At 32.1% G+C, this 60,782-nt stretch overlaps 1 protein-coding gene and 1 long non-coding RNA gene across 3 annotated transcripts; one reads left to right on the top strand and one right to left on the bottom strand.

The window, feature by feature from the left end:
* Positions 1 to 15,718: 15,718 nt before the first annotated feature.
* LOC111711754 (calcium/calmodulin-dependent 3',5'-cyclic nucleotide phosphodiesterase 1A) lies at positions 15,719 to 46,662 on the top strand. Of its 2 annotated transcripts, XM_023486183.1 has the most exons (20): positions 15,719 to 16,147; positions 22,942 to 22,992; positions 24,917 to 25,024; positions 28,240 to 28,393; positions 29,455 to 29,562; positions 29,803 to 29,832; positions 30,882 to 30,978; positions 31,109 to 31,169; positions 31,705 to 31,787; positions 32,812 to 32,884; positions 34,214 to 34,568; positions 36,555 to 36,652; positions 37,689 to 37,758; positions 39,060 to 39,125; positions 40,294 to 40,398; positions 43,664 to 43,841; positions 44,786 to 44,876; positions 45,208 to 45,257; positions 45,952 to 46,008; positions 46,490 to 46,662. In XM_023486183.1, the coding sequence occupies exons 1-20, from the start codon at positions 15,922 to 15,924 to the stop codon at positions 46,565 to 46,567; spliced, it is 2,139 nt and encodes a 712-aa protein (XP_023341951.1). In that variant the 5' UTR covers positions 15,719 to 15,921; the 3' UTR covers positions 46,568 to 46,662. The 2 variants fall into 2 exon arrangements, with proteins under 2 accessions (XP_023341951.1, XP_023341958.1); XM_023486190.1 differs by lacking the exon at positions 29,803 to 29,832.
* Positions 46,663 to 53,967: 7,305 nt separating this feature from the next.
* Positions 53,968 to 58,031, bottom strand: LOC111711913 (uncharacterized). The gene is made up of 5 exons (XR_002767339.1): positions 57,507 to 58,031; positions 57,108 to 57,168; positions 56,773 to 56,876; positions 54,817 to 54,921; positions 53,968 to 54,375 (listed from the first exon to the last, which is right to left on the bottom strand). It is a non-coding gene; the product is annotated as an uncharacterized LOC111711913 (long non-coding RNA).
* Positions 58,032 to 60,782: the final 2,751 nt, after the last annotated feature.

The following is a 60,782-nucleotide window of genomic DNA, read 5'->3' as shown; positions in this document are numbered from 1 at the left end:
GTATTGGTCTTACTTTTCAACGACAACTGCGGCCGGAGAAAAAGCCGATTTTTCATTAAGAATTCGAGCGCAAAGGGACGGCCCCTTTGTCTATGCACTATTTGATGTTTTTTTTGTCGATGTCATGGATTAAAGAGATATTTCGAATATAAAATTAAACTGTAGTATCTAATAGTTAATTGTAAATGTCAAAATTAAAAAAAATGTTAGCTTTCTATTTCTAACATAACATTTTAGCGCAATTGTACATTTTGTATTGCTTCTCAGTAAAATGCTGAAAAGAACGCGGCATGAAAAATGAAAGGTTGCACGAATACGGGAACAGGATTATAAATTATACTATGGTAGTTGATAATAAATTAGACAATTGATTGAGGAGTGTCATCATCCGAGGGGGGGGGGCGGAACTAGGATTTTCGATCTTTACGATCATTAACAGATATCGGTTGGAGAACTGACAGAAGCTATGTATGTGTGGAGAGAACCGAAACCTATTTGGGAAACTAATCAACGGCGGGGATTATCTGAACAAAATTCCCGCCGATTCGATGTCAAATAACCTGATTTTTCTGAAGAACACCCTTTCCTCATCTAGGTTCCTGGTAGACACTGGAGCGTCTGTATCTGTTTTCCCTAATCAACCTCGTTCTCCATCGTCCCCTGGAGTAGGAGTACAGCTCAGGACAGCCGACAGTTCCCCATGGATACCTATGGAACCCACCGTAATGCTTTCCAGTTCTGTTCTTGACAGTTTGGTTGGAGTTTTTTGTTGGCAGATGTCTCTATGCCTATACCTGGGCTCCGATTTTCTCCAACATTTCCACCTCAGTTAATGTATTTCGTCTTTCCACTTTATATAAACTATCTTTGTATCTTAAGAAATCAATATATATACAGCTCGTTTTCTGCTTCTATCAAAAATAGAGTCGCTACAAAACTTTATTGTTAATACTTTTTAAAAAAAGATGTAAAAACTTCGGTAGAGCTTGATTTAGTCTTAAATAAACCCCTGGCTGTGTAACTTTTTTGTTATATTCTGCTAAGAAAAATCCACAAAATTGAGTTATTATTTTACCGCCAAAAAATCATAAATGAAATTTTCCAACATGGTTTTATTTTATGTGTAAACAAGCACCAAGGAAGAATTTATGTGTAATCAACCCATTTAATCTAGAAAAGTGAAAGCGACGATTCCTCTTGTGTTTTTGGAAACTTGCTGCGCCCTGATATTCTCTATCAATAAATTAGTGTATCTCACAAAACACACAATTAAGGAGAACCAATATTTACAAATACATATATATACGTATACAAATATACACTTTGACACATACTTACAAAACTCAACAAATAAACTAAAACTAAAAGTTACTTAACAAGGGAATTGAGTCTGAAACTCTAAATTTTAAACTATGAATTTTGAACTATGAATAGCAAAGGTGTAAACCAACATGTTGCAGAAATTTTAGTTAGAGACAAAGACTCAAGACTCATAGAAAGTAAATAAATTGTTATATTTGAAAAAATTTAACAGAAACATTAAAAAAGTATACTAAAAGCCAAAAAATTAACATTAACTATTTGTCATGGTAGATATGAAACTCCTTAGTTTTCAGTTTGTTTGAGGAGTTTAATCTGCGTGCACTTGTAATTGTATATCATCAAGTTGCGATATGCTGCACAGCATTGTTGTCCAAATTCCAGATTCGTTTTATTATCTATAAAATATACATATAGTTAATATTTCATAATATTTTTGATTTTATTTTTTTTACATAATTTTCGCTGGCGCTGGATTTTCGAACATTCCTTGAAAATATGATCAAAAATCCTCGAAACAGGAATAAATGTTTTCAAAAGTAACTTTCAGATCATGAAAAATCAAAAATGCTTTTTTGTAATATCTGAATGATTTGTTTCGAATTAAATTGATTTGTTTACGATCCGAGTTGAATGTTGCATCTTTCTGAATTTGTATGGACACTTTACGTTCTTCGGTGTTAGTCATTTTTAACAATTTTCTCCTTATAGACGCAACAGATCAAAAGCGCTTTTTTATCGCATTAAGCCTATACTCCCTTTCATTTTTCATGAACATTCTCCCTTTAAGAAGAACTGCATGATGATACCCTACTCCTTTCATTGTCTGCAATACGTGTACGTTTGTAACATTCAATTCGATCACATCTCTTGGCAATAGTGTTTCTGTCACCTGTTAACACTGCTGGTTAAAACTAATAGATGTTGTTCAGTATCCAGTGTACTTTATTATAACATTTGGTTAGGAAAGGGTTAATTATCTAAACGGCTTTAGAGTCGGAAACTTTTCAAATTGCAAACACTTTTTGATTCCCTTTTTTCGTAAATCTACTACTACAGTACACACCTTTTTTATGAATTGTAACAATAAAGTAACAGAATTTCTGACTGTCCAAATGCTATAACTTTTATTGTTTAAGCTTAATAAGATAATTGCTCTCTTACCAAATCAAAATTTCCATGTTTAATCTCCCAATTATGGTCTAATATCTACATGGCAGTGAAAATATGCTTTTAAAAAATCTTTCTGGCACTAAAGTTTCAGTCTCTGGTTTCCACGGTTAGATAAACAATGTACTGATCTGAAACAACCTTTGACAGATTCTCATTTCTCTGAAATCTTCATATTTACCTTCTCATCTTCTATATCCACTTTTACTTATATCCACCTCCTCCTTTACTTCTTCTATATCCACTTTTACCTATGTCTATCTTTACTTCTATATCCTCCTTTACTTCTTCCATCTCCGCTTCTACCTCTGCTATATCTATTCATTAGATCTTTTATGTCCATGATCTACCTTTTCCTCATCTATATCTTCCTTTACTTAACTTCCATACTACTTTTACCTCTTCCATACCACTTTTACCTCTTCTATATCCACTTTTACCTCTTCTATATCCACTTTTATCTCTTCTATATCCACTTGTATCTCTTCTATATACTCCTTTACCTCTTCCATATAATCTTTTTCCTCTTCTATATCCTCCTGTACCTCTTCAAAATACTGCTTAATTAAGTATTATCCTCATCACTCCCGGCCTCTCCTCTTTTTTTTCTCTTCTACTGCATATTTTACATTTCACCCGGCCGTTATTATCAATCTATCGTCATTTTCTCTATCCCCCCCCCTCTCGGCCCTCTACCCTTACCTAACACCGTATACTGAAATGTTTAGTTGGCAGGTTTAACATGTTTAATTTAGGATTTAATCGAATCATGTTCTCTGTCTTCTCTAGTCTCAGACACCTGAACCTACATATATTAAAGGATTGCTATCAGAGACCAATTTGCAAACCAACGTGCCTATTAAGTGAGGGAGGGAGTGCAACACGATTTTATCGGCTACCGAAAATTAAATTATATTTTAAGATATATAAGAAAGTAATTGAAATTATACTCATTCCACACAGATTAAAATATATGGTATAAAATCATGAATTTATATTATTTTAAAGTTTCATTCTAAAATTGGTCAATTTATTTGTGAAATCGTTCGCGAATATTTCTGCTCAAATTAATACACTTATATAATAGGAGCCTAAAACATTGGGACCACACCGTTTTGAACCTTATTAATTGGACATAAAAAAACATGCAATTAATACGTATATATATTACATGTATAAACTGTTTGCTTTTAAATTACAAACAGAATGGTAGGATTGTCTCGCAAAGAAATTTAGTCTTTGCCATACACTCTGATCTTATATAGCAACCCAATGTCGCATAACCTTCAAAACTATGCATTTTCTGTGAGAAATCTATGTTTGAAATACAGCATCAGGTTGCAAATATACAGGTATTAGAAAATTTGAGTAAATTCTTTTTCACATTACAAACAATCTGTTTTTTGTTTGATTATCTCGAAATTACGAACAAGATGTACAGTCAGACAACTCAGAATTCTAGCTACTTGAAAACTATTTTCTTGTTTTATAACAACATTCAATACACAAAAGATTGATGAAATGTCGACTCCTATTCCACGATTTTGTAAATTCCACAGTACGTTGTATATTTTATGTATAACTATCCCTCTATTTCCCTTGCGCAATAGAATCTATATATGGAGTTAGTTATACTTTAAACTAGTTAGGGCTTCTTTGCTGTATTATCTACGCTTTGAGTATATTCATATATAACTGTGCAGTGTAGATTTGTGTATATACGTACATACTAAATATTATATATGAATCTAAATAAATGCAGGGATAGAATGGTATACATATTACATAATCTGTTCACAAATATATTTCGTCAAAAATAAACTGTAACCCCCCTGCCCCCCCCCCATCCAAAAAATGAATTATCTGATTTAAGTTTGAATGCCAAATTTTTCTTTGTTTCCGACTGGTGAGGCAAACATTCTATTATTTGTAAGATTCTATCTTGAAAAGGTTAATTTACTTTTCAGTCCATAACATCAAACGTATCTAATTTAAATGTTTGCAATGCACTTGTATATATACAGGGTCAGTAAAAAAAAGTTATTAGCGGAGCCTGGTGCAAAATTGTACCTTTTTTGTAAAACTCTCCTGTATGTTGTTTTTTTCAATATTTAAAAAAAAATTTGGTATTCCAATGGCCCAAAAAATACCAAGAACCTTTTTTGTCTCAAAATCAAAAGTTCAGAAAGCAAAAATGTGTGTAAAAATTATTTCTATCAAAGTCTAAAATTTTATAAAGATTAAATCACAGAATCACAGAAAATTCGCAAAATTGTGAAAAACAATTCGCAATTTTCACTTCTGGTCTAATTTTTAAGGAAAAGTTATTTAAATTCTCTAGTTCATTTCTTCTTAGTATATTCTAAAGTTTTAAATTTACGCTGTTCAGTTGAAACCTGAAGAGCCATCGAAAAACAACTTTTCCTTAAAAATTAGGCTAGAACTAAAAATTGCAAATTTTCTCATTACAATTTTGAGAATTTTCTGTGATTCTGTGATTTAATCTTTATAAAATTCTTGACTTTGATAGAAATAATTTATATACACATTTTTGCTTTTCTGAACTTTTGATTTTGAGAGAAAAAAAAGTTCACGGATTTTTTTTTTAGGTCAATTGAAATACCAAAAAAAATTAAAATTTTCGAAAAATATTGAAAAAACACCATACAGGAGAGTTGCACAAAAAGGTACAATTTTGCACCAGGCGCCGCTAATCACACTTTTTTTTAAAGATTTTTTTTTGTCCCCAGGACATGATCGGGTTGTTACGATCAAATCTCGGAATTTTTTCTATTGCGAAAGTTTGGTGTTGTCTGGGTTTTTATATTGATCTACCAGGGGTTGTAATCTGGCAGCACATTCATCCATCCACGCTTCATTCATTCTGAGAAGAGGGTTGACAAGATTCCAGCTGCCTAAGATTCTTCTTAGGCCTGAGAATATAGAGTGCAGGAATCCTTCTGATATACTGGAATGAGGCCCGGGTGCCGTACTGATAGGAAACATCACACTCATTGCTCCCTAACATCTGTAAGCCCGGATTGGATACCCCCAGGTACCTATAGCTGGCAACCATAGACTCTCCCTGCTTGTCCACCATTCCTCTCTTCATCGTCATTCACTTGGATCAATCCCACTTGAAGCTTCTTTCTTGTTGAGCAGAAAGCACGCACCCTTTCGCTGCGAGAGTTGTTGACAGCCGCCCCTCTGTCCTCCTACATCCGTCAGGTGGTCATAACTGCTAAACCAGATGTCGGCTTCAGATGTTTTTGAAACCACAGGTTTGTGTGGAGTACGGGAATCGAACCCGTGAACACCAGTCTGGACACCAATCCAGTAACTGGCTGTGGACAAGTGTGCTTAACTTCAGTGATCTAACGAGAACTGGTGTCACACACTCTCCACCCCACCCCACTTTTTTAATGACTCACCCACTAACTTATGAAAATAAAAAATAAAAGCAGACAAATGAATTAAAACTAAACTTTTAAATAACAATAAATTATTAAATGAAGTAATAAATAAAAGGATGACTAGATCAATATTAAAACTTAATCGTATCATTGATTTAAAAATCGAAAGATTATGAAAATTAATTAATGTAATTATAATTCTTTCATAAGAACATGGTTTAAATGAACTTTTGTATTAAAAAAGCCCTTTTAATGAATTTGAACTAATGCGTGGCTTGCGAATTGTTAAAAACTATTGTGTAACACCTAACTTTCGATATTTGTCCCCCTGTTAAATACAAATGAAATGCGATTTTGGGTATGAAGCTGTCTTTGAATCATAAGATTTGAAATTGATTTTACAGAAGATTGTTTTGTTTAAACGAAAATTTGAACCTAGAAACAGAACTTCAAATGAATATAATTTTTATTCACATATTAACTTTATAATAACGTATTTTAATTAATGTGGAGGAATCGTGAAGTTTAAAACCGGAAAGGAATTGAATCTTTGCCACAAGCTTTTGTTTTTAATCCAAATATCTTCGTAACCCAATGTCGTGGACCTTAGAAATGTCTAACTTTGAATGGTGATAGATCAAATAACTTGAATTTGAATTATCAAAGGCTTGCACCGTCAGGTTGAAAAGATATAGGGATTAGACGATTTGAGTTTGTGGACAAGACTCAATTCCTTTTATAAAGGCGCTTCTCATTACATCCCCATTAAATTGACTCTTTGGTCAAAAATGTTAAATTTTTGGTGATAAAAAGTTGAATGAAAAGAAAATCATCGATTTAGATTCTAAAAAAGTTTTTTTTCACTAAAATAGATAAAACTTTTGAAATCATTGATTTTGGAGCAAATGGATGGATAAGTATGATTTATGCTATAATATAGAGAAATCTGAACTATATCGATAAACGGAAGAAAGAAAAATATATGTGTGTAAACCACCCCGGACCAAACAGAGTGAGAAGGATTCGGTTTCTTTTATTTGAAGTAAAACGTGTTTTGGTTTATAATTCAACACAAAAATACGGATTTGTTCATTTTATACTTTTTCATCCAACACGTACATATCAACATAAAAGTATTTCATAAAAAAGCTTAAAACATTATGTATTAAGGGTTAAATTATGATCGAAAGTCACAGCTTCCTGAAATATTGACAGAACCGTGAAATCCACGTGAAACTGACACAAGATATAAACCAATCCGACCAAACCCTTGCTCCAGATACAAACCATCCGCTGCACCCGTCAGATCATGCATTTACTAATTACCAATCCCAGGCAAACATTTCCAATATCTATATATAATTATACAATAAACAACTATCTGTATATTTTTCTCCTACTCCAAGATCATATCTTTATCTAACTCTAGATTTTAAATTATACATATTACAGTTATACATATTCTGACATTTTGACATCCTACAAGATACAATTTCATCACTTGATTCTTCATACAAGATACAAATACACCTGCAGGAATTATTGATACCAAGCTTTACATTTATACATATATTCTTACTCCGTTTTCTTACCCCTTCCTTCAGAATCCCCCCCCCCCCCTCCGCTTCATACTTGATTCGTTTCTCAACAACATGTATTTGTTCGAGTTCTGATAAGAGTAGCTTTTTCTCCTCTAAAATATCAGTCCTGAGATGAATTTTGGCTTAGGCAGACTTATTCCTAGAACTTTAGATTCAACCTTTCTCTTTTCATTCTATTATTCTTTTTATTCAATATCCTAATATTCATATTTTTATTTATTCTTCCTTTTGTTCGTCTATTTCCTCTTTTGATTACTTCTTCCTTATATTCTGATTCTCATTCATTCTTCCTTATATTAATCTTTTAATTCCTGCTCCCTCATATTCATCTTTTCATTCCTTCTCCCTCATATTCATCTTTTCATTCCTTCTCCCTCATATTCATCTTTTCATTCCTTCTCCCTCATATTCATCTTTTCATTCCTTCTCCCTCATATTCATCTTTTCATTCCTTCTCCCTCATATTCATCTTTTCATTCCTTCTCCCTCATATTCATCTTTTCATTCCTTCTCCCTCATATTCATCTTTTCATTCCTTCTCCCTCATATTCATCTTTTCATTCCTTCTCCCTCATATTCATCTTTTCATTCCTTCTCCCTCATATTCATCTTTTCNCCCCCACCACCCCAACTCTTCCCAAATTTTCTGCCTGGGCTAGCTAGAACCCCCTCCCCTTGGCTACTGGTGGCGAGTGGCGACTGTCATACTGTTATGTGAGCATTTTAATTAATATTCCTGCGTTGATGTCACTGAGCCTGTAGAAATCTAAGAAAATGCACATGATTCGCTTGCTTTCTTTTACAGGGTACTACCAAGGAGTATGGAATAGAAGGGAGATACAACTGACGCGGCCCGCCCTACCACATGATTATACAAGCTTTGCAGACGGTACTCCATTTGTATAAGAAATATTCAGAACAGGTCATTGTATACGCGGTAATTGTACATCAGGTAAATATTTCTTATATAAATGAAGTACCGTCTGCAAAGCAGGTATAATCATATTGTAGGGCAGGCCTCGTTAGTTGTTTCTCCCTTCTATTCAATACTCTTTGGGTACTACGCATTAACTTCATTGAGGACATAGCGCCTCTAGTGTGAGAAATATTTAAAAATCTAAATTTATACTTTGTACTCAAGTACACCTATACTCTATTCCTTATAATATTGAAATATTAGTCACGACGGTGGCTTAATCATTAATAAATGCAAAGAGCTTTGTAATATAAAGAGTAGGCATTGAGATTTATACGCAAAATCAGACGCCTCAGTTGGGTTCAGTAAGAAGCCATAGAATGTCGTCTTTTCTATACTTAAAAAGATTTTAGGACTTTTTAAGCATTTCCATCAACAAAAACTTGCGTCTTTTAAGTAATTTGCCGTTAAAAATATATGACTTTATAATCTTTTTATATGAACTTTATAATAAAACAGATTGCAATGTAATTTGGCTACTTCAAACCAAGGTTTTTTCGGGGCTTGCTCACGTTACTGGCCAAAATTCTGCTTTAGACTATTACAAAACTATACTTGATGACATCTAAGAAGTTTTGTTTTAAAATATGTGATATTTTTCATACAAATGAGATGCGTAACAAAATCACAACTTTAGCTTTATCTTTCTAGAAGAGCATCCTATCCTAACTGATTAAAACAAATTTAGAAGTTTATAACCGTGTCGTTATTTTCCCACCATTTTTTCACCTATAATGATTAATTTAGTTGATAACTAGAGTTTTAATGTTGATTGTTTGAATTTAAAATCAATACTGCAGCCAATGACGTCATATAAATTTCTAATGCCCTTCTACTATTCTACCGTCTTTGAATAAATGAATTGATGAAACATAACTGATAACCTAAACATGTCTATCCTGTTTAATAAAAAGTCCTTGACAATTTTAAAGATCTGTAATTGATACAATTCGTAGGACTGGTTTTTTCTTTAGTATGACACAAAATAGGAAACAAATTATGTTAAGATAACAGGTTAAACCATTAATGCCATTAACTGATAATGCGGAGCTAAGTTTTAAATATCAAACTGATAAATATGCCAAATTATAAAAAAAAAACCTGGAACTCTACGTTTTAGATAATTTAAAAAAATCTCTAATTAGCCTTTTCAAACATATTCATATACTATATATACAACCATTTTTAAATGATTTATTAAACATTTTGAAATAAATTCCCAGAGAGTATATTCAAAACTATTTATGGAAATTAAAATTCAGTCACAGAGCAAGAAAAATTGAACTGAATGAGCAGTAAAATATAATTGTTTCAAAGTCAAAGTTTAAAATGAAAACTATCCCCCCCCCCTTTTCCTATTTATCCTTGACACTGCAGATTACAAAATAAATAGTTGCTTATTTTCATAACGTTACGTACGGTAAATCATCTCTTCAAACTGGACTATATGAAACCAATTCAAAGGAATTGAGTCTTAGCAACAAATCCCAATTTTCTAATACCTATATATCTACAACCAAATTATGCAAACCTTAGATATTTCAAACTTTGATTACTTGATATAACAGAAGTCAAAGTTTGAAATATCTAAGGTCTTACAACATTGGGTTGTTAAGATCTGATATAGGGATTTAAAAACCAGAGTTTGTGGCAAAGAATCAATTCCTTTGTCGGGGTTATTGAATACAAATTATAACGTTTAAATGTTATAAATTAGACTCTAAGGTATGTTACAAACATTAACTGAAGTCGGGATCGATGTTACCAATGGCGTAGCTGTTAATCATAAGTTTTAAACTAAAATAAATTTAAAATTGATACTTTTTTAATCAGTTATTTTAAAATTTTAAGTTTTCGGAAGGATTTTAGTGAACCCATTTTGTTGTTATTCTTCGTAGAGTACATAATCTCTTTTTATTACTGTTCTGTCGTCCCTAGGTTGAGTTGTGAATCTAGTTCCAATATTCAGTATTATGCAGATACTCTAGTATACTGTATACCTTCATACCATGCCAACTAGTACAAATATATAGAACCTCAGGCAGGACAGTAGACAACAGACAAGGAAGGACGGAATAAGGATGAGGATCTGGTTAGGACAGGATTATAAGAGATCGAGATAATATAAGATAGGATAAGGACAGGATAAAGACAGAAGAAGATGAGGATCTGGTCAGGACAAGATGATAAGAGGTAAGGATAAGATAAGATAAGATAGGATAAGGACAGGATGAGGACATGGTAGGCATATGATGAGGACAGCATTAGGACAGGGTTAGTATGGGATAAGGACAGGATTAGGAATAGGGAAGATCGAGGACAGAATGAGGGCATGATATGAACAGATCAAAGACGGAATTAGGATATCATGAGTGCACAATCAGTACAGGATAAGGAAAGGACGAATAAAGAATGAGGACAGGAAGAGAACAGGGAGAGGACAGGATGAGGACAGGATGAGGACAGGATAAGGACAGGATGAGGACAGGAAGAGGACCGGATGAGGACAGGATGAGGACAGGATGAGGACAGGATGAGGACAGGATAAGGACAGGATGAGGACAGGAAGAGGACCGGATGAGGACAGAAAGAGGACAGAATGTTTCTCCCGCTGAGCTCCTGATTTGGTTGAAGTCCCACGCTCTCTTTCCTTCCTCGGACAGTTGTATTGAATCCTTGATACTAGGCACACCAAACACACACATGATCCAGCCTCTTTACACACAACACGTTCACACTACACCAACCATTCACATCTCATCAAATACAAATACAGATCTAAAAACACCAATTAATTCTTGATTTTAATTTAAAACTCAAATCGCACAAGGTAAATATTGTAACGTACTTAAAACAGCTTGGCGTTGAGAACCCATACAAATATAAAAATAAGTGAAAACCGTAAACAGCGCTTTCCTTTCTCTGTGTTTCTTACTATATATACATTATACATGCATAAAGCATATCTAAATAGTGAATATTGATATGCATTGTATACATACACTTCAGCTCTGTGTATCGACATTAACCAAAACACTCACAAATCTCAAATAATTCTAAACAATTTAAATTTTCTAAGTAAATCTATTAGTTAAGGGGATTTAACGTACTTTTAAGTGATCCTTCATTTAAAGAGTTTCATTTCCGATTAATGCCTGTACCCTTAAAAACATTCTCTCATCAGGAATGCATAAGATATTCATCATGTTCTCTGGGAAATATGATCATTTTTATTTCTGTTTCTCTGTAATATGACTTGTGCATTTCTGCCTCAGAAACATAGAATGAAATATTCAGAATTATACACATTTTTGTGACATTTTTGATTTGTTTTAATTTTTATCAAAAAGAAAATGTGCAAAATTTTACTTTTCTCAAAATGCTTAACTCTAGAAAGGTAGAAAAACGAGGACAGTATTAATCAAATAATGGTTTAAATGTATCGTTGTGAATCAGGCTTTCTTTTAAATTAAAGGCCACTAAAAATTACATTGACAGTCTAATTTCCATTAAAAAATTTGAGAAATAAAAGTTTATAAAAAATTATCCTCTCTCTATTTAATTCATTTTAGTTAATTTTAAATCTTTGAATAATCCCTTGATAATAAATTGAAAGAGTCCTTCACAGTTTACGGAATGATTTTATTAAAAGTAATATATATATATATATATATATATATATATATACGCTGCCGGGCCATAGTAATTAATTGATGTTCAAATCAATCTCTACTTCACACATTTAATTTCGTCTGCTTTCTACGCAAAATACTGTTTAGTTTGCTCCTTTCAAATATTCAAAATAAAAATAAAACTTTTCCTTTTTTAGTTTAATAAATTCTCGGACTTTGCATTTCTTAAAATATGTTTCATCTAGTTACGTTTATACATTTGACTCCATGTTTATGAAAAAAATATGAATATATATAAATGGAAACTACCTTTTGTGGTTTACTGATTTATTTTCATAGGAACAGGTTCATTTTACAGGTTCATAATTCTTTACGAAATACGAATTAATTGAAATGGCATTTGAAACAAATTGTTTTTCAGATTTTTATAATTTGATTAAATATAAACGAGATAGTTATTGTGAATATCTTAAAATGTAATTATTAGTTTATTAATATTTGTTGCAGCAATATTATAATTGAGACGTGTGAACACGTATGTACATTTATAGACATTAATTGATCTTTAATGATCTCTGATTGCCGATCAGATGAGAAACGGATAGATAATTCTATGTTTACTGATAATTAATATCTCTTGTAAAAAGAGAACAGGAGTACAGACAAAGCATCAGGAAGGTGAAGGGGGAGAGGGAGGATAGGGAAATGTAGGAGTGGGTGGGGGTGGGGGGAGAAAGTTAACGTTCTAATGATTGCGTGTTTATTTCGTAAAAATGAAACCTACTCCCCTGGTTCAATTTCAATATCAGTGTGAATCAATAAAATAAAAATGTGGTAATCCAAACCAAATTTATACAAAGTTTTAAACCGAGCTCTGATAGAATTTTTAAACAAGTCGAACTTGTTCTAAAAAAAACCCTGCCGATAGAATTAACTCTTACCCGTCTTTGAAAAACTTTATTAAATTTTCTTTTAAATTTTATGAATTACATCTTATTTTGTATTGAATTTTATTGTTGTTTGTTTGTTTGTTTGTCCGAACTTAGGAACCCTTTAACCGATTTGCCTCAAATTTTGATAGTGGAACTCGGAAGAACCATAGAAGTGTTATTAGCTAAGTTTTAAGATGCTAAGTTCAGTTTTTAGGGAAAGTACAGCTTCCAGTTAAAGCTGGGTTTCCAAGCTAGTCTTTCATAAAATCGCGCAGAGAGAGATCATTTATGCATATATCGTCTTCACAAAACTCTATTTAATACTAAAATTTCTAAATTTTCGGAGGATTAAAATTAATTCTTTATGTATGATAGTGATTTATTTTTCATTAATAATTAAGAATCTAGACGGTTGGTTTTGCTCAGCTGTTTCTCTGCTGACGAGTTCTCTCCCTCTATCCTTCTCTCTCCAGATAGATTTTACAACTCTGGGTTTTATTCATTTATTTTCATTTATTAGCTCTTAAACCTTCAAACAAAGGTCAACCCGAGGTATAGTCAATCCGAAAGGGATGATAATTTCGTCTGATAGTCGCCGACTAGCTAAAAAAGCGAACTGAAAAACATTTAAACCATATTTTAATCGGGTTGACCAATATAGCCGTTAAGTAAGGTTTGAAGCCGCTTATATTTCCTATATTTGTGTTTACACTTTATAGATCAGTTAAAATATCTATACCATTTCGTAAATTTTTGAATGAATTATTTTGAAATATCTTATTTGTAATCAATTTAATTTTATAGAAACTACAGGGTTGGGTTGCGGAGAATGCATAGAAATATTTATCAATATGTATTTTAGTTAAATATCTACCTGTTTTTATTCAGAAGAAACTACAATTATTCTAAACTTATATACTGAATACTGATTCTCTGTTGAAAAAGTGCTCTGTTCGATTTACAACGGTACCCTTTAAATATCCATCTTAATAATTATAGCAATCGTATTTTTTTAAATTAAAAAATATTAAATTGGAATCTGGCTGGTTTAGATACTAAAATCAAAGTTTATTGTACATTGGCAAGTATTTGAAATCCCGAATATAAAGGAGATACGATGAAAGGGTTTTGATTGGTGAAAAGAAATCTGATAGTATCGAGACATTTATATCTAGTTACATTTATCAGTAAGGGCGGGTCCAGAACTAATATAATATATATATAATATACATACACAAAGAAAAACTTCAATCCTGACAGTTTATTAAACCTGTCTCAACTAATGTACCATTTGTTATAGTCTACACGACTAATAATGTCTTCTTAGTCCATTAAAAACGTCCAGCTTATACACTTCTAGATACAGAGATAACTTAAACCTCAAAGCAGGGTTTAGAAATGAAAAAAAACAAATGTAAAGATAATTTAAAACACTGCAACTGATTGTAAAATGTCAAGAATTTCGGGACTTATCTCAGATCTGTATATTGCAAACTGTTATGTAATTGATTTTAAGATGGTATATATTTCAGAGTTTTCAAATTGGAAACATATTTCTCATTTAGATTATTTTCCCCCAGGGACAATCTCTCTACAACATGTACATAAATATTATTATCATAGTTATTTATCCAAAACACAGATTTTTAAACTTTTTTAACTTTGCTTCGTTTTCGGGTCGTTTTCTTGCCTTTATTGTCTTTCAGAGGGTCAAATTTTGCATAGTTTATTTTAAACATTTGATTTTTAAACTATGTCACATTTTGACTCTGACAGAGGATATATGCAAATAACGACCTAAAAACAACCTATAATATAATATAACATAATACATTTTTGAAATATTAAAAGTTTTATTAATAAAAAACGACGTGTATGTACATTCGGTGTTATCGGTGGTATGAATAAGAACCAATACAAGATAACAATATAAGTGGGAAAGAAAAAAAATCAATATTTATATTTGCTATCTAAAACAAAGGCGTACGGACGAACAAGACAAAAGCCACCTCAACGACCATATTATCGTTTCTTGGATGGGGAATTGAATTTTTAATTTATTGATTGCTTTTTGACAATTAAAATTGTTTTTAATGTAATATTTTAATGTTTGATTCAATGCCCTCCATTTATGTAATTTCTTTTTACCTTTCTAGCATAGACACTAGACAGTAGAAATTTAAGCATTATGTAAATGCGATAGCCTTTAAACTTTTAGCAAAGTGTTAAATAGTAATTAGTTGATGACATTTCCTGAATACCAGCCAGTTAAACTTTTGTAATCAATCGTTCATTACGTCATTGGCCTTATTTCAACTTGTAAGTTGCAAGAAATAAAACTTGAGAAATATATTTCATTTTATAAAATTAGTGTGAGATTTTAAACTGTGGTTAATTTCTCACAGCATAAATATAGTTTATACATTCAGATTCTCTATATAATATCCTTGGTCTAGGTCGCAACAGGATTTCACATTTTGAAGTTGTAATTTGAACGCCTGCGATTAAAGCTTAACCTTATCCCCGAGCTAACCACCTTTTAATGTCCCTTAGAGGCATAAAATGAACTCCCCCCTCCCTGCAACTACTCAACAGTTTATGTAGCTGAACATGCACACCTGTTATCTGGGGAGCGTATTGTAAAATCATATTTGAATAATATATGTTTAGTTTCAGATTCAGGAATATGAAAGAGGAAGGTTGTTGCGTGCACATTCGCTCTCATTCTCTGCATTCAAGGCATTCTAGGATTTAGAAACACAATTCAGAAAAGTGAAATTTTGTTCTCCTCTCATGTGCGTGCATAGTGATGTAATAAAAGGCCCACAAGGTTGTTAGTGTGTACTGAGCTATCCCTGTTAGTTAGTGCATGAATAGATGAAATGTAACAATTTACAGAATATATTTACCAAGTGTACCAAAAAGATGGATGAGACCGAGAGTAACGCGTCCAACCCTAACCCAGCTCCGTCAACAAATCTATCCACCCAGGAGGAAAGAACAAAACCATGCAAGGTTGTGGATGGCAAAGGAAACCAGTTCCTAAAACCAAAATTTCAAAACTTAACCAAAATATCTTTAGGCGAAGATACTTATACAATAGGTAGGCAACTCACACTGTTCACATCAATCATTTGTAGTATTGTCAGGAATGGGATGTGCAAGGAATATTACGGGGCATTTAAGGGAATATATTTTGACATATTAGGTGATGTAATTTTCTTTAAAAGATGGGAATTTATTTAGGAGACAGATAATGAGATTTATAGAGATATTAGTGGATATCACAGATATTAGGGGATATTACAAATATCAGGAGATATTACATATATCAGGGGATATACAGAAATCAGGAGATATTACAGATATCAGAGGATATCACAGATATTACGGGATATCACAGATATTAGGGGATATTACAAATATCAGGAGATATTACATATATCAGGGGATATTACAGATATCAGGGTATATTACAGATATCAGAGGATATCACAGATATTACAGGATATCACAGATATTAGGGAATATTACAAATATCAGGAGATATTACATATATCAGGAGATATCACAGATATCAGGAAATATCACAGATATTAGGTGATATCACAGATATCAGTTGATATCATAGATATCAAGGGATATCACAGATATCAGGGGATATTACAGATATCAGGGGATATTACAAATATCAGGAGATATTACATATATCAGGGGATATCACAGATATCAGGGGATATTACAGATATCAGGAGATATCACAGATATCATATATTACAGATATTACGGGATATCACAGATATTAGGGGATATTACAAATATCAGGAGATATTACATTTATCAGGGGATATCACAGATATCAGGGGATATCACAGATATTAGGGGATATTACAAATATCAGGATATATAACATATATCAGGGGATATCACAGATATCAGGGGATATCACAGATATTAGGGGATATTACAAATATCAGGAGATATAACATATATCAGGGGATATCACAGATATCAGGGGATATCACAGATATTAGGGAATATTACAAATATCAGGAGATATTACATATATCAGGGGATATCACAGATATCAGGGGATATCACAGATATTAGGGAAAATTACAAATATCAGGAGATATCACATATATCAGGGGATATTACAGATATCAGGGTATATTACAGATATCAGGAGATATCACAGATATCAGGAGATATTACAGATATCAGAGGATATCACAAATATTACGGGATATCACAGATATCAGGGGATATCACAGATATCAGGGGATATCACAGATATCAGGGGATATCACAGATATCAGAGGATATCACAGATATCAGGTGATATCACAGATATCAGAGGATATCACAGATATCAGGTGATATCACAGATATCAGGAGATATCACAGATATCAGAGGATATTACAGATATTAGGGGATATTACTGATATTAGGGGATATCACAGATATCAGGGGATATTACAGATATCAGAGGATATTACAGATATCAGGAGATATCACAGAAATCAGGAGATATTACAGATATCAGAGGATATCACAGATATTACGGGATATCACAGATATCAGGGGATATTACATATATCGGGGGATATTACAGATATCAGCGGATATTACAGATATTAGGGTATATTACAGATATCAGGGGATATCACAAATATCAGGAGATATCACAGATATCAGGTGATATCACAGATATCAGGTGATATCTGTGATATCAGGTGATATCTGTGATATCAGGTGATATCACAGATATCAGGTGATATCTGTGATATCAGGTGATATCACAGATATCAGGTGATATCACAGATATCAGAGGATATCACAGATATCAGGTGATATCACAGATATCAGGAGATATCAAAGATATCAGAGGATATTACAGATATTAGGGGATATCACAGATATCAGGGGATATTACAGATATCAGGAGATATTACAGATATCAGGAGATAAAACAGATATCAGAGGATATTACAGATATTAGGGGGTGTTACAGATATGAGAGGACCTTGTTGAATTTGATTAGGTTGTTGAATTTTTTTTTCCATTCCTTATATTGTTTAGTTTTCGTAAATACATTAAACATGCGTTGATACAATAATGAATCTTTTACCAAACATTCAGATTATTAATCAAAATATGTTTTTAGGGAAGACTACTTTGGAATAAAAAAAAAATTGATATTTAATAAACGAATCGGAGAAGAATTTCGATCGAAATTTCAAGAAACAACAATTTTTTTTAAATTCTAATTTTGTATTCGAATATATATGTATGATGCTCTAGGAGTAGTATTGCAACAGTTGACCTCTAAACCTGCCCTAGGCTTTTATTTGACCTAGAACCTTGAATATTATTTCACACATAATCTGGTACTTTTTATCCAAACACCGTCGCGTATATGTTGGGGGTTTCTCCAATCTTTGTTCACAGTCGTTGGATGAGAATGAGTTTTTGGCCCTGGTTTACAAAATATGCCTGGAATTTGCATAAACAACTCAGTTCTAATTATGTGCATAAAGGAACGAAGTTTTTGACACAAACTCAAAACCTTTTCCTATCCATATATCTTTTCAACCTGATGGTGTAATCATTTGACTATTTGATCTGACAGAATTCATGGTCAAAGGTTTCAAAATATAAGGATTAACAAATATGAGTTTGTGGCGAAAACTTAGTTTTTTAGTTTTACGTACAAAATAAATGTAATATCATCACAAGTCAGTATATCCTATGCCCTCCAAACCCGTTTTATCATATCAAATCTCAACATATCTTTTCCTATCACATTAAGTCCTGTTCAGTCCTATCCTATCCTATCCTGGCCCAATTTACCCTATCCTATTCTATGCCATCCTGTCCCTTTATATCTTATCCTATTCTATCATATCCAACCATGTCGTTTCAGAACCTATCCAGTTCTGCCCTAAATTAAATTTAGTTTGTTTTAGTAGGCTGGTATGGCCTGAAAGTCACGATTTTTCAGTAAACCCAGGATTAGAATGAGTTGACAGGGAGGGAAGGACATTGGTATAGAAATGAGGGGTAACTTTGGGGGATATATTGTGTTAATTGATGGGAGAAGGGGTTATGTTATATTTAAAGGGTCTTTGTTAGTTTATTTTAACGCATATTCCAAGATTTAAAAAATAGAGAGGAAGTACATGGAAGCAGACAGGGAGGGGCATAATTGAGGTTCAAATCAGTGGCCATATGTCGGGGCAGGGGGGGGGGGCGGAGGGGTTGGTGTTAAATACATTAGGATAAATTTCAAGGTTGTTTGTTGACAGAACTAAAAAATCAAACATTATCCACCCTTATACAGATTTATATACAGAGAAAGATTACAGATGGATAGATTGATAATTAGAGAGAAAGAAAAATTATTTTAATTAGTTTTTAAGAACCACAAATTCCATTAATTGAGAGAAATCTCTTGTTTTATCCAACTTTAGATAGTACAATATAACAAAGTAGATCCATAAATACAAACAAATAGATAATAGTTGATATAGCCCATATATAAATCGGTCAGTTTATATAGTTCCGTTTGAAATGCTTATAATACATTCCTGTGAATTTAGTTCATTTTTCTGAGCACTCTACGGAATTTAGAGTTCTGGTAAACAGTTTAGGTTTAGTTCCGGTTTAAAATTTAGGCTAGGTTTTGGAAAAGAGTTTTGGAGAGGTTCTGGTAAAACACTAAAATTAGGAACTGGTGAAGAGTTTGAATTAGGGTCTATTAAAGAGTTTAAATAAGGATCGATCGTAACATATGAATTTAAAAGTTCTGGTCAATAGTTAAAATTAGAATCTGGTAACAAATTTATTGAAAGGTTTTGGTCAAGATTAAAATTAGAATCTGGTAACAAGTTTATTGAAAAGATTTGGTAACAAGTTTATAGAAAGGTTCAGGTAAAGAGTTAAAATTAGGATTTGGTAACAAGTTTATTGCAAAGTTCTGGTCAAGAGTTGAAATTAGAATCTGGTAACAAGTTTAATAAAAGGTTCTTGTAAAGAGTTAAAATTAGGATTTGGTAACAAGTTTATTGCAAAGTTCTGGTCAAGAGTTAAAATTAGAATCTGGTAACAAGTTTATTACAAAGTTCTTGTCAAGAGTTGAAATTAGAATCTGGTAACAAGTTTAATAAAAGGTTCTTGTAAAAGTTAAAATTAGAATTTGGTAACAAGTTTATAAAAAGTTTTGGTCAAAAGTTTAAATTAGTATTTGGTAACAAGTTTATTGAAAGATTTTGGTCAAGAGTTAAAATAAGAATCTCGTATCAAGTTTATTGCAAAGTTCTGGTCAAGAGTTGAAATTAGGATCTACGATTAGCCTGCACAAACCGTATCAAATTCGTTGCTAGGGTTTTCTCAATATTGAATAAAGACGTGTTGTTCATGTTTAGTTGCTAAGTTTTACTGAGATTGGTAGTTAAGGTTTAGTGAAGGTTTAGTGAAGCCATTTTCTGAGTTTATGAGTATCCATCCTGGACAAGATAGGTTCCAACACGACACAAGATCCTCCAACCCACTTCATATCTTTTCTTAACAACCTTCAACATCTATCTATCTATCTATCTATCTATCTATCTATCTATCTATCTATCTATCTATCTATCTATCTATCTATTAATCTAACCATCAAACCATCTAACTATCTATCTTCACTTCATCCAATTTTTAACTCTGCGAAGATTTTCCTTCTCATATATCTTACATTCTTAAAAATGGCAGCCTACTCATTCATCTTCCCACACTGTCCTATTCTACAATAGATAGATCCAAGTGATACATGTGCTGAATGAACCAACCAAGTCTGGTACCAAAATACGAGGGTGTTTGTCCTGGATTCAATAATACAAATTCAAGGGTTGTCATTTCTTTACTTCAAATTTATCTTTTATGGGCTCTAGAATGCTCTAACGTTTTTCAAAAGAATGTATATATATATTATATATATTTATATAATAGTTCTTGTCCAATTCAGGATAGAGTAGTCCCGGTCCGCGGAATAGAGTAGTCCCGGTTCAGGATAGACTAGCCTCAGCCCAGGACAGAGTAGTCTCAGCCCAGGACAAAGTAGTCTCAGTCCAAGACAGAGTAGTCTCAGTCCAGGATAGAGTAGTTCCAGTCCAGGATACCGTTGTCTCAGTCCAGGATAAAGTTGTCTCAGTCCAGGATAGAGTAGTCTTAGCCCAGGACTGAGTAGTTTCATTCCAGGATAGAGTAATTTCAGTCCAGGATACCGTTGTCTCAGTCTAGGATAGAGTAGTTTCAGTCCAGGATTGAGTAGTCTCAGTCCAGGATAGAGTGGTCTCAGTCCAGGATAAGGTAGTCTTAGTCCAGTATAGATAAATATCAGTCCAGGACATAGTAGTCTCAGTCCAGAATAGAGTAGTCTCAGTCCAGGATAGAGAAGTCCAAGTCCAGGATAGAGTAGCCCAAGTCCAGGATAGAGTAGCCCAAGTCCAGGATAGAGTAGTCCAAGTCCAGGATAGAGTAGCCCAAGTTCAGGATAGAGTAGCCCAAGTCCAAGATAGAGTAGTCCAAGTCCAGGATAGAGTAACCCAAGTCCAGGATGCACCAGTTTTGTTCCAAGAAAACATATCCAGAATGCATTAGTTAAAATGCAATTATTTCTATTTTTGATCCAGTTTATAATATTCCTGCTCCCCAAATACGAAAAACTAAAACTTTTACTCACAAATAAAATCTTTTGATTAATTTATTCATGACAATATTACAAGTGCATCCATTAAAGTTCATTTGGAATACTAAATTCATTTATTTTATGAATATACATGTATGTATGTATGTATATATATATATAAGGTTCCTATGAAATATAGGGCAAACTTAATTTAAAATTGTTGTAGCACGATACATCTATATATAAATTTGGCTTGTCTGTTTGTCTGTTAGAAAACATTTGTATTTTATACAATGTGTGTATATAAATGTAAATTATGATTGGTTCCGTCATACTGGGAATATTTAAGGATTATACATTCGTCTCACGCAGTTCTATCGTTCTATCTAGTGTCTATATTTAATACTATCTATCTATTTATACTTCTATACTTTATACTATGCATGTAAAATCTCATATTTTTTATTATCTTTATATAATCATTTCCTAATATATCTAATTTTACATAAGTTCACCTCTCTTCATGATCAATGAAAAGAAAAGGTTCCTAAGCCCAACTCTACAACAGTACTTTTTTCTACAAATATTTTTTATTTTCCGTGGGAGACGAGCTCCAAATAAATCCTGCTTCTATAGATGTAATTAGAAATCAAATTAACAAATTGCTTTAGTTTAATGACCATTTTTATTTATATTTATGGTATTTAATTTCTTTAATACACTTCTATTTCTATTGAAAGAACGTCCCCTGATTTTTCACTCCCCATATATATCACCTTATTTTATAGTTTCCATTTCCATTTCTTCCTATTTTATGTGTATAATCTCCAGTATAGAATTAGATCAGCAGTTCTGCAGTTTTAGACGATTTTTTAAACACGCAGAACTTTAGAATAGTTTATCAATATTAAATTAAAAATAAACGGAATCAAAAATTGCAATTTAAAATAAGGACGTGTAATTTAAAATACCACTGCTCGAGCTACCATCTATTTTTACATTATTTTCCTTGAGTTCAAAGTTAGACTGTGGTCTGATTGTATCTTTGTTAGAGAGGAAAGCATAAACTTTTACATTTAACCTTAAACTTTGCCCATTTGTTTTCAGTAGCAGTATGGGTAATTCAGTACAGTCGCAGTACATTTATCTGAGAAACACAACTAAACATATTTAGAATATGTTTTGTATTTAAAATTTAAGAAAAACTACTTTACTTTTATTTTAGTCGGAGTTGCCGGGACGGATAAACAGGATCAGGATGGAATCAACTTATCAGGTTAGATATATTAATTAAGTTAAAGAACGGATAAACAGGATCAGGGTGGGATCGTTTTATTATGTTATATCTAGATTAGAAGGACGGATAATCAGGATCAGGGTGGGATCATCCTATGAGGTTAGATCTATGATTAGAAGGACGGATAATCAGGATCAGGGTGGGATCATTTTAATAGGTTAGATCTATGATTAGAAGGACGGATAAGCAGGGTCAGGGTGGGATCATTTTATTAGGTTAGATCTATGATTAGAAGGACGGATAAGCAGGATCAGGGTCGGATCATTTTAATAGGTTAGATCTATGATTAGAAGGACGGATAAGCAGGATCAGGGTGGGATCATTTTAATAGGTTAGATTTATGATTAGAAGGACGGATAAGCAGGCTCAGGGTAGGATCATTTTATCAGGTTAGATCTATGATTAGAAGGACGGATAAGCAGGATCAGGGTGGGATCATTTTAATAGGTTAGATCTATGATTAGAAGGATGGATAAGCAGGGTCAGGGTGGGATCATTTTATTAGGTTAGATCTATGATTAGAAGGACGGATAAGCAGGATCAGGGTGGGATCATTTTATTAGGTTAGATCTATTATTAGAAGGACGGATAAACAGGCTCAGGGTGGAATCAACTTATCAGGTTAGATTTATTAATTAAGTTAAAGGACGGATAAACAGGATCAGGGTGGGATCGTTTTATTATGTTATATCTAGATTAGAAGGACGGATAATCAGGATCAGGGTGGGATCATCCTATGAGGTTAGATCTATGATTAGAAGGACGGATAAGCAGGATCAGGGTGGGATCATTTTAATAGGTTAGATCTATGATTAGAAGGGTGGATGAGCAGGATCAGGGTGGGATCATTTTAATAGGTTAGATCTATGAGTAGAAGGACGGATAAACAGGCTCAGGGTGGAATCAACTTATCAGGTTAGATTTATTAATTAAGTTAAAGGATGGATAAACAGGATCAGGTTGGGATCATTTTAATAGGTTAGATCTATGATTAGAAGGACGGATAAGCAGGATCAGGGTGGGATCATCCTATCAGGTTAGATCTATGATTAGAAGGACGGATAAGCAGGCTCAGGGTAGGGTGGGATCATTTTATTAGGTTAGATCTATGATTAGAAGAACGGATAAGCAGGATCAGGGTGGGATCATTTTATTAGGTTAGATCTATGAGTAGAAGGACGGATAAACAGGCTCAGGGTGGAATCAACTTATCAGGTTAGATTTATTAATTAAGTTAAAGGACGGATAAACAGGCTCAGGGTGGGATCATTTTAATAGGTTAGATCTATGATTAGAAGGACGGATAAGCAGGATCAGGGTGGGTTCATCCTATCAGGTTAGATCTATGATTAGAAGGACGGATAAGCAGGATCAGGGTGGGATCATTTTATTAGGTTAGATCTATGATTAGAAGGATGGAAAAGCAGGATCAGGGTGGGATCATTTTAATAGGTTAGATCTATGATTAGAAGGAAGGATAAGCAGGATCAGGGTGGGATCATTTTATTAGGTTAGATCTATGATTAGAAGGACGGAAAAGCAGGATCAGGGTGGGATCATTTTATTGGGTTAGATCTATGATTAGAAGGACGGATAAGCAGGATCAGGGTGGGATCATTTTATTAGGTTAGATCTATGATTAGAAGGACGGATAAACAGGCTCAGGGTGGGATAATTTTATCAGGTTAGTTGAATTGAACGGATAAACAGGATCAGAATATATCAATTTATCAGGTTAGATCGATCTATTAGGTTGGAATTATTATATCTGATTAGATCTTAACATTTGGTTAGAAAGACGGATAAACAGGATCAGGATAGGTTCAATTTAACAGAATCAGGATAGCTTCAATAAATCGGTAAGCTAATTATAGTTATATTGCAATATACTTCTTCTTTTCAGAGGAAAACTCCGTTGGAGCATTCAGGGTTATCCGTAGATCAGGAAGATGGAAGAAAAACTCCATCAGTCCAAATCCATCCTCACAACCCTCAGATAGTCAGAACCAAGGTAAACTGCTTTTCTTGATTTTTTCTCTTTTTTTACTGAAACCCCATTGAAAATGTGTGGGTTCGCATGATTCTCTAAACTATGAGGAATATTATGCAGATAAGAATTGTGTGATGTACCTTGTTTGTTTCCTTTTATTGCCCTCAACAAGTTTACAACTATCAGAGAAAAACGAAGAACCCAACTATAATCCTTTTTTCGTTTGGCCTTTTATACTTATCAAGCTAAAATTTTCTTTTTATTAAAAATTACAGAACTAAGAATTGCATTTAAAGAGACTGTAAGCGCAATTTCAAGTGACCCTCCATGCAAATATGTCAATGTCCGATTTACAACTTTGAAAGCTTTTTCTGATCAAGTATGAATTAGATGTAAACATTTTTGTTTCTTTAAACTATTTATTTTCATTTGCACTTTCTTTCTGAAAACGACTTGCGCATTCCTTGTTTAAAAGAAAAAACGCAGAAACTCACAGAAATAAACACTTTTCGAATCAGAAACACGACAGTTTCTACCACATTTCTGATCAGATAAAGGTTTCAAGGGTACCGTTGTAAATCGGACGTTTTGCTATCTTTGCATGGAGATTGGAGAGTCCCTTGAAATTTCGCTTACAGTCCCTTTAAAATTAATGTATTGACCCAATAAAACTAGATTAAACTCATTTGTTAATTATCATTATGATAGCGCAGCAGTGTAAGAATGATTTGACAATTAATTACATTGAATAGATATATCAAGTCATTTATAGCGCTGAAGGGTTTATCTAACTCTAGTTAGCGTTCTTTAATTACAAGATGTCCCAGGGATATTTTGGTATTTTGTTAAATATAGTTATGATAAATTCGTTGAACTCTGGCCTTTAAAAATTACTCCCAGAAGGAATGGAGTTTTAGCCACAAATTTTGATTTTCAAATCGCTATATCTTTGCATCCTGATGGTGCTAACATTTGATATTTCAAACTATTATTATTTGATCTAATATAATTGTAGTTTGAAATATCTAAGGTCTCTGGCATTAAAATGCAAAGATATAGGGATAAGAAAATCAGAGTTTGTGACAAAAACTCAATTCCTTTTTGGCGATTTGCACCTTTAAAAATAGTGTTCATCTGAATCCCATTCAAAATTGCAATTATCCTTGATCACATCTTTATGAGATCTATCTTGCTTCTTTAATTGCAAAGATTTTACTGTATGTCTCTGAAGGTAGTAAAAACGAATTTTATATTTAACATCAAAATAAACAAATTTGTCTCAGTAACAGATACCCCATAAAATCTGCCTTGTAAAAGATTTCCAAACCCTTAATATCTTACAGCATATTTCTCAAACTCCCTGAATCTGAAATTATTAAATTTGGTCCGCGGCCAATTTTCTGCTTTTCAAAATAAAATTCTGATTAGCTGTACATTTTACAATTATTAGAAATTTTATTTTCAAGCACGTTAAAAATATTTCGAGAGAAATTCTTTTAAATAAACTTAAAAATAGAATAATAAAAATGACAAAAATTAAATTTGCCAGTATTACAAATTTTTTAAACATCTTGACTAAACAATTTGACCCTGTTCAATTATTCCATTTTTAAATTCACCACCTGGCTCAGATTCATGCCTAGAATAAGAAGTTGAAATAAAAATAATTCATAAATAATTTATTTTCATGTTACCAAAACTATATTTCTTTCCTTTTTTATTATTGTTTGTGGTGAATAAACATTATTGTTATTTTTGATCTTATATTTATGATCTTAAATGATGATAAAATGGAAACTCTCTGCTGCTGCACTGTCCAAGATACGTAGTTTATCTATGACTGCAGTGTAGAAACTCAGTGGGGTTTCCTTTAATAAACAAGTCAAACAACATAAAAGAGAATAAAGAGGAGGGGGTGGGGGTTTTCTTTGGTAAAAAAAGACGAGAGGGATCATGGTTTCTTTAATAAGAATATAGAGTTTGGGAGATCTTTTATAGGGAAAAGGAAGAGGGGTTAAAGGTTTTGTAAGCGTAATTCCATGCAAAGATGGCAATGCCTGATTCACAATTGTACCCTGAAAACTTTTATCTGATCAATAATATGGAGGGTATTGTCGTATTTCTAGTGTTTCATTCTGATAATTTCTATATGTTTTCCTGCAGTATATAAATGCGTATATCACTTTTGTAGAGAAACCACAATTAAAATAATCGGTTTTAAAAGTTATAAACCTTGATATCTAATTCATACTTGAGTAGAAAAAGCGTATAAGGGTACCATTGGGAATTGGCATCTTTGCATGGAGGGTTGCTTGAAATTACATTAACAGTGTACAAGGACAAGGAAAGAGGGGACGGACGGGTCAAAAGTAGATGAGGGAGAATATATGATTTCTTTGGTTAGGGAAATGGAAACTTTGGTATAAAATGCAAAAATAAGTTAAAGTGTAAAGATTTTGCTAATATTATTGTAATGTTCTTCTGTCCAATCACGCCCAGAGAAAGGTTAGAGTTTAGAATGCTGATGGACTAATTGTTTAGGAAAGTTAACAAAACCCTAAATATTGGGGATAAAGGTCCACAGTCGGTTTTCAGAGTTTAATCAAAAAATTGTTTCATTACTAACACTTTGTAATAAAAAAGAGATAATATGACTGGAGTTTTTTTGTAGTTTCCCTTTAGCATTTTCTGTTTACTTCCGAATAAAATATAGAAATAATTCATTTCTTTTTTTATTATTAATTTTAGTATAAGGTGTGTGTAATGTTTACATACATAAGAAGAGAATAAGTTTTCATTAGCTTTTAGTTCATCTCTCTATCTCTTCCTTTCCTCTAACATAATTACATGAAGAGAAAATTGGTTAGGTATGGAAGGGGGGGGAGGGGTAGTAGAATTGAATTATTTTAGAAATATTCTTAAAGATCTTTATTATAAAGAAAGAAATATCTTTATTATTATAATTAGCCATTCTGTATCTTTATTCTTGAAAAGCATTGGAGCCTTAAACATTAATGTTTTAAACAATAAATGAGTTCGGATTTTTAAGATCATATTGCTTCGGGATGTTGCCGTATATTTTTATTTGTATTACTTTTTGACAGAAAGTATCGATATCAACTATCAATATTAACTAACTCCTAACTTCTAAACTATGAATTTAAAAAACTTAAACTCAAACCAAAACTTTTGAACAAATCGGAAAAAATACATTTTTTAATTTACGTATTCTCCAGAGGATTTTAGTTCAGTCTACTCTAACCCTGCAGAAGGAGAAGGAGGAGTAGGAGGGGAAGGTGGAGTAGGAGGGGGTGGAAGGGGAGAAGGGAATAGATTGGATGGACTCCCAACCCCAGACTCACCGCTGGCCTGTCGAGAAGCTAATCTTAGGTAAAATATCTTTCTAATAATAAGATTGTGTCCTATAGGTATTCTTTAACATGTATCTACGCATTTGTTTTCTAGATGACTATTCAATCCAATAATCTATTTATCCTTCATAATTATTAAAAAAAAAACTCAACTATTAAAACGCCAAGTATTTATACAGAAATCTATAAATTAGCCATATTACATACTTTTTTTCAATTTGATTTGACAAATTTTTCTTTTCCATGTTTAGCTCACGAGGAAGAAGTTTCAAACTTTTTATTTTTTGTAGATTCCATAAAACAAGTTCTGTATATTTCCACCTTAAATCCTACTCATTTGAATTCATTAATTCTTCACAGTTTGACTTGGTTTGATATTGTTGCACCAAGCTAAAAACGTGTTTTGCAGATCGCCAAAGGAAAACTATTTATGCAAACAAGTTTCTATTCACAACTATATTCCTACTTATCTGTGTAATTACTGTTTATGTTAAATTACAGTTTAAAATTATTTACTGAAGCTTCTGAACACTCCAGAACCAATGGTATCATACATAAAGATGTTGACGATAACTGAATAATAAAGTTTAAGATTTAATTTTAAATTGGTTTCTAAATCGATGTTGGGTTGGGTCAGAGGAAAACATGTTTAAACATGTAAACTCTTGACACAAATTAAAATTTGTTTTGGGATCCCTTTATCTTTGCAACCCGATGTCGTAGACCTTTGATGTTACAAATAGTCTAATTTTGAAATATCAATGGGCTATCGGGGTGTAAAGTTATTTTGATTAGAAAATTTGAGTCTCCTATACAAGAGGGGAAAAAAATTGATATTTAGACATAGGATGTGTCCCTCTTTTTGTGAAAATAATTATAATCTTCTAGCATCTTTATTCTTTATGATAGTAAAGTAATCCAGTGGCCGAATTTAAAGAATTTGAGCGGCTTAAATATGGTTGGTTCTACTTAAAATTGTATCAAATGTTTCAAGATTTAAGTCGGCGCTTAATTTAAAGCGGGTTTGGGCAGATTTAAACCGCGGCTCAAATTCTTTAAATTCCATCTCAGATAATTTAGGCTAAAGGCTCTGTTGGCGGGTTTGAGTTCGGACATAACACACTCTGATCTTCTCTACCAGCTTCAATACATAGGAGAAGTTCTGGCAGTTGTAGCAGCAAAAGCAGAGTAAGCAAACGGGTTGGTTCAACAAAAAAGGACAGGACGTTTATGGGGGAAGAGGGTTGCAGGACTGAAGGGGGGAGGGGGAGGGGGAGGGAAAAGGGGGAGACGGAGGAGAGAAGAGGGGAAAGGAAGCAACGTAGATAATGAGAGTTTTAAAATAAAAAATGCATATTTCTTGATAATTCCAAAAAGTACAAGCTTGAAAATAAAAACGCAAAACATGATTATCAATTTCATTTTCAGTGAACATCTGAGACAAGCTGATAACACAAGGTTTTTATAGTGCATATAATACTTTTGGTAGATGATTATAAATAGATAGATAGATCAATAAACCATGAGCTGACAACCTTACATTTTCTTAATATAAAGTAAATGTGTATTTATGTTAAATTCAGGAATTTTCACGAAAATATGGCACCAATAGTTATTTTCAAACAGTAGTAATAAGAAGATGGCAAATTGTCATTTACTAATTTCTTAGAAATCTAATTATGAGAAAACCTGTATTAACATTAAGTGGTGAATTGTATATTGTTTTCAAACAAAGATATCCTGTTTCGGAATATTTACAAAAGCATATATTTTTACCCAATTTAGGATGTTTTTCGACAAACATTATAGTTTCTTGTCTTTTTTAACATAATTATTTTTCAACCCCGTTAGTTAGACCCTGTACCAGTAAAATAAACCTCGGCTGTAGATGTATTCACCTTTGATGCAGTGAGCACCAGAAATCTTCGGAGTAAAGTGTCCTTTATATATCTTTAACCCTATTTTATTTTTGTAATTCGTGTTTTCTAACTAAAAATTTAGTTTGGTAAAAATATGGAAAAGTATTTTATTCCAGAATTTTACAGGCAAGTTTTTTTAAACTTACAAAAGACTTAAGAATCATTTATTTACCCTATTGTCACTTGATTTTTTTCAGACATTCGGTGTTATAGTTATATTTATCATTGATTCCTCACTTACACAAAGTCACAAAGTCATTTATGTACACAGTCAAAGTTTAGTGTTTCTGTTATTTTTTTTTCGGAAAGTCCTGATTTTGTTTTGATGTGATTAGGAAAGTTAAACCGACAAAGGTAGATAGTAATATTTGTAAGTCACAGATTACGCATAATAGGACCATTGCAGTGAGGCCATTAAATATCTTTCTTGAGATTTCTTAAACTGCTATTTCTAAAGACTAGTTTCCCGTATTCTTTATGAAGTAACACCCTGGTTCAATGTAAAACGATTATAAGGCTATTGCTTGGTACTATCTGCCTAATCTATGGAACCATTCCTTTATTTCTAAAAATGTTTTATCTTTATAGAGAGGATATAGAGGATGATTTGTCTGAGCTGACCAGCGAGGCTGTACCGGATGAGGTCAGAAAATGGTTGGCCTCGACTTTCGCGAAGCAGGAGCAGGTAGAGTGTGTGTGCAATATCTAATTTCAAACGAGATGTCAATCTTAAACTGATTAACAATCCCATTCTTAAACTGAAGTGTTAAAAAAAATATATTTTAATTATTTTAATCAAAATATATTTCTATCAGGTGATGAGGCGGACTGAAGAACGACCAAGTTTCAAATCTGTTGCCAACGCTATTCGCACAGGAACCATTATCATATTTATAAATAATTCAAGAAATCTCTGTCTTTTCATCCGCCGTGATTCATTCTATAAGCTCAGATAGGGTTTAGAGAAATAGATTTAAGCTAAAACTATTATAAAAATATCCGACAATAAATCATGTTCACTTCAATTGTTGTATTTTTCTCACTTTTTTAACAAATCGAAATTTATATATTTATCTTAAAATAAGTATAAGAAAAGATTCACAATCAGCAAAAAACATTACAAGAAATTCCATTTAAAAAGTTCCCTATTTTGCATTTATTTTGCTTTTCTTACTTAGTTTCTATGACGAAGACAAAAGATTTGAAATATAAATTACAATTTCTGGGAAACTGTAAATTTTTCTCAAAAGAATTAGTGGAAATTATGAATAGCAGCTCAACTCTTTTGAATACTATTTTCGAGAAGAAAAAAAAATAACTTTTAAATATCTCAAATAATCAAATAATTTAAAGATAATTGTAAAAGAATATTTGAATGATTAATTTAGAAAATATGTTTATTTTGGTTCAGGAATTTTTATTGAAAGAATTTACCGCAGGATTTCAACCTCACAACTAATGCTCATACCACCAGATGTTCAAATATTTCTTGATGTAAGTAAAGAATACTTTTTTCAACATCAAATTTTGTTTTATAGTTTTTTATTTCATTTTTCTCTACTTTCCTGTTGTTGGGAAGTTTCTGTTTTCCAGGAATAGATTTTTTAATTAAACACTTTACTTTAGGGAAAATAAATAGTTTTTTTGAAAAGAAAATTGTTGCAAAAACTTATCTTATATGGTGATATTTTCAAACTTCCCGTCCCTTCAACTCTTAGTAACCATGACAACCCGAAAATGCGTCATACTTCTAAACTTTGCACTTTTTTCTCTAAATATCAAATATTTACACCTTAGGTTGCAAAAATATAGGGATCAGAAAATTTGTTTCTGTGATGACTGTTCTGTTTTTTTCTGTATTCTTTCTAACCTGTAAAAAAAACGTTTGTTTGACCGAATATTGGTATACTGTATTCTTGTGACGCTCTAAACCTACTTTTATTACGGGGATCATCGAACATATTCCCTATAGTCTTGCTTTATTTGCATATAAAGAGCAAAATGTGAGAACTTAAATGAGTTTTATAACTTTCCAATGCAAAGTCATCTTTAGAAATCCTAAGGGGGAAAAGTCTGTAGAGGGTGTCGTTAAAAAACTTGATAAAAAAGGAAAAATCATTCGCGTTAAAGACTTTCTTCGGCTTTATAACTTACAAGCTTGGGAACCCAGCTTTGCCTGGATTTTACGATACAAAAGTCTACCGTTTGAATTAAAGAGAACATTCTCCTAGTTACCCTGTCAAAATTTGGGACATATTGGTGCAGGGGTTCCTGAGTTATGATCGGACATTCAAACAAAAGACAGACAGACAAACAGAGATTTCTACTTTAGATTTATATGTAGATACATTTCTACTTTTAATGTCAGAAGGTATTCTATAGCATCATACAGTTTTTATTTTTGTTAAATTGGAATCACTAAAGAGACTGACTGTTCCGAAAAAAAACTCAAAATTTCTCATCTATTCCTCCATAAATAATATTTTATTACACCAAACAATATGTTTTCTCATTTTAGAAAGTTGATGACTGGAACTTTGACATTTTCTCCTTTGCTCGAGCTACTAAAGGCAGTCCTCTTAAATTCTTAGGTGAGGACTTTTTTAGATTTGTTTAGGAAAAAAAGGAAGTGAAAAAATAGCACCTGGATGAATATTTTGAAAACTCTTGTTTAGTTCATATTTCAGGAATAAAATAAATTCCTCTTATTTGAACTTTAATTAGTGATGAGATGAAAGAAATTTGCTCTCAATGATTCTATTTATGTTTAATTTATTAAAAAGTAATTTAATTTGATTATTTAGTTTAACTAATCCTTATCAAATACATTATATTCAAAACAGGGAATAGGAATAAAGGGAGGGGAAATGGCGCTGGTCTGGCATGAGAAAGCCAGTCCCACTGCTTTGGAGACGAGTTCGTTATTACACATGCACACTCTTTTGGTACAGACAAACAACATGAAATTGCAGAACAATTTCGTCAATTATAATTAAGCTTGAATAACGAGTTGTTATTTGTAAACTTTATATTCTTTGCATGAAAATTTGGTTGACAGTGTTGACTTAAATAGACTGTACAAATACCGAAATTCTTGGGTACTGTATGTACACTACTTCGGTTAGTTATCACATACACACACTCTTTTGGTACAGACACACATACATGACGTTTCCGCCCCTGAGTCAAAATTATTGATTCATGGAAGAACATCTTAGATAAGTAGTAAGTACAGCATTATAGATATTTTCAAACATTTAACGTTTCTAATCTGATAATTAATTATAAATTAATTATAAAAAATCTTATCTGACTTTTAATATTTCATTGAAGATTCTCCAATAGACTTTATAAAAATACTTTATTTGAGATTTCTAAAGTTAAATGAGATTTTTAAACTTAAAAAATTTTCAACATTTTTTTTTATCAAATAAACTTAACACATTCTATCTGAGACTTTACATTTTTCTCGTTTCTTATCGGAATTTCATCAAGCTATTTCATAAAGTCACATTTCTCATCAGAGTCTTGATATTTTCGGCATTTGAGTCATATATCGTAAATTCTGTCATAAACTCTTTAAACTCTTTTTAAAATTAAATTTTTATTTAAGGCTTTGATGTTGTGTTAATTAATTCCCAAAAAGGAAAACTTTGTTAATTTCCTTCATGGTTTATAATAAGCCTATCCAATGGGAGAATCCGTTCTTCAACTTGAAGCTTATGTAGAACCATAATCCATAAAACGAATACAAAATTGATTCTTTAATTTTATTGAGTATTTACTCCTATTTATTGCCACCATTTATTTGCTAAAAAAAAACAAAATCATTTTTTATCGCGATACAAGAATGAAATATGAAAGTATTATACACCTTTTTCTCTAGATCAGGTTAATTACCTATTTTTCTTTTAATTTAGGTTACCATCTGCTACAGAAGCATGGGTGTTTACATAAATACAAGATTCCTCCGTCAACCCTGGAGACTCTTCTCTCCCACCTTGAGATAGGGTACACCAAGAACTCTAATCCTTACCATAACAACCTCCACGCTAGTGATGTACTGCAGACAACACATTGGTTTATCTCCCAAACCGGTTTAAAGAACTGGCTCTCAGATCTAGAAATATTTGCTCTTCTGTTCTCCGCCATTGTTCATGATTACGATCATTCAGGAACTACCAATAATTTCCATATTCAGTCAGGTTCAAGTCTGGCAATATTATACAATGATAGAGCTGTATTAGAGAACCATCATGTGGCAGAATTTTTCAGGTACAGTGGTCGGTTTTTATACCAATACAATGAAGCCGGTATTTCTTTTTAAGTTTTGATTCCAACAACTTTTTTCAAATTACAAGTTTACAAGTAAACAAATAGAATCTATTGATTGAAGCTTCTCTTTGTTTACATTTTTATGTGTATCATTTGCTGTTTAAAATCTTGGTAAACATCGAAAATTAAAATCGAAAGTCGTCTTCCTTCTATTTTTTGTGCGAAATGCATTTTTGGAGAAAGTTAGTTAGATATTATCAGTTTAATTTAATAGGTATTTTTATCACAATTGACTTCTTGACACTTTAACAAGTCATCGGGTCTAATAGATAATTGATAGGTTTATCAAACATTGACACGAAAAGATTTGTGTAATTAAAAATTGGTGTAATAATAGCTCCAGTAGGTTCGTTTATTAGAGTATCAAAAGACTAGTATGTGTGTTCATCTGAGTTCTAGTACTGGTTCATTACTGTTCCAGTAAATTATTTCATTATTGTTCAAGTTTGTTTGCCCATTAGAGTTCTAGTAGGTTTTTTCATTAATGTTTTAGTATGTTAGTTCATTAGATTTTAGTAGATGGATCCATTAGCGTTCCAGTAGGCTAGTTCAATAGCGTTCCAATAGGTAAGTTCATCAGCGTTTCTGTTGTTTGGTTAATTTATAGGGTCCCAGTATTTTGGTTATTTAGAGTAACAGTAGGCTAGTTCATTAGAGTTCGAGTTAGGTTTTTCCTTAGTGTTCCAGTAGGTTAGTTCATTATAGTTCCTGCAGGTTAGGTCATTAGAGTTCCAGTTAGGTTTTTCCTTAGTGTTCCAGTAGGTTAGTTCATTATAGTTCCAGCAGGCTAGGTCATTAGAGTTCCAGTTAGGTTGTTCCTTAGCGTTCCAGTAGTTTAGTTCATTATAATTCCAGTAGGTTAGGTCATTAGAGTTCCAGTTTGGTTGTTCATTAGTGCTCCAGTAGGTTAGTTTATTATAGTTCCAGTAGGTTAGGTCAATAGAGTTCCAGTTTGGTTGTTCATTAGTGCTCCAGTAGGTTAGTTTATTATAGTTCCATTAGGTTAGGTCATTAGAGTTCCAGTTTGGTTGTTCATTAGTGTTCCAGTAGGTTAGTTTATTTTAGTTCCAGTAGGTTAGGTACTTATAGTTCCAGTTTGGTTGTTCATTAGGCTCCAGTAGGTTAATTCATTATAATTCCAGTAGGTTAGTTCATTAGAGTTCCAGTTTGGTTGTTCATTAGAGTACCAGTATGTTAGTTCACTAAAGTTCCAGTAGGTTGGTTTATTAGAGTTCCAGTAGGTTAGTTCACTATAGTTCCAATTGGGTTGTTCATTAGAGTTCCAGTGGGTTAGTTCATTATAGTTACATTAGGATTGTTCATCAGAGTTCCAGAAGGTTAGTTCAATAGAGTGCTAGTAGGCTAGTTCATCAGAGTTCCAGTTGGGTTGTTCTTTAGAGTTCTAGAAGGTTAGTTCATTAGAGTTAAGTACGTTTGTTAATAAGCGTTCCAACAAGCAAGTTAATTACAAGAGTTCAGTAGGTTAGTTCATTAGAGCTTCAGTAGGTTGGTTAATTAGGGTTTTAGAATATTTGGGGATAGTCAAAAATCAAAATGAAAAAATCTTTGAAGAAGTATTGTCTATTTATTAGGTTTTTTAGTAAGCAACTACTCCAAATTAACTGAATTTAGGCGTCACAGTCTGATTTTCAAATTTCTATATATTTGCAACCCCATCAGGTGCAAAGATACAGGAATTATAAAATTTTAGTTTGTGCAAGAAAAACTCCGTTCCTTTCACCTAAACTCAGTTGGTTCGTTATACAAACAATACTTGCTAAGAATGATTCAGTATAAGAAGATTAAGGCTTAGAAGGAATTCAAATAATCTGAGATTTAACTAAGATTATAAGTGCATCAGGCAAATATTTTTTAATGTTTGAATAAACCAAAGACGGATAAAAAAGTAAAAATATGATATCCTAGGACGATGTATGAGAACGATTGCAACATATTGAACAACATGTCCAGGACGGAGTTTAGGGAGTTTAGATCTCTTATGATAGAGATGGTTCTACACACAGGTATACGTTAACCCTATCCAGGGTGTACTATTATTGTCTAACCTCTAGGGGGGGGGGGGGATTACACCACCACCGATGTGATTTAGCTGAGAAGTTTTAGGAACATTTAAAAATAATAAATATATTTTTAATTTTAGCTTACATACGTGCGTTCAAATTTTAACTTTTATCTTATTTTGTAATCCTTTTATCGTTGCAACTAGGGATGTTAACGTTTTCATTTTTTTGAAAAACGATCGTTTCGTTATGAAAACAACGACGAAAAATCGAAAACGAAACGATCGTTTTTAAAAACGATCTTTTTTTTTAAAGTTCGTTTTTCAAAATTATCGTTTTTTTAAACTCGTCGTTTCGTTAACGACGACCCTTTGTTAACGATCGTTAACAAAGAGAGGAAACCGACCTGAAGGGCATCTGTACTAAACATTGAGCAGTTTTTAAAAAAATATCAAGAAGTTTTAGCTCCCAACAACTGTCTAACTACATGTTAGACGACAATCAATAAAGTTGCATGTAATTTTTTTCAAAACCGACGGTTTTTATAAAGTTTTTTGTTTCGTTAACGATCGTTAACGACAACCCTTCGTTACAAATCGTTAACGGTGACCCTTCGTTAACAATCGTTAACGGCGACCCTTCGTTAACGATCGTTAAAATAATTGTTTTCAAAAATGATAGTTATTCGTTTTCTTAAAGTTCAAAACGATTGAAAAAGGAAACAAAACAACCCTCGTTGCAACTATAGTAAAGTTGAACAAAGGAACTGATCTGATGGCATAACTTAAGATCTACTACTTGATCTAACAAAACTTTTAGTCTGAATCATCTAAGGTCTTCGAAATTGGGTTGCAAAGATATAGAGATTAGACATTCAGAATTTGTGGCAAAGACTCAATTCCTTTTATTAAAAATTAGAGTTTGCGGTGTTCAGTTCCTTTGTATTTTTAGCTATATATTTTGATTTAAATGAAACCAATCGCGGTTGTTATGAACTTTTGATAATTTTGTTTTCCCTTTTTGATTTCTGTTCTTTAAGATATGTCAATGCACTTCACACAGTTAAAGTCGATGAAAACCTTACTTCAGTCTACAACAGACGGAAACAGGTAATAATAAATTATACCTTTGATTAGCCTGAATTGAATTTTTTTCAAACTGTATTTGACTGAAAGCTTCTCGAAAATTAAATTTCTCACCTAACTATGACTTATCTACAGTGACCCACTGGTTGCAATCAAGTACCGATGAGAATTTTTACAATTACTTTTTATAAACTAAGGATAAAACAAGTGAATTTTAGTTCTAAAAAGTACATTTGAGTTTGTGAGCTAAAATCAAAGCCCAAGGCGATGCAACACTTCAAAGCAGACCTAGCCTAGAAAATGTATTCAACTTTGTACAGCAGTCTGGATCTATGATATCATGATTTACCAACGACTAAAATAGTAATCCCAGTAAGCTGTAGTGTGAATTTTCAAAATTAGTCATTCTTGTCCCAGCTTTTAGATTATTCTAAAATAGAAGAAATATAAAAGTTTTCCTTTCTATGAATGCCAATGGCGGATTTTGTTTATAGTGGAAAAGGAAGTTCAATTAAAATTTTTTTCCTATATTTAGGGGAGGGGAGGAGACCAACCACAACAATCTCTAGTCCGAGCCACACTCGCATCATTTTCTCGTCCGAGCCACCTCGAAATCCTCGTCCTTCCAATATTATCCTTTAAAAGTATCTAATTCTCCAAATCGGGCCACGTTAAAGTCATAAACGAAATATTGATTTTTTTAAATCGAAAAAAAAGTTTTACAGTTCAATATCCTTAAAAATGCATTTTTGGATATTTCAGGCATAGAATGCTTAAACTAATTTCGAGTTTATAGAACTTTAATCTTTTTTGTTAAAAATAGCAAAAACCATAGAATTTTCTCGGGTGGTTCCATGGGAAAAAATGATGGGCAGAGGTAGAATTTGACATTATTCTCATAGCTTTAAACGGTCCAACATGAAAAAATCATTGTAATACTTTAGTTTATCCATTTAGTATTCCCTAAAGTGACCAGATTTATATAAAAAAAAATTTCTCTGGGAATTAGAAACTTTAAAACACATAATTATTAAAGAACGAGGATTTCGAGGTGGCTCGGACGATAAAATGAGGAGAATGTGGCTCGGACGAGAAAATGTTGTGGATGGCCTTCCTCTCCTCTTTCGGGTGTGCAAATAAAAATGGAAATTTAATGACGACTTTTGAATTTTTACAAACATCCTTTCGCATAGTAAACTATTACAAATTCTGGAAATTCCAAAATATGATCAGCCTTTGACGTCACGTAATTCTCACGGTTTTTGGAGCACTCCGTATATGTTATGCTGAATAATTTAGTAATATTGTATTTCACTATATTGTAGTGTGGATAAAACCAAAGTGCTCAGTCTTCTCCTTCATTCTTGCGATGTGTCACATCCAGCAAAACGGTAAATAAACTATTCAATGATTAGCCCCCCTCCCCCCCCCCCATATCCGACTCTCCTATGTTTGAAAATATTAACGTAATTCTATGTATTCCTGATGAATGCACATATGTTTCAGTGTTTTCTTTTAAAATGTAGGAACAACAAAATCTGAACTTCTAGTTCTCGTTTAATCATTACTTCAAAGAAGAAATACTTAGTTTGAAATCTTTGCGTTAACTATTTTACGCCCTCCCTTTTTGCATTCAGTATTAAAGAAGAAAATTGCAAACGAAGAACTTTAAAAATTTTCATTTACAAAATACAGGATTCTTTGAGTGTTTTGTACATATTTTATTATACAATGAATAATAATAAAATGCACGTTTAAGCTGATGTGTAAAATGTTGCTTAAACGATTGGTGACCAAGTATATATGTATACGTTTAGGTGGGATTTACAACACCAATGGATCTTTAAAGGGAGTGACCGGCTATGTAAAGTAGTCAAACTGAGTATGCAGTGTTGTGGAAAACTTCTTTCGGATTCATTTGAGAGATATAAAACTTTTTAAAGATCTGTAAATCCTGAGTTTGCGCGCTAATTCGACATTCAAAACTCCTACTCTTCAGAATTAGATTCTTTTTAATCATTAAATAACGACGACGAAAAATATAGTAAGAATTATACAGTAATCTAATTATATGGTTAGGAACATATTCTCAAAAGAAATGTGTCAATAAATCAATGCTAGAATCAATCATTTTGTTTTCATCATTATATTGAATTTCTCATTTTCCTTGAATTTATTCGCAGATTTCTTCAAATTCTTCAAATGTCGTCTTTTCAATAATATTCCAGAAAATCTGCAGAAAATCTTTGTGAAAAATGAGAAACCAGAAAAATGAGAAAATAGAAACTAATAATTGAACAAGATTACTTATTTTCGATGATAAGATCAATTTTTATTTTCTCAAACTGTTCCTAAACAATTAATTCGTTTACTGTAGAATTTTTTTACATTTTATGTCGTCGTTATTTGATAATTAAAAAAACTAATTCTGAAAACGTATCCACAACACTGAATACTCAGTTCAACTACCTTACATAGCCGGTCACTCCCTTTAAGTTAAGCTAATGTGAACAGGAGTCAAGTAAAGGATGGGTGACCAATACATATTAATATGTTCAGGTGGGATTTACATCACCAATGGACTGCAAGATGTATGGAAGAGTTCTTTCGACAAGGAGATATGGAACGTAGCAGAGGATTAGACTTCTCACCACTTTGCGACAGGAAATTCATCGTTATTTCGTAAAGAAACAGAATTTTGAAATGAATCGGTAATTCGTATAGAAACAGAATTATGAAACTAATTGTTATTTCGTAAATAAACAGGATCTTGAAAATAATCGGTATTTCGTATAGAAACAGAATTATGAAATTAATCGGTATATCGTAAAGAAACACTTTTAAAACGTTTATTTGACTTTTAATCAAAAACTTCCAAATTTTAAATGCAGAACCGAATTAAATTTAGTTTTCATATTACATAAACGTAAATTATTTGATTTAAAGAGATGGGGAAAAAAAACCAAAAAAGAATACCCTCTTCGTTATATATTAATCGTATAGTGCGAGATACAATCAAGATACAAATATTACATTTTGTATCTTCTACCAACTTCCATTAAGGAAAGTCAACGATTTGGAATACTCTACTAAATTCGTACCGACCTGGCCTTACCTGTACAAGAATTAATTCCGCCCCGTGATTGGCAATATTTTAATAATTCATAAAAAAAAGACATCTGAAAGATAATTTTCGCCTTGATCGCCTAGCTTTTCCTATGACTTGGATTTATAGTTATCCAGTTGGGAGTGTATTTATATGTATCCAGTTGGGAGTGTATTTATATGTATCCAGTTGGGAGTGTATTTATATGTATCAAGTTGGGAGTGTATTTTTCTGAGAACTGAATGATCCATTGGGTTTTCGCTAATCAGTTCCAACAGTTTCTATTATCTTAACGTTAGTTGAAAATATTTTCTACTACATGGTGTCCCAAAAAACATGAGAATTTAGTGACGAATTCGATATTGTCTAATAATATCTAATTTCAAAAGCGATAATATTATTATTCCAAAAAAAACCTAATAATAACTTTTAAGTTTTTTTTTAATGAAGATTAATTTGTTTGTTTTTATTTCTGTTAAATTTTGGACGTGAAAGGTAGTATTTAATATTACAATACATAATATAGTATATGAATAAAAATCAATAAAGCAATGCACTGAGTTTCTCAAATATTCAACGCGTCGGTTTTTCTTACAATATATTTATATACAAAAGATACAAACTTTAAATCGAACGATACTAATACAAACTAAATATTATGAATCTAATCAGTTCTATCAAACAGGAGACATTTTACATTTTCATTTTCATCGTCTCACTTATACAAATTAAATATTGTTAATCAAATTAGTTTCGTCAAATAGGGGAATTCTTCAAGGGAACCTTAATTCAAGGGAGCTGAATCACAACTGTCTTTTTTCCCTCTATTTCGCTCCACCCTTAGTTCGCATTCTACCCCACGCCCTGTGAGCTGGCCGGCCAGCTCCCCAGCTCCCGGGCTTGGAGATAACGGATTTCTCCGCGTGGCTTGGGTTAAATATAGAAACCAAACATAAACAAGAAAACCCGTTAAATATCAGTAAAAGGTGGGGGGGGAGGCAAAATGGGGTTGAGTGCGAACGAAGGGTAAAAATAACTGACAAACAAAATGCTATTTACAGTCGCAGGAAAGATCAAAACATCATTTTCCTGCTACAATAAAACAGTTAGGTTCATGTATATATATATATATAGATTGGAACCAAATTAAAAAATTCTAATGAAAGTTGTTGGTGCTATAAGCGTGCAACATGTCGTTCAATTTACATAGATTTGCTTTACATAAGTGAATTACATACAGAATAAACTCAATCTTAGCTCCTTGTTCGGGACTAATGTCTACTAACAAACCATGTTCAAGGATTTGTAAAATATAGACTAGCCAACGTAACAGTAAATTAATCCTGGTAATCACCAGATCTTGGTCAAAATGAAAGGAGCCAAAAATAATCTAGTTGGCATCCGATAATACCTACACCACACAAACCTTCGTATCGCTATCACTTACTAACACTCCAAATTATACAATATCCGAAAAATAGAGGGTTGTCTCTATAATAAAGGAATTGAGTCTGTGCAACAAGCTCAAATTTTCGAAAACCTATTTTTTTGCACCCTGATGGTGTAAACCTTTGATATTTAAAACCTAGACTATTTTATCTAACAGAATTTATAGTTTGAAATATCAAGGTCTATGGCATAAAAGACGCAAAGATTTAGGTATTAGAAAATTAGACTGGAGTCCATTAGGTTTTTATTTTTTTTTTAAGAATTCAATGCCATGCACTCTAAAAAAAACTACTTTAAATTGCATCTACAGTTTCTTTACAATGTCATTTTTTTAGATTTCTCTGCTTGATGACAAAACTCTTGTAATCGGTATCTTTAACAAATTTAACAAATTAATGGAAAATAGGGGGAAATTCAACTAAAAAATACCAATTTAGGATGCAATAGTTTTATTTGTTACAAAAACTCAATTCATTTTAATCTAGGAAATATGAAAATTTTCTTTCATGAATGTTTTATTTCTAAGAAATGTAAAATGTGCTAACGTAAATTATCCAAATAAATCCTTCGTAGTGTTGAGTGTTGACTAGAAATATTTTTATATTTTATTTTGTTCATATTGGAGATTACAGGAGCTTAGCTTACTCAGCTTAATATTTCTCCTATACTTTTCATTCATAATTTTCAACCAAATATTTAGTATTACCCAACATTCATGGAAAATTTCTATGATTTAGGAAAATTTTCGTTAGTTTTTACCGCCTTATAACCAACATTCACAGAAAATTTCTATGATTTAGGAAAATTTTCGTTAGTTTTTACCGCCTTATAACCAACATTCACAGAAAATTTCTATGATTTAGGAAAATTTCCGTTAGTTTTTACCGCCTTATAACCAACATTCAAAGAAAATTTCTATGTTAGGAAAATTTTTGTTAGTTTTTACCGCCCTATAACCAACATTACTAATCCATGTTTCCCAATTATGTAAATAACCTTCAGTTCTGTTGAGTGTCTGTGAAAAAATTTGAGCATTTTTATCTCAAAAAACAGTAAATTGTGTACAACTAACTAATTTTTCGGATATTTAAAATGCTAGTTATTCACGGGTTCACTCGACCAATTTTGCCGAAATGACATCCAGGGTTCAACGAACACTTGGTAATGTAAAATTTCCTTAACAGTTCCCAACAAATTAGTTGTAAATAATAAAAATTTTCTAGTTCAATGTCTTTATGATTACATATCAAAATAGAAAAAATATTCAAAACAAAATGAAAAAATAAATTTTCAGGATTTAATATTGAACAAAGGAAGAAAATTCTAATCACTTTATTCAGTCTTGAATTTTTCTAACGAGAATATGATGAGTAGGCAGAATACAATGGTTCCACAGTCCCAGATTGGTTTCATAGACTTTATCGTGGTTCCAACTCTTGGTATAGCAGGGGATGCCATGTCTCTGGTTCTTTGCTCGCGACAAGAGAACAAGGAAATACAGAAACCTTGGAATGAAATCTTGTTGGTTAATAAATCAAAATGGCAGGCAAAGGTGAGTTGAAATAGGCTAAATTGGGAGTTTTTTAATTCCACGGGCAACGCCTGGCACTTCAGCTAAAATCATTATTCAAGACCAAGCGCGGGTAAACGGCGGGAGTAACTGTGAAAAACCTGGACAATGCCGGGCACTTCAGTTAGTATATTATAAATTATTTATAACTAGCTGAAAGGCCCAGTGTTGCCAAGTGAAAAAAAATTTTGAAAAAAAAATTCTATTTTTTTAAGCCTATAACACCGCCCGACTAACCCATGAGTGTCCACAAAAAATTTCAGCCCAATCGGTCCAGCTGTTTGGCCGGCTATACACACCATATATATAAATGTTGGATATAAAATGTTGATTTTAAGAGGGAAAAAGTTTTATCAATTTTAGATGTGCGCCAGCAAAAGATTGTAGTAAAGGGTTCAAAGGTGGGAAATGCGACATTTGAAAAATATTCTCCGATAATCCCAATGATATCACATAATATTGTCATAATATTAGTTTTCACCAAAGAAAGGTCTGATGCAGATTAAACACTATCTTGTTATTTACTGGAGGATAGAATACAAAATTTGACCAGACTTCTCATCTAAAATTCATTGAATCCTTTCAAGATTAAGCTTCTCATTCTAGAGAGATTGAGATAAGAGAAACTGCACTCAATTCAGCAACTATATAATTATACATTTTATATAAAACCTTGTATTTTATCCTTAATTTGAAAGTGCCATACACAAATCCTATCAGCTTCCTGGAATATGTCATCTATGAATTACAGATAAAGATATTTTTTAACTGGACGTTTTCTTGCGCGTCTGTGTTGCATAAATCAATGAAGTTTTTTTTAGAAAACATCACAGTGATTTAAAAGTGCGACACTTCAAAGTTGACACAGTCTCGAAAATTGGAGTCTGGATCATGACCTAAAAGTTAAATCAGAGTGTATTGTTTAGGCCGAGGATGGGGAGACGGGTATAGAGACCTCTGATGCTGGAAAGGATTTGAAACCTCCAAGGGTTTGCTCCGCTAGGTTTGAAAGACGAGGTAAGATATGCTGCCAGTTCCGGCTTTGCCAACCGGGAGACACTAAAAACTGGAAAGGAAATTCTATGCAAATTTTTTCTCAATATGGCCAAATCGTTAAAACAAGATTGTTTAAGCAATCTAGATTTATTTAAGATAAGAAGAATATTTTTTTATTAATAAACTATTTAACAGGGATTCAGAACATTTAGTTTTAAATTTTTTCAGTTAACTCACTGTGAGAGGGATAGGTTTTGTGTATAATTCCCAATTTAAACAAATTAAGTTGTCCATTCTTAGTCCCCCCCCCCCCCAGCTCTCACTTCTACTGAATAGAAGTCTAATTATTTAGAAAATGATGAACTTGAAAACTCTCCTGCAAACCATTTCTCGAAATCTGAGGTAATGACTAACTTTAATTAATCATTTCTCTTCTCATGTCAAAAAAATTGAAAATGAAAAAATTAATGACAATGAAGAAATACTTGTCCATTAATTTACAAACAGGACATTGATCTAAATATATGTTTTCTTATATAAGATTTTTTAATCAACTCTGCAAATATTACCCAATATTTAACAAATTTCAGCTGTAATGTATTCTTTAATTTTTCTCATTTGAGTTCTAATGTTCTGAGTTATGATGTTACCGTGTGAATTCTGATTTTCTGTGTGAGTTCTGATGTTACAATGAGAGTTCTTTCCTTTGTGAGTTCTGATGTCCCCGTGTGAGCTATATATGTCCCTGTGTGAGTTCTGATGTTTCTGTGCGAATTCTGATAATTTATGATGCTCTTGTGTGAGTTCTGATGCTTCTGTGTTTGTTCTGATGTTCGTGTGTGAGTTATAATATTCCGGTTTGAGTTCTGATGTCCTCGTGTGAGCTATAAATGTTCCTGTGTGAGTTATGATGTTTCTGTGCAAATCCTGATGGGTCTGCGTGAGTTCTGATGTTTTAGGGGGAGTTCCGATCTTCTGATGTCAGCGTGCGAGTTCAAATGTTTTTTTTTCCACAATGACTTCTGATGTTTTGTGTTAGTTCTCATGAGTCCTATCCTAACGCCTACATAGAATCCTGATGTTCCTAATGTTTCAGGAGATTATAAATGAGCACCAAGTGATAATTGACACAAGCTCCCGCACAAAACACAAAGTAAGTCTAGTCCAGAGGAGATAAACGTCGTAGATTTAGGTGAAATCTAAAAATTCAAATCATAATATAATGATTGTCAATAATAAGCTCTCCTCCATTCTTTTACCTATGCAGGGTGCATTATGTAAAAGGGTGTTTGTCACTGTAATTTCTATAATAACTTTGTAAACGAACGATAAAACCATAGAAACATGAGTTGCGTTTGATCACATAAAAAGATTTCAAACAAAAATAAAATATAGTTTAGATCACTTACCATCATTATAACTATTGTGCGTTCTCTTCACTATGAATCCGCCAAAGTAACAAAAACACAAAATGGCCGAATCCCCAGATAGGTTCCATGTAATATACTTTCTGTAGTTTTATCTAAAATTAACATTAATCAATACCTCAAAATTACAACAATAATTTAGATTTTTTCCTGAAAATCTTTTAAAATTAATTCAATATATAAATGTTGACATAGCTTTTATTTTAGGAAGTATTGAAGAATATTCCTAGCACTGTAATCTCCCCACCTGCATCCCCTGCTTCTTGGAATATGGATTCCAGATAAGGAAAGAAAATTATCTTTACGTAGCAGATATTTTGTCCATGGATAATGTATTTTAAAAGAGGATTATTGATGAATAAACCATCTAAAATCGTGAATCTGGAATATTTAACTTTCTTTCTGTTAAACATCACAATTTCACCTTAAATATAGCGTTCAGTTGAATCTTATATAATTATTAAAAATTTCGAAAAAGTTTACAAAATAATGGAAGTTTCTTTCTGATTTTAATAAAATGACTGGGATCTGATAACTTCTTTTCATACGCATAAAAATTTGTCAATAACTCAAATATATAGTATACATATATAATTGGAATTATTTGCTGTGAAATAAATCCTAGACTGAAGAATTCACAACAAGTTTGAAAATAAGATTTGATTAAACGTATCTGATATATTTTCAAAGAAAAAAATCATCAACATTTTTATTTTGAAAAATCTAAAATTAGGTTGCTCCGATGTTCTATTGTTTATTGTTTTCTAAATAATAATATACCCACCTGATTTTTATAAGGTTGTTGTAACAAAATCGCTTATAATTGGAAAACATGAACAGTAATTTCGAAGTATTATTACAATTTACAAACTCTTTTTATCTTGTAAAATTACAATGCATATTGTATAATTACAATATGTGCATTGTACACTGTATTGGAGCCATAATTTTGACTTGAATTCTTCATAATTTTGATCCATGGAATTTAATTTAATAAAATCTAATCTGTCGACAAAGGCTGTTTTACAATTTGCATTTGAATTATGAAATGGTTTATGAGCAAACTTTCATTTTGCAGACCGTACTTATTATTCTAAAGAAAATCCATGCGGTCTTGATAAATAAGTGTTTAAACTGTAAAGTACATATATTTAAAATACGTAAAAGGCATTACGTTATGATATTAACGACATTATTAAAAATTAAATGTCGGCATTCCATTTAGAACGTAAGTATTCCTTTGATATTTTTTTAGATAGATTTCCTGTAATTGTAACATTATATTTTAAACATTTGAAAACAAAACAAAAACAAAATAAAATCACCAGAAATATCTTGAAAATATAGATTTTAGGTAAAACTTTTAAAAACCCTTAAATTTAATAGTAAATTGTGCATATTGTAACATTTTAAGGGTGGTAGATTTGTTTACATTATTTTCATTAAGAAAATATGAAGTCACCCAGAATAGTGAGACTAATGCTGATTTATAATTTTTTTGGTTGTAAAAATCAGTTTTGCAAAATAATATAAACAAAACTCTTCAATTTTAATCATCATCTTTCCTTCATAATTGAATAAGAATATTGTACCAAATATGTTTAAACCGACTTCAATGCAAGGAAAGTTAGTTTAGAGGTGTACGCATTTTTTGTACTGCAGTGTATTGTCTTTGGGCGGTAATGTAAACACAAAACGGATGTCGAAGCCTCACATGGGATCCATCTTAAACATTAAAAATCAATGAAATATTCTGGTCATAGGAAACTATTATGTGAATTATCAAAATTATCAAAATTTAATCATTTTAACCTCCTCGGATACTAAACGAACACTGATGCATCTATTCTTGTTTACAAATTTCGCCCAGAGAGAACTGGTTTCAGAGTTTACGCGACCGCAATTAACTTTCCTTGCCTTAGTACCTTGGTTAGGACTATGTTTCCTTTCTTAAAATTTTACTTAACTAGTAATTAATTGAGTATCGTAATTTCATCTCGATAATATATTATTCATTAAATACCAACTTTATCTTGAAATATACTTCTAAACTATATCTGTTTCTGTTTCTGTGTAAAATGTGCAGTATGAATTTAAAGACAATAAAGGAACCGAGTACTTGCCACAAAATCTACATTTCTAATCCTTATATTCTTAGAGATTTAAAACTACGACAGTTTTACTCATAGTTTGACATATTAACGACATCAGGTTGCTAAGATATAACGATGATCAGAGCTTTCTTATGAGTATTAAGTTCATTTAAATTCACAGGGTTCCCAAGGCCAACATAACTTAATTGTAAAACATCCAGAGTATAATACCGTGGGATGACAGCAGACAAAATACGAATTTTCTGAAAAGAGAAATAAATTTTATCAATTCACCTTTTGATATAAAAATCCGCAATTTCTAATTTACAACAGCTTGAAAGTTATTTTAATTCATCCCGAGGGAAAGTAAAGTAACATAACGTTCCAGTCATGTATCAGTAGAATTCAGTAGATTCATTTCACATTTTGTATTGCTTTAATGATTTTGATTTGCGTACCCACAGGAAAGAGTAAAAAAATTAAACTGTGTCTCATCTCTCGCCTCTATAATCAGTGAAGTCATATTAGGTTTTTACAAATCTATCTTGGAGCGCATCGAGAGTAACCAACCTTATTATGCAACCTTGGTCTTATCGAGGGGAATAAGGCCAACCACAGCAATTTCTCGTCCGAGCCACATTCTCCTCATTTTCTCGTCCGAGCCACCGCGAAATCCTCGTCCTTTCAATATTATTTTTTTAAGTGTCTAATCCTTCCAGATAAAACTATTTTTAAAGAATCGGGCCACGTTAGAGCATAAATGAAATATCAAATTTTTGTAAATCGAAAAAAAAAGTTTAAATTGAATTAAAGATTTTAATTTAAATGTCTTTAAAATGTTCAGCTTTTTTATTTAGATATTCCTGGTGTAGAATGCCGCAAATAATTCCAAGTTTTCTCCGGGTGGTTCCATGTGGAAAATTATAGGCAGAGGTATGCCGAATATTTTGCTATTTGTTTTATATCACGAAGGTTAGCCATTACAGAGGCAGAAGAGATTTAAGTTTTACCTAGATAAAGTTTTATATCATTCTCATGGGTTTGAAGATTCAAACATGATTTATCATTGCAATACTCCATCCATATTTTATGCCCTAATGTAACGTGGCCATATTTAAAAAAATAGTTTTATCTTCAAGAATTGGAAACTTTATAACACAAAATTAACGAGGGACGAGGATTCCGAGTTGGCTCGGACGAGAAAAAGAGGAGAATATGGCTCGGACGAGAAATTGTTGTGGCTGGCATTCCTCCCCTCTCTCATCAATTTTGAAATTTTTTTTCTTCCTACTTTGAATCTCAGGCATACGAAGTGGCAAAACTCAGCACAATATAATGATATTTGTGCGCTTCAAACCAATTAATTCCGAAATATTAATGATTATACTATTTAAGATTGTTCCGTTAATAATCAATCATTGACTGCCATTAATAAAATGTGTAAATATTTCATACATTTGTGCAAATATTTTATGAACGAATAATGAATAATATTATAATTTTAAACTTTCGATGTTGATTTAGATAGAATAGAACAATTGAATCCCAAAATAAAAAAAATTTAACAACGAATATTATATTAATTTGTGTCGAAAAGAAATGATGATTGTTAAGGATGTTTATATTTAGTGTTTTAATTCATTTGAAATAAAATAGATGAGGTAAAAAAAGGCCAATCTACTCTTTCTTAATCCGGCAAACAAATCATTTTTTTGTTTTCTCTTCAACTTACATGATTTTATTAGCTTATGATTGATCTTTTGGCTCTTGATCCATTCTTGAAAATAAACCCTCGGGTTGTAAGAATTTACCATGATCCGTTGAAATTCAATTGATTGAGGTAGAAATTCAAATTTCAGAATTTCAGAAAAAATTATAAATTTCCAGAAAAAAACGTTCACAATATTTACTTTTTCTAAAAATGTCCACACTTGTCCATCCTGAATTTTGATGGGGAAGAATCTTGAATCTATGCAGGAATCCCGGCAAAAAAAAACGGCCCGAAGTAGCACGTTTTTGAGAAATTAAATCTCAAAGTTTCAAGGTCTGGGATTTTTTCTATGCAATTTTTACAGAAAAGTATATTGAGATAGTGGGAGACAACTCAGAATTTGTAAATTTTCAAAAATATTTTACAAAAAGTTTGCAAAATTGTTTTCTTGACTTGTGTGGGGTTACTGATTAAATTTTAATATATTTTGAGCCTAAATAGGTTGAAATCAATTCAGTAACATTGACTAGAGGGTTTTTGCCGTTTTTCCTTAGCTGCCAGGTACTGTGCTCCGGTCCGATTTCTTTTTATTTTAATGCTTGTTGCATTTGTAGATTATTTGTTGGCGTCAAAAAGATTAAACTTTATAGCAAAAGACCTAGTCAACTGAATATAAGAGATCAGGATATCAATGTCATCCTTGTAATATGCTTTTCTCCTTAATATATTTCAATAGAAACAATGGTAAAAGTAAAGTTGTATAGTTTGTTCATGAACCAGGAAATAAGGGACCTGCTTCTCATTTCCGCTCCTTTCCAACTCATTCTTAAACAACCTTTCAACAGAAACAACAGGAAATATTCTTTTCATCATCCCAGTCTTAATATCAAACTATACAATGTCCCAGTGTTATGCATTATGCAAATATAAAAACGAGTTTCTTTCAGGAGTTTAAGAACTATTTATCTACAATTTGTCATGGGTAGAGGCGGTATATTTTGAGATTATAGGGACTGTCGTTGTAATTATTCAGAGAGCCTCCATCCGACCAACAATGCGGAAAATATTGTCAAACATTTGAAACCTATTCAGCCGGGACAATAAACCTACTCAGCCGGGACAAAAAACCTACTCAGCCGGGACAATAAAGTTTGAAAATTTAGCGTGTAAGTGAGCTTGGGTAAGGAGAGATAATATCTAGGGATTCAGGACTCAGAATAATGTGGGATTAAAAAAGAGTGCATCAAACTATACTCAAATGCGAGTCAGACTCTAGACTAAAAAGTTTTAATTATTTATTTGTATGCATGTTTAAAGGTTAAATACATATATGAGAATATGAATTATAAAATGTAACTTATTGTTGTGACGTTATGACAGGAAATCTGTAGACAGCGAAGAATATTTAAAGGGACTGTTAAGGAAAAATAAAAGGGGGTATAGGCTGAAAGCTCTCAATTGCGACCCATGAAAGTCATATCTGATGTTCCTATCTCGAGAAATTGATATACAACTTCGTCAAATTTATACGAAAATCAATATATATACAATTTTGTATATAAGTAGTAGGTTTAAACAGATCATATTCAGCAAATAAGCAACCAATCTGAAAACGATGATATCCCAGAGTAAACTAATTGTAAATTAGGTTTACTTTTATATTTGTTACTTCTATTTTTAATAGATTTCATTCATAATATTATTTATACGTCCGTATTGCTTGACCAGAAATTCCACCAATGGCAGTGCAGTCACGTGATACAGGCGGAGACACGTGATCAGTATACTGCTCTGCCATTGGTGATAGTTCTGGTCACGTGATTGAAGTTTAAGATTTTATCAATTTAACATATATGAACTTTCGTATAATTTTAACACAGTTTTATATCAATTTTTCGAGACAGGAACATCAGATTAAACTTTTATGGGTCGCGATCAAGAGCTAAAGTGATTAGCTTTCAGCCTATACCCTCTTTTATTTTTCCTTTACAGTCCCTTTAAGAATGATTTTTCGAAAAAAAAATCTGATTAGATTGGAAAAGTTGATCTATAGGACTGCAGAGTGACATGAGCATTGTTGCAGCAGAGCAGAAAATATCGGAATACATCTAATACCGTCATAAATCATAACAAATCCAATATACCTATCAAAACATAGTGGAACATTTTCATGGGTAATACAAGCTTTATTCATTCTAGAATCGATTCGTTCTTCCTGTAATATATATACTATATATATGTATCTTGTGTGCACTAAAAATAAAACTTCTGCGATAAAGATATATTGAAAAAAAGTTAACAGCTTACGAAAAATATAGTTTCTGCTTTATAGAAGAAATATCAGAACCACCGATAGAGGGGGCCCCCTAAAAGATTTGACAACTGTAATGGGTTTGATAAAATTATTTTAATGAGCCCCTTTGCTACTTGGAAACCATGTACTCCCCCTTATATCCTTGTATTTCATATTTCTGCTCTGTGTATATTTGAGAGGAGAAAGGTTTCCCGCGAGTCCTGAAAATATAGAATATTCACTGGAAATGGGAATATTAGAATAAAAACAGGAAAGTGACTGTCTGCCATACTCTACTATAACAGATGTCCAACATTTTCAGAAAAATAGCAGATATCTAACAGATATCTAGCAGATATCTGTTAGATATCTAGCAGATATCTAACATCCAGAAAGAAGAATGTCTTTCAGAAAAATAATAGATGTCTACCATTCAGAGGAGTAGTGGGGGATAGTTGAGCTGAGATTGCAGCATTATAGTTAAGAACATAAGAAATATTGTAATTTTTGTCTTTCCCTCAAAGCGTCATGGAAGGAGCTTTAAAACTGTCCGGATGGCGGTAATTTTTAAATCCTGCATTTAACCTTTGTATTGAGTAGCTGGACAATGTATCTAGGATGCAGCACCATATCAGATGTCAAACTCGTTGACAATATCTTTGTATTGAGTAGCTGGACAATGTATCTAGGATGCAGCACCATATCAGATGTCAAACTCGTTGACAATATCTTTGGCTTGGAGCAAGTTGGAGGACAAAGTTTGAAAAGGTTTCGTCATCAGTTTTCAAATGTTTATTTCCGCTAATTTTCATTTTCTTCTATTAACAAAAAAAGTTCGCGGATTTTCTACTTAAAATCGTAAACGTCAGATTTTTATCAGGCAAATTTTTTCAATTTCAACCAGTTATAAACCTTCCTAGGGATCATGTGAGTTGCCACAACAGATTTAGGCCCGATCGGTTCAGCCGTTTTGGCGTTTGTTAAATACAAATAGTCAGTTTAAAATACAAAATAAAATACAAAATACAAAAAGTCAAGTTTAAAAATCTATCTATATATAATAGTAGCTTGACTAATCTTTCGCTATAAAAGCCATACCACTCAACTGAAATTTTTTAAAACAAACGTAAGAACTTTATTTTTTTAATTGGAAAATGGTGTTTCATCTAGCTGGGACGTTCCATATTCTATATTCATAGAACTCCGTGGCTTGTATTTCCATTGTAGTTATAGTAAGGAATGAATCCTTTTCCGGAGATGATTCTTGGTAATTATCTATTAATCAGATAAATCCTGTCTATTATGTTCCGTTCAACATAATCTATAAATGTGAGTGAAGGGCGTGGAGAAAAAAGCCCTTTCCTATAATACTATACTAGGCTATCGAGGAGATCTTCTATTTCAACTTTTAATTGTTGCTAAATCTTCTTCTTTATCTTTTCGATAAAAAAATTGTGGATTGACAATTTATTTTTCGTGGATTTAAAAATTTTTACGAAAATAAAAAACTTTTGGAGACAATAATTTGTAATTCCGAGCATTCATAGACGTTCCCTGGGCTCATGTGAGATCCTACACAAAATATTGGTCTGATAGTTTAGCCGTTTATTGGTTACAAACAAATAAACAAACAGACAAGCAATAGGAAGGTTGATGATACCGATAATTTAGGAGGAGGGTTGATGATACAGATAATTTAGGAGGAGGGTTGATGATACAGATAATTTAGGAGGAGGGTTGATGATACAGATAATTTAGGAGGAGGGTTGATGATACAGATAATTTAGGAGGAGGGTTGATGATACAGATAATTTAGGAGGAGGGTTGATGATACAGATAATTTAGGAGGAGGGTTGATGATACAGATAATTTAGGAGGAGGGTTGATGATACAGATAATTTAGGAGGAAGGTTGATGATACAGATAATTTAGGAAGAAGGTTGATGATCCCGTCTTCTTTTTCTTTCAGACTTTCTCCGTCCACAGGTTACGCATCCTGAGTATATATTCGTCAATTTTGTGATAATATTCTGCGTTGAAAAAAGTTGAAAAAAATAAATAATGCAATTGTATCTTTCTTAAGTTTTAGTTAGTTTTCAAGATTGCAGGTTAACGATTGCACTTGATTGAGTTTATCCTTTAGAGTGTAAAATCCTATTATTTATGTAGAATTTTAAATTTTTTTTAACTAGATACAAAGTAAGGAAAATAAATTTGATGGACATTGTTCTCCGGATACTTGTTTAAAACAGATGGTCAGCGTAAGGGGTAATTATTTTTTATCACAACAATTTTCCTCGCTATATTTGCCACGATCATTTATTTTTTTCCAGTAAAATATTTATTGCATCAGTTAATTTCGTCTATAAATCTTAATAGATTGTTTGTGTTCCATGTACAACTCCGAAAAGACTTTCCCCTTATTATTTTTTTATACCGTTATCTTATCCCAGGTATCCTCTGTTGGGTTCTGCATAGAGAAGTGGACGTTGGTGCTCCCCTTCTGCAAGTCCGTTTCTCTGCTGGGTCGTAGTTTATCAACCTTAATATATAGAAACATTAGATTAGGTTTTTTCAACGAGAGAAACTTTTAAATTTTTACCAGAAAAAAATTATAATTTTTTCATTGGGAAAAATTTAATTTGTTAGGAATGAAATGTTACTATTTTTATTTTTCTTGTTTATGAGAGTTAAATTTTACTTTTTTATAGAGAGAAATTCTTATTTCTACAAGTAAGGAATTTTTAAGCTTTACTAGTTATAAATGAAAACTACATCTGAATTATTGATAAATGAAAAATAAAGACTTAATCAATAATTCAGATGTTACACAACCCACAAAGTTTGAAAAAAAAATTTTGATTTCGAGATTTTTGTTCAGGACCTTAGATTTTATTTCCTCTTTTTTCAGAGAAAAACTGTACATTCCGCCAAAAAATGGAGTTCTTGCCTTATTTATAGTTGTAGGATGAAATAATTGTATTTCTTTATTTTCATTTGCGAAATAAAAGCGAGAGCCAAAAAATCCATCATAGTTGGTTTGGATGTGGTAATGAGAGGGGGGAGGATTTAGTTTACAAATTACTTTATTTCTGATAGATTCGTAGGTATTCTGATTAGTTTATATTACCGTTCTGTTTGTGGCGAAGTTTATTGTTCGCCATGGTGTTAGGGTTCATTCGAATCACTGTTACCTCAAGTCTTCTCCGGATCCAGAACAGACGACCTTGACAGAACTGACAACCCCAAGTGCCTCGACGGAAAAGACAACATAGACTTCCTCGGCAGAATTGACGACCTATAATACCTCGACAGAACTGACGACCTAGACTTCGTCGACAGAACTGACGACCAAGACTTCCTCGACAGAACTGACGGCCTAGACTTCCTCGACAGAACTGACGACCAAGACTTCCTCGACAGAACTGACGGCCTAGACTTCCTCGACAGAACTGACGACCAAGACTTCCCCGACAGAACTGAAGACCTGGACTTCCTCGACAGAACTGATGACCAAGACTTCCTCGACAGAACTGACGACCTAGACTTCGTCGACAGTACTGGCGACCTAGACTTCTACGACAGAACTGACGACCTAGACTACCTCAACAGAACTGACGACCTGGACTTCCACGACAGAACTGACGACCTAGACTAACTCGACAGAACTGACAACAAAGACTTCCACGACAGAACCGGCGACCTAGACTTCCTCGACAGAAATGATAGCCTACACTTCCTCGACAGAAATGACAGCCTAGACTACCTCAACAGAACTGACGACCTAGACTACCTCAACAGAACTGACAGCCTAGACTACCTCAACAGAACTGACAGCCTAGACTACCTCAACAGAACTGACAGCCTAGACTACCTCAACAGAACTGACGACCTAGACTTCCAGGACAAATCGGATGACTTACGACTACCTCGACCTAGACTTCCTCGACAAATTAACATTTTAAAATCATAGTTTTATTAAAAATAAAAATTTGACTATTACGAAAGAGTAACTTTGATGTCATACGTTGGAATATTTCAAGATTTTTACAAGAAAAATAGAAACGTTTATTTTTAAGAGAAAAAAACTCCCATTTTTTTCAAGAGAAATATTGGGAGGAAGAAACCTACTGGGGATTAAATATTAATTCCTATGCGGAAAATGTTTATGATTTTACGCGAAAAAAGGCTTGAAACTCTACTCCGCGAGGAAGATTTATAATTAATAATTTTTCAAATTTTTTACCAATTTTATTATTTTTTTCTAAAGGTTTTGTTCGTTTTTTCCAGTAAAATATTTTTGTATCAGTTAATTTCGTCTATAAATCTTAATAGATTGTTTGTGTTCCATGTACAACTCCGAAAAGACTTTCCCCTTATTATTTTTTTATACCGTTATCTTATCCCAGGTATTCTCTGTTGGGTTCTGCATAGAGAAGTGGACGTTGGTGCTCCCCTTCTGCAAGTCCGTTACTCTGCTGGGTCGTTTTTATCAACCTTAATATATAGAAACATGAAATTAGGTTTTTACAATCTATGGTTTGCGAAAAACGACTTTAAGATTCTTTAATATCTTTCTATATAGAAATCTATGATAAAAATAAAATCTCCACAAAAAGGTGTTCAGCAGTGACTAAAGTGAACAGAGAATGTATTCTGTTTTATTTATCGAATTCATAAATGCTTATTTCCTTTGCTAAGCACCCTAGTAAAATAATAATTCTTTACCTCCAAATTGTAAGATTATAAGAGTTCCAGGCCATCAATAGCGATTAATTTCCAGTTAAACCTAAATAAATGTTTATGAAATTAAAAATAATCTTTCATATTATATTTCTTTTATTTGCTCGAAAACAGTCTATTTTTAAAGGCAAACAATTTATTTTATCTCATTAAACTTAACATATCATTCAATTTTTTAAAGTTCAGGAACAACTTTCAGTTGTATTGCTCTGAAAGTTCCTTTCATATTTCTTGGATGAAAAAGTCAAGAAGTCCTTTTCTTTATCAAAAATCCCCATTTATTTTAATTGTTCAAAATGTATTTTCATTTTTCAAAGGCTCAAAAAAATTCATTTTTTAAAGCAAAAAATCACTTTTCTTTTAACTCAATAAGTCTAAAATCACCTTTTTAAGCTCAGGTAGACCTCTCATTTTGATTGATCTAAAAGTCCTATCACCTTTACAGATCTAAGTCCTTTAATGTTGCTCATACTGTCCTTCCATATTTAAAGGCTCAATATATAAAATATTGCTCAAATAGTCCATTTCATTTTATGGAACTTAACAAGTCATTTCAATTTTAAAGACTAAAGAGTTCCAGGCATCAAAAGCAATTCATTTTCAGTTAAACCTAAATATATGTTTATATTAATTACAATAATCATATTCTATCACTTTAATTCTATATTTTTAAAAAGCCTTTCATTCATGCTTGCTTAAAAGTACTTTCATATCTACAAGCAGATATTTTATTAGTTTTACTCAAATGTCTTTTCATACTCAAAAGCTCAATAAAATTTTTCATTCTAATTGCTCCATAAAAGTCAGTTTTCTGAAGGCAAACAATTTATTTCATCTCATTAAACTCTCAGTTGAATTATTGCTCACAAGTCCTTTAATATTTTATGAAAAAAAAGTCAGTTCCATTCATTTTAATTGTTAAAATTGTTAAAAATGTCCTTTTATTTTTCAAAGGTTCAAGAAAATTTCATTATTCTAAAGCGAAAATCACTTTTTTTAAACTCAACAATTCTAAATTCACCTTTTAGAGCTCAGTTAGACCTTTCATCTTTTAAAATTAATTGCTCCATAAAACTTAAATTTGTTTTGCTCCAAAGACCTTTCATTCATACTGCTCAATTGGTCCTTTCATTTTTAAAACTCATAGATCTTTAATTTGTATTGCTCAATTTGAACTTTAATAAGTAAAAGCATGCGAAGACATTAACTGTATTGCTCAATATGTCCTTTCATTTTTAAAGCTCATAAGAACTTTTTTATTTGTTTTGCCTAATATTTAAAAGCATGTGAGGACATTAACTGTATTGCTCAATTTGTCCTTTCAATTTCAAAAGCTCATCAGACCTTTCATTTGTATTGTTCATTATATTTTTTCAAAATAAATCCTTTAATTGGTTTTGCAAAAAAAGTCCTTTAATTTTCAAAAAGTCCTTTTATTTGTATTTGTTAACATGTCCTTTCATTTTTTAAAAGCTCATTAGACCTTTCATTACTTTCATTTGTATTGCTTAATGATTTTTATCCCAAAATAAATCGATCTATAAGACCTTTAATTTGTTTTGCTCAATATGTCCTTTCATTATTTAAAGCTCCCAAGACCTTTCATTTGTATTGCTCAATATGTACTTTCATATGAAAGCATAAGTAGACCTTTCTTTTGCATTGCTAAATTTATTCTTTTAAATTAATCGCTCTATAAGACTTTTTATTTGTATTGCTCAATCTGTCATTTCAATTTTAAAAAGACCATTCATTCGTTTTGCTCATTTTGTCCTTTCATTGTTTAAAACTTCAAAGACCTTTTATTTGTATTGCTCAATATGTTTTTCAAAATTAATCGCTCAATAAGACCATTTCAATTATTTTTGCGAAATGTTTTGTTCAATACTCAACAATTGAACATTTTTAGTTGTTGCCGTGGGGAGCATTAAAAATGTTATAATCCAAGAAAAATAAAATTAAGACCTTTCATTTGTATTGCTCAAGTTATACTTTAATTTTAAAAGCTCATAATAATTTTTAATTGTTTTGCTTTTTATGTTTTCAAAACTATTCGCTCTATAAGACCTTCATTTTGTTTTGCTTAAGATGTCCTTCCATTTTTAAAGCTCCAAAGACCTTTCATTCATACTGCTCAATTGGTCCTTTTTATTTTTAAAATCTCTTAGATCTTTAATTTGTATTGCTCAATTTGTACTTTAATATGTAAAAGCATGCGAGGACATAAACTGTATTGCTCAGTATGTCCTTTCATTTTCAAAAGCTCATCAGACCTTTCATTTGTATTGCTCATTATATTTTTCAAAATAAATCGCTCCATAAGACCTTTATTTTGTTTTGCACAACATGTCCTTTAATTTTCAAAAACTTAGAAGTCCTTTTATTTGTATTTCTTAACAGTCCTTTCATTTTTTAAAAGCTCCAAAGACCTATAATTCATATTGGTCAATTTGTCCTTTCATTTTCAAAAGCTCAAGAGACCTTTCATTTGTATTGCTCAATTTGTACTTTAATATGTGAAAGCGTAAAGACCTTTCATTTGTATTGCTCAACATATCCTCTCATTTTTAAATGCTCTTAATACCTTTACATTTGTTTTGCTCATTATGTTTTCCAAAATTAATCGCTCAATAAGACCTTCAATTTGTTTTGCTCAACATGTCCTTTCATTTTTAAAAGCTCATAAGATCTTTCATTTGTTATGCTCAATATGTTTTTTTAAATTTAATCACTCCAAAGACCTATCATTTGTATTGCTTTAAAGTGTACTTTGATATGTAAAAGCATAATAAGACGTTTACTGGATTGCTCAATATGTCCTTTCATTTTAAAAGCTCCAAAGACCTTTATTTTGTATTGCTCAATTTGTCCTTTTTATTTTTAAAAGCTAATTAGACCTTTCATTTGTATTGCTCAATTTATTCTTAAAAATAAATCGCTCCATAAGACCTTTAATTTGTTTTGCACAACATGTCCTTTAATTTTCAAAAGCTTAGAAGTTCTTTCATTTGTATTTCTCAAGGGTCCTTTCATATACAGTCCTTTCATTTTTTAAAAGCTCATGAGACCTTTCATTCATATTGTTCAATTTGTCCTTTCATTTTCTAAAGCTCATTACACCTTTCATTTGTTTTGCTTAATGTATTTTTTTCCAAAATTAATCGATCCATAAGACCTTTAATTTGATTTGCTCAATATGTCCTTTCATTATTAAAAGCACCTTTCATTTGTATTGCTCGATGTGTCCTTTCATTTTCAAAAGTTAATTGAATCTTTCATTTGTATTGTTGAATATGTCCTTTCAAATTAAAAAGCTCAAACAGTCCTTTTTATAACTTTTACAAAGTTTTAACCATTTCAATTACTTTTGCGAAATGTTTTGTTCAATACTCGACAATTGAACATTTTTAGTTGTTGCCGTGGGGAGCATTAAAAATGTTATAATCCAAGAAAAATAAAATAAAACATATTGATAATATTGAAGAAATGCTTATATAGTCCTTTTATCTTTAATAGATTAAGTCCTTTCATTTCATTCACAAAAAGCTCATAAGACCTTTCAATTTAGAAATAAAAAGCCGTTCTTATAATGAATCATCTAAAAGCTGTTTCTAACAGCAAAGTCAAGAATACTTTTATAAAAAGAATACAAACCATTTC

Source organism: Eurytemora carolleeae, unplaced genomic scaffold (assembly GCF_000591075.1).
Source record: "Eurytemora carolleeae unplaced genomic scaffold, Eaff_2.0 scaffold15, whole genome shotgun sequence".
In the NCBI taxonomy this organism is placed as follows: domain Eukaryota; kingdom Metazoa; phylum Arthropoda; class Copepoda; order Calanoida; family Temoridae; genus Eurytemora; species Eurytemora carolleeae.
Note: the sequence above shows the minus strand (reverse complement) of the source record. Positions and strands in the feature narration are given on the sequence as shown.

Excerpts from the sequence above, each read along its gene's own strand:
- LOC111711754 (XM_023486183.1), top strand. The coding sequence starts at position 15,922 with ATGAAATGTAACAATTTACAGAATATATTTACCAAGTGTACCAAAAAG. Across the intron at positions 32,885-34,213 it reads CAGTCCTCTTAAATTCTTAG|GTTACCATCTGCTACAGAAG; the intron begins GTGAGGACTTTT and ends CTTTTAATTTAG. Across the intron at positions 43,842-44,785 it reads AATCAAAATGGCAGGCAAAG|GCCGAGGATGGGGAGACGGG; the intron begins GTGAGTTGAAAT and ends TGTATTGTTTAG.